The sequence below is a fragment of the Zingiber officinale genome, chromosome 2B (genome assembly GCF_018446385.1).
Source record: "Zingiber officinale cultivar Zhangliang chromosome 2B, Zo_v1.1, whole genome shotgun sequence".
NCBI classification, from domain to species: Eukaryota; Viridiplantae; Streptophyta; class Magnoliopsida; order Zingiberales; family Zingiberaceae; genus Zingiber; species Zingiber officinale.
In genome coordinates this window covers 150,208,782-150,273,161 of record NC_055989.1, presented here as the reverse complement: position 1 = coordinate 150,273,161, position 64,380 = coordinate 150,208,782, and the positions used below count along the sequence as shown (strand labels likewise).

General features: G+C 40.1%; 3 protein-coding genes across 6 annotated transcripts; 1 reads left to right on the top strand and 2 right to left on the bottom strand.

Annotated features, from left to right (window-relative positions):
• Positions 1-20,347: 20,347 nt before the first annotated feature.
• Positions 20,348-26,284, top strand: LOC122047825 (protein ALTERED PHOSPHATE STARVATION RESPONSE 1-like). Of its 2 annotated transcripts, none has more exons than XM_042609326.1 (6): positions 20,348-20,596; positions 21,933-23,078; positions 23,379-23,453; positions 23,725-23,936; positions 24,919-25,142; positions 25,273-26,284. In XM_042609326.1, exons 2-6 carry the CDS (start codon positions 21,959-21,961, stop codon positions 25,946-25,948), a joined length of 2,307 nt encoding a protein of 768 aa, XP_042465260.1. In that variant the 5' UTR covers positions 20,348-20,596; positions 21,933-21,958; the 3' UTR covers positions 25,949-26,284. The 2 variants fall into 2 exon arrangements, with proteins under 2 accessions (XP_042465260.1, XP_042465261.1); XM_042609327.1 differs by lacking the exon at positions 20,348-20,596 and having other exon boundaries at positions 21,933-22,050; positions 22,128-23,078.
• A 1,531-nt stretch (positions 26,285-27,815) lies between these two features.
• LOC122047824 (probable steroid-binding protein 3) lies at positions 27,816-32,264 on the bottom strand. 2 transcript variants are annotated; one of them, XM_042609325.1, is made up of 2 exons: positions 31,807-32,264; positions 27,816-28,196 (listed from the first exon to the last, which is right to left on the bottom strand). In XM_042609325.1, exons 1-2 carry the CDS (start codon positions 32,127-32,129, stop codon positions 28,010-28,012), a joined length of 510 nt encoding a protein of 169 aa, XP_042465259.1. In that variant the 5' UTR covers positions 32,130-32,264; the 3' UTR covers positions 27,816-28,009. The 2 variants fall into 2 exon arrangements, with proteins under 2 accessions (XP_042465259.1, XP_042465256.1); XM_042609322.1 differs by lacking the exon at positions 27,816-28,196 and adding an exon at positions 29,618-29,982 and having other exon boundaries at positions 31,807-32,225.
• A 14,506-nt stretch (positions 32,265-46,770) lies between these two features.
• Positions 46,771-49,914, bottom strand: LOC122047823 (guanylate kinase 2, chloroplastic/mitochondrial-like). Of its 2 annotated transcripts, none has more exons than XM_042609320.1 (4): positions 49,563-49,914; positions 49,266-49,400; positions 47,763-47,954; positions 46,771-47,410 (listed from the first exon to the last, which is right to left on the bottom strand). In XM_042609320.1, the coding sequence occupies exons 1-4, from the start codon at positions 49,785-49,787 to the stop codon at positions 47,072-47,074; spliced, it is 891 nt and encodes a 296-aa protein (XP_042465254.1). In that variant the 5' UTR covers positions 49,788-49,914; the 3' UTR covers positions 46,771-47,071. The 2 variants fall into 2 exon arrangements, with proteins under 2 accessions (XP_042465254.1, XP_042465255.1); XM_042609321.1 differs by having other exon boundaries at positions 49,266-49,397; positions 49,563-49,913.
• Positions 49,915-64,380: the final 14,466 nt, after the last annotated feature.

The following is a 64,380-nucleotide window of genomic DNA, read 5'->3' as shown; positions in this document are numbered from 1 at the left end:
TAAATGTTGATGTCTGAAATGCTCATGCTGCAAAGTTGATCCTTCCACAGATCAAATACATAACAGAAACAAAATATTGGCTGTTTCCATAATGCGACACAAATAGAAAACCACTGCACAGTCCCCCACTGGATTTGAGAATTTCTAATGTTTTCTCTCTTAGTGCTTTCTTGAAAATTTTTTGCTAATGTTTAACTCCTTTGATTGAATTAATTATAGCTTTGCATATATATGAATTCACCAACTGTGAACTTTGTGACTGATGGAAGGTTAATTTCAATTCTTTACTTTTCAAATCTGTGACCTCAAACTTGATTTCTTCCCCAATGTTTGTAAACTTTCTTTGTCATTTTGTCAATGGTCATAGAATAAGAGAGCTCCTGAATCTGCTTCCAGTGTGACATGGACACTTGCCTTTCTAGAAGTGCTATCAACTACTAGAGAAGTTGCGCGATCAGGTTTGGAATAGCAACATGTATGAATCAAAGATATTGAAAATAAGAGCTGAAAGGATAACATCAGAAGGTATAGAAGAGAAGGAGAGCATTTTTGTGTGAAACGGGAGAGAGGGTGCGACTATATTATCTCTATCACAGTGGAAGCTTGCCAGAGAGACCAAAGGAAAGCCTCCTGCAAACTAGACATTCTAGAGAAGTGGAGTACGAGAAGGTACATGATTAGTGATTAAATTTGTGGATCACTTCACCTGCATTTTCTTCCCACTTTCAAAGAAATACGATTGGTAAGACAGAAAACATTAAAAAAAAAATCATCTTTTAATCCTCCCTCTTTCTATCTTTCCTCAACCTTTCCCTAAATTATTGAATTCTAACATCAGCACTAACAGATAGAACATACGATCATATATAGAAACCTCCACAAACTACAAACTTCACTAAATAACACAAACCAGATCCAAAACACAGTGATAAGGTTCGTCAAAGAATGCAAATCTAAGATTTGCAGAGTGACACGAAGATACAGAAAATTTCTTTTAAAAAAATTCCAACTATGAGTAAGTTTCTAACATAATAAAAGTGGAATCATATTAGATTTTTCTTACCGAGCGGATGAACCAGTGGAGACAGATCAAAGAGGGCTTGCACCAATCTAATTGAAGCTTCGATTGCTCTTCTTCTTGTCAATCATCAATTGAATGGATCTAGGTTCCCAGATCAAAGTAGAGAAGAAAAAACTAGAGGACGAATTACAAAATGTTATTGTACAATGGAATCTGCATGAAACAATGGAAATTGCGTGAAACAAAGAAACATATGTATATATTAAAAAATATATAAAATTGGTATTTTATATTTTGGGGAATTTTTAATTTAGACCCCAAAATTTGCATTTTTAAAGTATTCCCTGAAGTTTCTTAATCAAGTGTTGAAGATTTCCTTCGGAAATGAACGAGAATTCATGGAAATAGAACAAAAATTATAAGAATATAAACAGATCCTGAAGCAAACTGTGTTCCTCCACTTCAATCGCATAAAGCAGTCGGAAAGTGAGCAAAATACTCGGGCTCGAAAAAAATATCAGTTTTAGGGGCAATAACGAGAATCAATGACAAGGAAAAGGAAAAGATCCATACTGTCCAGGAAACTTTTAACAGCAATTCGAATCCGATAAAAATCTAGATGGCATACATATAACAAAAGGGCATTTTTCTTTCCTATTAGCAAGCAGGAACTTGGCCTCCCTTAGGGCTGAACAAACCGATTATCTAAACTCCCAGCCGTCGATCCATTCTAAGATCGCAACAAACCAACAAAAACACGACTCAACAAACACCAATAAGCCAAAGCGCGGAAACCAACAATAAAAAAAGTAGGGGAGATCCACCGGGGAAGGAGCACAGTGGAGATCATCAAAAAGGGAGCACCTTGAAGCAAAAATCCAAGAACAAATCGCACCTTGTTTAGCTTCCACCACAGCCTCTAACTTAAATCCCGCATCCACGCGAAGAAGAGACGATCCCTCGCCTTTCGCTTGGAGCGCCAACTATACGGCGAAGAAGTTAAGGGACGCACGGAGAGGGTCAGATACAGCAGAAAAGGAACGGGAAGCAAAGGCGGTCGTTGGATTTGGTGTAGCAGCTCAGGGCCGGTTGAAGGCTAGGCGAAAAAAAATTAGGCCTATATTGTTTTTTAAAAAAAAATCTTGCAACGATGGATTTAATTTTTAAAAAATAAATTAAAATGTTAATTTTTAATAAAATTTATATAAAAATTTTCAATTTTAAAATGCGAAATTATTAATTAAAATTTTATATTCATAATAATTTTTTAATAAAATTATTAAATTTTTAAAATTTTCTTGGGAACCATCTTTCAAATAAAGAAAATAAGAAGAATGAAATAAAAAAAATAATATTTTCATCATCAATTTATTATCATTCACGAAATTCAAAAAATAAATAGATAAAAAAAAAATCACACTAAGATCAAATTAATTATTATCATTTATTATGAATTAAATGAATCTTTTTAGACGATACAGTAATGAAAATGGGTCTTACTAAAGACGGGTCAAAGTAATAAAGAGTGACTGATGTGAAGGTCAAAGTTAAAATAATTAAAGGCCTAAGATCACAGATAAGACGAAGTGGGTCAAACAGGCCTCTAATGCTAGTTCGAATAGCCATCCTCCAAAAACTTGCAACTAAGGTTAAGAGACAGACAATAAATTTCTTGATTCATCATCTTGGTTGATCGGAAGACATGTTCGGTTGGACAAAAGGTAGCCCTCCGACAACAAGAAAACCAAGTGAAGGATAGGCCGGGGATGTACTTGTCGAGCGGGCTCCAATTGACCTAAGTGGGACCTGCCTACATCTCTCATCATACTCTTTTGGAAGTTTATGTCACCAACAATAGATCATGTCCAACAGGCAAATCATACTTTAAAACATTCTAATATGTCACATCATAGATTTACATGGTCATTTAAGGAAATATATCAGAGATAATTTTTTACTTGTCTTTTCCTATGACGTTTTGGAAAACATGCATATGCTTTGAGATACATGCATAAACACTACAGCAATACTATAAAAGGGGGTTTCCATCTACAGACGGAGGTATGCGATATCTTGTTATTCTACATGCTCTAGCAATTGTTCGTGATTACTTTTCTTCTCCGCTAGGTCAAGAAATGATTTGAGCGTCGGAGGGTCAACGTTGAGAACCTCTTCCCACTAATGTTCTCAGTTTTGTAGGACAGCGAGGAGTCTTCATCTACTCAACCGCAAAGCCACATTCTCAGTCTGTCGTCTTCTCCGCTTTCGAACAGGATTAGATGCATAATAAAAAAAAATTATATATTTGTTTCATCACCTAAATCAAAACAGTTGTAAATCATAGAATGAAGATAAAAATAAAAAATTTATGATTGTAAATACATTAAATCAAAGTTAAACTTTATGTCTATCAAAAAATGAAATGTCAAGTAGACATAATAGCGACTAATGCATCAACATTTGAACTTAATCAGGCAAGGAACATAATAATACCAATCGGATCAGCATAACAATGTTATGTGTGGTTTTTTTTTCCCGTAATCTCAATGAGTAAGAGAAGTACAAAGAGGGGAATTGGAAAAAGGGAAGAGGGAAACTCAAAAAAAATCTAGTATTTTATTTAACATTATATGGATAAAACTTTTCTAATTTATTTTCTTAAAAAGTGTCACATAAAGAGAACGAGAAAATGTAGGGTTGAGAGATATAAAAAAAAGAATAAATTATACTTTATAAAATAACATACACAATTAAAAAAATCAAAATGTTAAAAAGATGTTGAACCATAATGAAATCTTTACAAAATCTGAATATTTAATAAAGAATCAAATCAAATAATGTTTTTATTATGTGGATTTCATTTTTTTTTAATAGCCAACCTCATATAGTAGCATAAAAATTAGTTGTTGTTTTTATGGACTTTATTCTTTTCTATTTTCTTATAAAATATATAACAACAATAACAATAAAGTTTTAGGTGAGATCGACTATATAGATTTATTTCCTATTATATTATGATCTATACTTAAATAAATTTTATCTTATTTTATTATTGTTAACCATGTTTTTTTTATCTTCCTTCTCCTCGTTTGATATGCGTATTTATCATAGTTTCACATCGTCTAACTTAAATATTTATTGGTCGTCTAAGTACATGCTCGTATCATCTTAAACGTGTATTTCAGAGTTTTTCCTCAAAAAATATAACTCCGATTTTCTCTCTAATACTCTCATTTCTTATTATGTTCATACTCATATATCTATACATCCACTTAATCTTTTAAAAACGGTATAGACCTATACCTAAAATTCAGCCCTGTAGCATCCCCCCTCTCTTTCTCAGGAGTATTTTTCTCAATCCTCATTTTTGCTGCTCAGTGCAGCGGTAAGGGCGTTCAGTTGTCTCCTAGGCACCCATGGTTTGATTCCCAATTACAACGTATTTGCAAAGATTTTTCCTCCAAATGAGACTTGCAACTAAGGAATGCTCGATGCAAGTGCTTCTCGATTTACCTTGGTGGTCGATGGAAAACTTCTATGGGCCAGGCAGGTCACCCCAAGGTTGACGTTACCCAACCTGGTTAATCATTTTATTTATGTAGTTGTAGGGATTTTTCCTCCAAATGGAGCATACAACTAAAGGATGCTAGGCTTCTTAGTTGTCCATCGTAAGTGTTTCCCGATTTACCCTAGTGGTCGGTGAGAAACTTCTGTGAGCTGGGTTGGTTACCCAAGCTCGACGTTACTCAGTCTGGTTAATCATTTTATTTGTGTATTTGTAAAGATTTTTTTCTCTAAATGAGACTTACAACTAAGCGATGCTGGACTTCTGGGTCATTCGTGCGCAACTTTTTTCCATTTATCCTGGTGGCTAGTAGAAAATTTTCATAGAACTGAGTTAGTTATCCTAAGCTCGACGTTATCTAATCTGATTAATTTTTTTTACTGCTCAGTGTGTAGGTGGGATGAAGCAAGGCACGTGACTATAATGTATTAAACTAAATAAGTAGAATTTAATTAAATTTATTATATATAAAATTTTACTATATTAAAATATTTTTATTAAATTATTTAAATTATCAATCATTTTAAAATTGTTATAACGGATATTATCAATAGCTATTTATGAGCAACTATTATTGAAATACTAAATTCAATCTTAATTAAATTAAAATAATTTTAAACAAGTTTGAGTAATTTGATCAAGTTAATAAAAACATATATAGTAATTTTAATTAAATTAAATTAAATTTATTTTATTTTATTTTATAGTAGTTATAATCTATTATAATAAGCAATAACATTATTTTTAAGATGAAAAATATAAGCAAGACTATATTAAATTTATAAAAAAAACTAAATTATATAATTTTACCACTAAAATAAATAAATTTTTATTTATTATTATTATTATAAATCACGAGCAAAATTAAATTTCTACTTGAGTTGTTAAAGGTGGGCCAAGAACGATTGGATTAGGCCCAAAATACACTTCAATATTAGTGTATTTGTTTTTTTAATATGTTTATTTATATGAGTTCTCTGTTTTCAAGCGCAGGGTAATTTACACAATTAAGTCAATAAATAAATATATAGGTACCCTACTTATCTACCCGTGTGTTTGAAAAAAAAAATATACGCATGGATATATATAGGCGGAGTCTATCCAGGCTCAGGCCCATGACCAGGTCAAATGTGGGCAGCTGCCCACACTGGGCCTAAAAATAAAAATAGGAGTAAGATATTCATATTTATTAACGGATATGGAATACAAAAGGAGTTGGAGAGAGCCATGAACTGAAGATCTATTTAAATTAATAAGTAATAACAATGTAGAATATCCGGCCTCAAATTAAAAAAAAAAACATGTAAATAAGAACAGAAGAATAGTAAAGTACTTATTTTATGATGCTCTATAAGTTTTTATATTTTTTAAATTATATTTGAAGGATATTGATCCTGTCTGAATCAGAAGTCAAAGGACACTGGGGATGTGACGCTCTCTGCTAGATCCTCGAGTGCTCCGGCGGACCTGCAACAAAACCGAGCCGGGAGGGGTGTCCCGGCGACGGCCCTCCGACGCTCAAGTCAGGCGAGGAATAACAAAGAGGTGGCTTCAGAGATTCAAAACCAGCGTACCTCCGGTGAAGAAATGGAGGCCTTATATAGACCTCTCGAAGGAGCCTGGACGCGTCAATCAAAGCAACCACCTGCTTTCGACCATGCCCAGGTATGAGTTTGTCAAAAGGGCATCCATAAGGCCATACCGCTACTGTATCAACCTCTCCATGATGTGACGGCGAGATCCTCCATCGTGCAATCTTATGTACGGCATAATCATCAGACATGCCTTTGCTGACATCCCATATCCCGAGCCGAACGAATAGGCCGCTCGGCTAATCTTTGTATCCTCGCCCTTATCCTGGCCGAGCGGACCACCCGCTCGGCCCTTCGGTCCCAGCCGGGCAGACACCCGTTCGGCCATTCAGTCTTCCCGCCTTGGCGTCGGAAACCCAAGCCCATGGCTGGGTTATCTGTGGCTTCGCTCGGACCTGCTCAACTGCTCGGCGCGGCCATTACCCGCTTAGTCAGCCCTCCATCTGTCCTCAAGCTGGGACCCTTCAGGAAGTGGGTCCCACATTCTTACCGCCGGATCACTTGCCTTCCCTTCAAGTCTAGTCGAAGGAGGCAGTGAGTCCGACTGACTGGACTATGTGTCCGAGCGGGCGGTCGTCGACTTACCATCGCTTATAATATCCCTTGAGCCGTTCGGCCCTTATGCCAAATTCAGCCGCTCGACTCTTCGTTTTGGATGTCTTGGCGCTCAACGTGGATGTTTACTTGTCTAAATCTTCTCGAAAATCACGCAAATCCTTTTCATTAAGTCGAGGCATGCGCGGTATGGGCGCATTAATTGCGCCTGGTGACAGAGCGCCACGTGGCTCTTCTTGCATGGCGGTGATGATCCGTACGATGGGACGCCGATTACTTTGAAATGGACGGTTAGATGATGACCTCGTATCTCGTGACCTGCATCCGACGGACGAGGCCGACCAGCCTCGTTCGCATAAAGCCTTCGTCTTCGCCTTTACACTGCATTCTCTGTTTCATTGCGCGTCCTCCGTCGAAGGTGCCCGCGGCTGCATCATTCCGGCTGTCCTAGTTCTTGCCTCTTGGTGGTTTTCGGCTTTCCGGTGATCCTCTCCGTTCATCTTCCCTCCGTAAGCTTCTCCCTTCCTTTCGTTCGGCCTTTCCCTTTCGCGTGGAACTCCTTTCGTTCCCTTGCTTGCGAACCTTTATCTGTCCTCGGTTTCCGAGTTTCTTTCGGCTTCCTTCTTTCTTTTTCTTGGTACTTTAGTCATGGCGAGCACTTCCGTACCCGCTGTTGACGTTCATGGTCCCTGGTATATGACTATGGAGAGTTGATTTGATGAAGAGGGCGTTCGGCGTCTTGTTCGGACGTACGGGATCCCGGACGACCATGAAATAGTTGTAGCCGACCCGACCGACCGGCCTCATAACCCGCCGATCGGTACCATTTGTTTTTTTCTGGACCAATTCCAGGGCGGCCTTAGATTTCCCACTCATCCTTTTGTTTTGGAAGTTTGTAATTATTTTCGCATCCCGCTCGGCCAACTTGTGCCGAATTCCTTCAAGCTGCTGAGCGGGGTGGTCGTCCTCTTTAGGCTGCACAGTATCCCACTCGACCCCCAAATATTCCACTACTTCTTCTACCCCAAACAATCCGAGTTGGGTACTTTTATTTTCCAAAGTAGAATAGGCTTCAAATTTTTTGAGAATATGCCGACCTCCAACAAGCACTGGAAGGAGTTCTTCTTCTATATACGACTTCCCGAGCGGCCAGCATTCAGAACCAAATGGCAGACGCAGGAGAGGGCTCGGCAAATTCAGAAGCAATCCGACCTACCTTCATGCGGCAAACTGGTTATCCGGTCAGCGTACAAAATCGACCATTGCTTCTCAAGGGGTGTTGTACATTTTGGATTATCTCCGTTCGGGCCAATCTCCCCTACCGCATGAGTAAGGATTCTTTACTCCTTCGCCTTTTTATCTAAGCGATTTTAATTTTTCCACTGCAGTGAAGTCATGTGGCGCTCAAGGCTACCGATCATCTCAAATCAAGGCCGTGGAAATTGAGACTACCAAAAAGAACTCGCGGCGGGTCTCATCCCTAGCCGCCGGCGGATCTGGAGAGGTGGGGCGCGATCACAGAGAGTTGCCCGTCCGCTTCACGGAGGTTGAGGCGGATCCTGCTTCTCTGCTCCCCTGGCTTAGGAGTCCCCAGTGAGATTCACCACTGGAAGTTCGGCGGAAACGTCGAAGAGGCTCCAGCCTTCCGCCGACCCAAGAGGGCGATCCACAGACGTCGATCGAGATCGCTTCTCCAGATCGCACGCCGTCGCAGATCAGGACCCCCGTGGCCTCGCCCACCGCACAACCCTCTGGCTCTCCTCCACGGACTCGTCGTCGCTTACGACGGTTGGGCGAAACTTCAACCATAGGGGAGTCCTCGGGCCAGGCGACTACGGCTGAAGAAGTGCCGGCCGGCCACCCGACCATCAAGACTACCCTTCGATTCCCATCGAAGGAATATTTATTGTCTGCCGATCGGCCATCGAGCCCCGTTCACGAAATAACCTTGACGGGTCGCTCGCCAAACTTTTCGAGGACGCCCAGATTCGGGTAGCCCTCATGACGCCCAAGCAGCTCGGCGATAATCATATGCAACAAGCCACTCAGGTAGGTTCGTTTTTCTTCCTGTGCCATGTTACTGTTCAGTTCCTGATTTTGTTATTTCTCTTACAGCATTGGGCGGAGCAAATCGCCACTAGCCATCGGCTGGCCGAGCTGGAGGACCTCATGGAAAAACTCCAAGTCTCGGGGGGTCCATCGGCCGAGCGGGAGAAACAAGCCCGTGAGGCCAAACAGAAGAAGGCCGCCGACCTGGCTACGGAGGTGGCTCGACTTGAAGGCCTGGTGAAGAAGCGCGACGAAGACATGAAGCGCGCCAGCAGCCGGATGAAGCGGGCGATCGCTGATATGGACAAAATGAAAGTTGAAGTCCGAGCCCTAGATCAGCGATCTAAAGAGCTGGAAGCCCAACTAACTGCCGAACAGGATGGACGCTCAGCTGAACGCACGAAAGCGGAGGTGGATCAGAAAGTCCTCCACGATTCACTGATTGCCTCCCGGGCGGCGTTCAGAAACTACAAGGAAGGGGAGCCGAGTCGTCTGGCTGCTGCACGTCAAGATTACCTCCGCTCGGAGAGGTTTGGCACGAAATTTGGTGACAACGTCTCTTCGACCTTTGCCGAGGCCGTTAAGGTCACTGTGGCCTACTTGAAGAAGGGTGGCCACCTTCCTGCGGGAATGCACATTCCCGCCTCCGATCTGGCGGCCATGATAGACGACATTCCGGACGGCTTCTTCAACTTCGAAGACCCTGAGTGAGGAGTGTTTCTCGTCTGTACCTTGTTTTTACGTTTCCTAAGCCTAGCGCAACTTTTTGTACTTGCCGTTCGGCATGCTTCCCTTTTAATGTAATTATGTCTTCGCTTGTGTCTTCCTATCCATAATATTCTTCTGTTTGCTTAACGTTTATGCTTAGAGTTAGTCATGCTCTTAAGCGTTCTCCGTCACGCGGCCGGTCAGCTTAACAAAATTCGAGCAGGAGGGCCTACTCGCTTTACACATATCTAGCCAGTGTGAACTCAACAAACGCCAAGTATCGAAGGACCAACGCCCGAGCGGGCCTAAATGTTTTAATACTTGTGGTTTCCGCGGTTTCTTATTCTCTGATATTCGTTCGTCCGACCGGGGTATTTATAGTCGCCGGACCGACTCTCGATTTTTAACGACGGAGCTCGTCGGCGCGGATATTTATAGCCGATCGGCGCGGCTCTCGATCTTTAACGACGGAGCTCGTCAGCGCGGATATTTATAGCCGGTCGGCGCGGCTCTCGATCTTTAACGACGGAGCTCGTCGACGCGGATATTTATAGCCGGTCGGCGCGGCTCTCGATCTTTAACGACGGAGCTCGTCGGCGCGGATATTTATAGCCGGTCGGCGCGGCTCTCGATCTTTAACGACGGAGCTCGTCGGCGCGGATATTTATAGCCGGTCGGCGCGGCTCTCGATCTTTAACGACGGAGCTCGTCGGTCTTCCGCTCGGACGTTTATAGACGCCGGCTCGTCTCTTGATTTCCCGGCCGGAGGGTTTATAGACGCTGGCTCGTCTCCCGGTTTCCCGGCCGGAGGGTTTATAGACGCCGGACCGTCTCCCGGTTTCCCGGCCGGAGGGTTTATAGACGCCGGACCGTCTCCCGATCTTTAACTGAGCTTGCATATATAAACCTCCCGGCCGAGCGGCTCGGGGGCCTTCGGATAACCAGCCGTTTGGCTATGAACACAGAATGCCTTGGGAATAATTTGTTTCCTGCAACAAAAGGAGTACAGCTATTTTGAATTTACACAAAATAGAGCAACAGCGCACCTCTAACACAGCTCTATATGGCTGAAGGTGATTTGCACTCCAGGGCCGGTCCAGCATCCGACCTTCCGCATCCTTGAGGTAATAAGCGCCCGAACGGAGCTTCTCAACCACTTCAAAGGGTCCTGCCCAGGGAGCTTCCAACTTGCCGACCTCTCCGACCGGCTTAACTTTCTTCCAAACTAGGTCGTCTACTTGAAAGGCTCTGGGGATCACGCGCCGGTTGTAGTTCTGTCTCATACGTTGCCGGTACGCCATCAGCCGTACGGACGCTTTAGCTCTTTCCTTTTCGACCAAGTCTAGCTCCATGCTCCTCCGTTCGGCGTTATCTTCATCATAGTTTTGCACCCGAACGGACTCCACCCCAACTTCAATCGGGATGACTGCTTCGCCTCCATATACCAAGTGAAATGGAGTGACGCCCGTTCCCTCTTTTGGTGTCGTGCGGAGAGCCCATAGGACGCCCGGCAGCTCGTCTACCCAGCTGCCTCCTTCATGGTCGAGCCGAGTCCGTAAAATTCTGAGAATCTCTCGGTTGGTTACCTCGGCTTGACCGTTACTCTGGGGGTATGCCACCGATGTGAAGTGCTGCTCGATGCCATAACTTTCGCACCACTCCCCGAGCAACTTCCCCGTGAATTGACGTCCGTTGTCGGAGACGAGTCGTCTTGGGATGCCAAAGCGGCAGATGATATTTTGCCATATGAACTTTTTAACCATCTGCTCGGATATCTTTGCAAGTGGCTCAGCTTCTACCCATTTTGAGAAGTAGTCGACCGCCACCAATAAGAACTTCCGCTGCCCGGTAGCCATGGGGAAGGGTCCCACGATGTCCATCCCCCATTGGTCGAACGGGTAGGCCACAGTTGATGCTTTCATCTCCTCTGCCGGTCGGTGGGACATGCTGTGATACTTCTGACAGGATAGACAATTTGCCACGGTCCGGGCAGCATCCTTTTGAAGTGTTGGCCAAAAATACCCGGCTAGCAAAATCTTCCTGGTTAATGACCGTCCGCCTGGATGTCCACCGCATGAACCTTGGTGCACTTCTCGAAGGATGTACTCGACATCTTCCCAGCTGACGCATTTTAGGAGCGGACGGGAGAAGACCTTCTTGTAGAGTTGATCTCCTACGAGGGTGAATCGACTAGCCCTTCTCTTCAGTAAATGAGCTTCTCCCCGGTCGGATGGGGTAGCTCCCGAGCGCAAAAACTCCACAATAGTTGTCCTCCAGTCGCTCGGGTATGTGATGCCCTCCATCCGATCGACATGTGCTACTAAATATACTTACTCGATCGGCTTCTGAGAGCCGACCGGGGATAACGCGCTTGCCAGCTTGGCCAATTCATCCGCGACTTGATTCTCCGCCCGGGGGATTTTCTGAATAATCACCTCCCTAAAGTTGGACTTAAGTTTTTCAATAGCCTCCACGTAGAGCTTGAGCCTTGTACTATTTATCTCGAAAATCCCTGAGATTTGCTGAGCGGCCAACTGGGAATCTGAATAGAGGATGACCCGGGCGGCTCCAACGTGCTGAGCGGCCTGCAATCCAGCAATAAGGGCTTCATATTCTGCTTCATTGTTGGTCGCTCGGTAATCTAGCCGGACGGAGAGCTGCATCCGCTCTCCTTGTGGGGACAGCAAAACTATGCCAATTCCGCTCCCGTGTCTAGTGGACGACCCATCCACGAACACTTTCCACACAGCTTCAGGTTCCGGGTCCTGCACCTCTGTCACGAAATCGGCTAAGGCTTGTGCTTTGATAGCCAAACGGGGTTGATATTGGATATCAAATTCGCTTAACTCGGTTGTCCATTTGATGAGCCATCCGGAAGCTTCTGGATTTAAAAGCACTCGTCCCAACGGGCTATTGGTCTTGACGATAATCGTGTGCGCTAGGAAATAAGGACGAAACCTCCGAGCGGCAAGGATCAAAGCAAAGGTCAACTTCTCGAGTCCGGTATAGCGGGTTTCAACATCTCTCAAGATATGACTAAGGAAATATACAGGTTGCTCCTTACCTCCCGACCGGACTAACGCCGATCCCACAGCATGCTCGGTTGAGGATAAATAAATGTGCAACGGCTCGCCGACAGTTGGCTTGGCCAACACAGGTAGGGAATTTAAGTACGTCTTCAGTTCTTTAAAGGTCCGATCGCAGTCTTCATTCCATTGGAACTTTGTAGCTTTGCGGAGGATTTTGAAGAACGAAAGGCTCCGGTCGGCAGTCCTGGAGATGAAGCGTGATAGCGCTGTAATCCGACCGGTCAGCCTCTGTACTTCCCTCATGTTTCTGGGCGGTGGCATGTCCTGAAGAGCCTTCACCTTGCTAGGATTAGCTTCAATACCCCGTTCAGTCACAATATAGCCCAAGAAACGTCCTCTTTTGGCGCCGAACAAACACTTATGAGGATTTAGCTTGACCCCATATTTTCTGAGTGTATGGAAGGTTTCTTCCATATCTTTGCATAAAGTGGCCGCTCGGAAGGATTTGATGAGGATGTCATCTACATAGACCTCCAGGTTGTGTCCGATTTGCTCGCGGAAGACCCTATTCATCAATCTTTGATATGTTGCTCCGGCATTCTTCAGTCCGAACAGCATCATCGTATAGCAATACGTCCCGTCCGGTGTAACAAAGCTAACTTTTTCCTGATCTTCCGGGGCGAGCGGCACTTGATGATAGCCTTGGTAGGCGTCCAGCATACATATAAGCTCGCATCCGACTATAGAATCTACGAGCTGGTCGATTCGGGGCAAATGGTAGAAATCCTTCGGGCAGGCTTTGTTTAGATCTCTGAAGTCGATGCATACCCTCCATTTGTTGCCCGGCTTGGAGACGAGCACCACATTGGCTAACCAGCTTGGGAATTGAACTTCCCGTATGTGGCCGGCCTCTAAGAGCCTTTCTACTTCCGCTCGAATGATAATATTCTATTCGGCGCTGAAATCTCTTCTCCTTTGTTTTATTGGCCGAGCGTCCGGCCGGACGTGAAGCTTATGTTGGGCTATGCTGGGGGAGACACCAGGCAGCTCATGCGTCGACCAGGCGAAGACGTCATGATTCATTAAGAGGCATTTGACCACTTCTTCTTTCTGTTCGTCCTCCAGGTCGGCGGCAATAAAGGTTGTAGCCTCCGATCGGCTCGGATGGATCTGAACCTCCTCCTTTTCATCATAAATTAAAGCAGGAGGTTTCTCGGTTATGGCGTGTACCTCGATCCGCGGAGCCTTTCGCGCGGCGCTGGATTCGGCTCGGACCATTTCCACATAGCATTTCCGAGCGGCTAACTGATCTCCTCGTACTTCACCGATTTTGTCCTCGACCGGGAATTTGATCTTCTGGTAGAACGTTGACACAACAGCTCGGAATTCTCTTAACGCCGGTCGCCCCAATATTACGTTGTAGGATGAAGGGGAGTCGACCACCACAAAGTTTGTTGTCCTCGTTCTCCGGAGCGGTTCTTCCCCTAAGGAGATAGCCAGTCTTACCTGTCCAACCGGCAGAACCTCATTGCCCGTAAACCCGTAGAGGGGGGTTGTCATGGGCAGCAGCTCGGCTTGATCGATTTGTAGTTGATCAAAGGCCTTTCTGAAGATGATGTTGACCGAGCTGCCAGTGTCAATGAAGATACGGTGGATGGTGTAGTTGGCTATCACCGCTTTGATGATAAGGGCATCATCATGTGGCACCTCAACTCCCTCAAGATCCTTGGGCCCGAAACTGATCTCGGGTCCGCTCGCCTTTTCTTGGCTGCAACCCACCTCATGGATTCTGAGCTGCCGAGCGCTTGCTTTTCTCGCCCTGTGTGAATCTCCTCCGGTCGGTCCACCCGCAATAATATTGATTTCTCCCCGGGAGGTGTTGTTTCTGTTCTCCTCTTCCCGAGTGGACTGCCTAGGTCGCTCATTGGACCTTCGAGAGCGATCTTCATGCCTTGGAGGGAAACGCTGTTCGGGAGATCTCCTATATGTTCGCCGATCGGACTCTTGATGCCGCTGCCGGCGGTCGGGTGAAGGCGATCGACGAGGGCCACCCCGTCGTACGGGATGGGTGATTGAAGGCAAGCCCCGACAGTTGCGGGTGTTGTGGGAGTCAGTATTATGGAAAGAGCAAAACATTGGGGTCCATACCCTCTTTTTCTTCATCCTTGGCCGCTCGGCCGCTACCTCTTGGACCACCGGGGACTTCGCATGATGTGCCCGGGATGCCTCAACTCTTGGTCCTCTTGGTGGCTGATGGGCAGCGGGTTGCTTTCGTTCGGCTTGGGCCGGACGTTCGGCATGAGTTCCCTTCCGTCGGGCAGCCTCCGCCTCTTCCACATTTATATACTCATTCGCCCGGTGTAGCATGTGGTCGTAGTCTCTGGGCGGTTTGCGAATGAGCGTGCGGAAGAAATCCCCTTCCGCGAGGCCTTGCGTGAATGCGTTTACCATCGTCTCCGAGGTGGCTGTGGGGATGTCCATCGCTATTTGATTAAACCGCTGTATATACGCCCGGAGAGATTCTCTTGGTTCTTGTTTGATGGTGAACAGGCTGACGCTTGTCCTTTGTTAACGTCGGCTGCTCGCAAAGTGATGAAGGAATGCCGTTCGAAACTCCTGGAAGCTAGTGATAGAGCCGTCTGGCAACCTCCGAAACCACCTATGTGCAAATTCCGATAGAGTGGTGAGAAATACCCGGCACTTTACGCCATCAGAGCACTGATGCAAGGTGGCGACGCTGTCGAACTTCCCCAAATGATCGTCGGGGTCGGTCGTTCCATTGTAAGCTCCGATCGGCGGTGGTGTATAATATTTTGGTAACGGATCTCGATGTATGGCTTCTGAGAATTGTCGGTGAACCTGCTCGGGTGGTGCGTCCGCTCGGGGAGCTTTGCCCTTCCTATGATCCCGAATGGGAGGCTCATCGGATGAAGATCCTTGCTCCCCGTGGGCGGGCGCGATTTCTGGGGAAGTACGGAAGAGAGCCTGAGGGAACCCTCCCGTTGAAACATATTCCGGGCGATCTACCTGCGCCGCCCGGCCTGCTGAAGCCGAGGTTGTTTGCTGTTGCGCTCGCTCAGCTTGTGCTTTCTCCTTTTGCTGCGCCACTATCTGGGCCGCCCTCGCCTCAACTATAGCGTCAAACTCTTCTTGTGAGAGTGCCACGGTACGTAGTCTTCTAGCCTTGTCCATTGCCTCTGCTCGGATGCAGGTGCGTTCCCACAGATGGCACCAAATTGATCCTGTCCGAATCAGAAGTCAAAGGACGCTGGGGACGTGGCGCTCCCTGCTGGATCCTCGAGTGCTCCGGCGGACCTGCAACAAAATCGAGCCGGGAGGGGTGTCCCGGCGACGGCCATCCGACGCTCAAGTCAGGCGAGGAATAACAAAGAGGTTGCTTCAGAGATTCAAAACCAGCGTACCTCCGGTGAAGAAATGGAGGCCTTATATAGACCTCTCGAAGGAGCCTGGGCGCGCCAATCAAAGCAACCACCTGCTTTCGACCATGCCCAGGTATGGGTTTGTCAGAAGGGCATCCATAAGGCCATACCGCTACTGTATCAACCTCTCCATGATGTGACGGCGAGATCCTCCATCGTGCAATCTTGTGTACGGCATAATCATCAGACATGCCTTTGCTGACATCCCATATCCCGAGCCGAACGAATAGGCCGCTCGACTATGTATCCTCGCCCTTATCCTGGACGAGCGGACCACCCGCTCGGCCCTTCGGTCCCAGCCGGGCAGACACCCGCTCGGCCATTCAGTCTTCCCGCCTTGGCGTCGGAAACCCAAGCCCATGGCTGGGTTATCTGTGGCTTCGCTCGGACCTGCTCAACTGCTCGGCGCGGCCATTACCCGCTTAGTCAGCCCTCCATCTGTCCTCAGGCTGGGACCCTTCAGGAAGTGGGTCCCCCATTCTTGCCGTCGGATCATATATATATATATATATATATATATATATATATATATATATTGTTATACCCATTTTACGATTTTTTGAGGGATAGTGTTCCCGTCGTTATACCATAAAAAATGATTGGCTCACCCTGAACATTTTTTACCATTGGTCTTATAGTGAAATGGAGAGAGTAGATATAGGGGGAGAGATTTTATTTTCCAAGGGATTATTTCATCGATTCCTACTCTCAGGTGATAATTTATTATCCAAGTACCAACTCGGCTATGTCCTTAAAGGCAGGTAGCGATCTATTTATTAGAGTCGTCAATTTGTGTTGGGTATATTGGATTGATTTGTCCCGTCAAACAATTTAAGTAAATTGAGTTGAAATTTTATCAACTCATTTTAAGACGGGTGACTCATGCAGGTCAGCTCGAGGTGGCTTGGGTTAGCTCGCCAGTTAAGAATTTTTTTTCTAAAATTTAAAATTAAATGGGTTTGAACCACCTAATTCATAATAATTTTTAACTTTTCTATATATTTTTCAAATATTTTGGTAGGCTCGTGGATTGGTCGCCTAACCCGTAGCCTTCAACCCATCTTAGGTTATGGATTTTCCAATCCATCATGATTGTAGACTGGTTGTCCCCCGATATGACAATTTTTTAGTGGTCGGCTCGCCCCGCCATGGATTGGCTTGTTTGACAACACTATTATTTGTAAGTACTCCGTGATAGTTTTTGATATGATCAACAATGTTAAGTTAGGTCTTGTGTAGTTTTGATACTTTGTGTCTAAGTGTACATGAGTTTAAGAACATAACAAGTCGAGCGAGAGGACGCAGTGAGCGAGAAAGATGACACGAGGAGAAAGTTGATGGATTTGGTGCATCCGAGGGATGATGAGAGCTGTGGAAGAGTACACCGGTGGACGAGAAGGATGTGTGCGACCCATCCGAGGGACGAGAAACCGGGAAAAAGACTGCTCAAGGAGAACATTAGAGTTGAGTTTAAATGAACTCAACTCTAGATGACCGAACAATCACCCAGGCGAACGAAGGTCAAAGAATGGTCAACTTGGAAGTTGACCATTGTAGGCACCTAGATTGTTCCAGGCACTTGGACTGGGTGGCCATGTCAAAAGACCCATTGCTAAGTGGACTCCAGGCGCCTAGATGGGGAAAAGTCATTTAGAGTTATTGGCTAAAATGTTGCCAAGTGGTTTAACCTCGATGAAGTCCAAGCATCTAGATTACTTCCAAGTGCTCGAAAGTACTATGTTAGCAAACGATCACATCGAGAACAGTGACTATAAATAGATCTTGATGCTTGAGATTCAAGGGAGGACACTTATACTTTCAATTCTTAATTCTATTTTAAGTATGTACTATTAATTATTGTAAGAGGTTACTCTGCCTTCAATGAAGGAGATTTTTAGTGTACTTTCACTACTTTAGATTAGCAATCTCCCTGATTATAAACTAAGTAAATTTCTAATCTATTACTTTTATTTTTATATTATTTATTTTGATTAATTAATGTGTGTTCCTTGCGAGTTCCCCGATTGTAAACCGAGTAAATTTCTAGTCTCTTACTTCATTTTTATGTTATTTATTTTGATTAATTAATATGTGTTCCTTGCTGAATTCGAAAGCAAGAGAAGTGTTAACTTCGCATGCAGGGTTATTCACCTTCTTTTAGCTAGCCTATCTGATCTAACATTATTCATGTGGCAAAAGGTGACTCGCTCACCCCAAGTACCCACTTATCACCTTCCCCATAGCGAAATAAAAGGAGTAAATCACAATAACCGAGTAGTTTCTTTAGATGGAATAAATTTTATTTTCTAAGGGATTGTTCGTTCGGAGATTCGATCTCTGCTCTCATGTGACAATCTACCATCCAAATACCAACTCGGCTATATTTGTAAGGGCGATAACACTACTATTTGTGTTACAAAAAAGTAATATCGTTTATCCTGAGCAATCAGTATTGTCGACCCCACAATTAGATACAGATAGATAAATCAAGTATTGAGCAGACTCCATGTGGAAGAGTACTTTTTTTTTTTTTACAATTTTTATCATGATTCAACTCTTGTCTCATGCGGTAAATCTATCATATATGATTATCGGCCCGATTAGGTCATGGTCTAATTATTATTTTACAATAGTGATAGTAGTCTAATTTTAATAACAATTTCATAATCACAGGGAAATAGTTAATTAAAAGTACTAGATGGTTGTGATTTCACTACGATCGCAAGCTTCATCATATATTTTTAATATAGGTAAATATCTTCCTATATGTTAGTCATTGTTCCAAAGATTAGTAGTCGTCCATGATTTACTTCCTTCGTGTTAGCCTTGGGACGGATTGACGGGATACTGGGGGCGAACGTATTTACCTTTTGTGATCCTCATATATTTTTAATATTAAATAAATAATCTTTCTTAATTTATTTATCAGGTAAATTCAGAGTATAAATCATGCATACAAAAGTCTCTTTAAATGCTTAATCATTATGCCACACGTGTGAGCAATTTGTTAGGTAAGAAACTTATCCAACTTTTAAAATTCTGTTTTCGGTCAGAAGGCATATTCCACACATCACCAAAGCTAGCCATCGCTTACTTCCTAAGCAAACACTAGTGGAAGGATTTATGGACATATTTTTATATTGAATATTTATTTATTTATTTTTCTCAATTTAAAATTCAAACTCTTTGTTACTTTCACTTAGGAGTGTCTCACATGAGTTAGATCGGATTCAGATTGGGTTAAATTTTTTTCATATAAAAATATTTTAATTTTTAAAATTAAATTTAATTTAATCTAAAAAATCTATTAAAGCTTAAATTTAGATCAATCTAGTGAATTCGAGTCAATCATTAATTTAAATCAACTCGAATCCGATTTAAAAATCTCTAATTCAAAAATCCTCCAATCTAAACTAGCCTGAATTTGAAAATCTCCCACCCAAATTTTATATTTTTGGATCTAACTCAGGTCGGATTAACGGACACCCCTGCTTTCACTCTCTGCCCCCACCTTAAATTTTGCCCTTTTATAAAGCACCCTTTTGGATTAAATTTATAAACCCCACCCCATCGACGGAAGCTTCCACGCAACTACTTAATTTTTTCTCTTAAATATTCACCTTCCTCTATCAAGGTAAACAAGTATGTAAAGAAAAAGATTTATTTATCTTTTCTTTTCACTTCCTCCAAAGATAATTTTCTATTATTGATTCCTTTCTTTTCCTCATCCATAATCTAAAGTAAACATAGTTAATCAAACTTTTCTATCAGCTCTCAGTAAAAAAAGGATAAAATTTCGAGAAGTCGAGACTTTGCGATTGGTATAATATTAGGAAAAGTAAAAAAAAAAGGATATTCTTTATTTCCATTATAGTAAAAGATCATTCTAAAAATATTATTATTGTAATATCATGACTATAACTATTACAATATAGAATTAAATTACTCTAATTTAGTTAAAATTATCACATATAGATTATCTTAAAATAATATATTTAACTTGGTCAAAAACTCAAAATAGTTTTAATATTATTATATATTTTTTAAAAATAAAATAATTATTTTAAATATAGAGCAATTGATCTAAATTGTTTATATAATTATGATATTAAAATAAAAAGTAAATTTATGAAAATACAGTGCAACGTCTTTTTAATATATATATTTTTTGAAAATAGAATGTAAAGATAATAAAAATAGAAGATAAATGAATTAAAGTTAAAATGCTACTTTCTTTAAAAATTACTTTATAATTACTTTTTATATATATATCTATATAAATGCTGATGTTAAATTCGTATTTATCATTTTATGAAGGGGCATATTTGTCAATTAGGGCTGCAAAGTCAATACAAGTCATGCGGCTGTTCTAGTTTAATTCGTCTTCTCGTATCTTTTTCCGATTCCAATTCCGATCCCAATTTCTACGACGAAGAGGGTGGCGCGGGAGCTCCGCGGTCTCTGCTGTCCTCTCCTCTTCGCTCTGCTCACATCCTCTCTTTTCATCACGGAGATTTTCTTCTCGTTTCTCGCGTCAGTTCCTCCTGACTCGAAGATTGCTCACCGCCTTGATTTGATGAGTTGCCGGACGAGATCCCGCCTGCGGCGAAACCTTTAGTTCAGCCGTTCGGTCTCAGGTGCTCTGAATTTTCATGATTTCTGTAATTACGGCCTTGTTGCAAGTTTTTTGGTGTGTTTGAGTCAGTCGGTTACGGCTTTCTCGATCTTTCTTTTGCTTGAAAAGGGACAAAGGAGTGCTCTGCCTTTTGGAGTTTAAGTTCGTCTTCTGTTAATTAGTTTTTATTTACTGAAAAAATTGGATTTTTGTAACGTTACGCCGACTTTCTTTAGGATTTCAAGTTGAAATCTGCGTCCTCTTCTTCTTATTCTGGATTCATCGTCATGCCTAATTTTGTCTCATGAGACAAAATTTTACAATCTGTTTGCTAGGTTAAGAAAGTTGCAAGTCCATCAGATAATTTCATGTCCTGAATTTGAGGCCACATTCTACTGGGTCAGCATGTGTTTTGATCAATGATCTGAAGCCGTGTTTATTGTTTGGGTTTTTTATTTTTGAGCTTAGGACCGTCCAGATAGTTAATTCATGCAATTCACATTCGTTTAGACTGGTGACAAAATATATCAAATGGGTGAAGCTTGTTTGTTCGTGAGAAACTTCTGGAATTGCTTTCTTTGTTCAAGCTTTGGGTTCAGCACGTCAGGCAAATTCCATAAGAGGCGGTTCACATTTTTATCCTATATGACACCATTGATTGTGCTTATTTAGGGGCATTTTTTAAAAAAAAATTATATACATTGTTCTTGTTCTCATTTTACTTATTTTTTTTCTATGAACATGTGTAAAGACGGCTGATATATATTCTATAATTACATTAGTTGAATTGATTAAGGTTGAAGTTGTGAAGCGCAGAGAGGGACCAAAGGAAAGTTTAGATAACATAACCAAAAGTGTTTTAATAGCTCTAAATATCACTATTAATATATTCTTTCTTAAAATTTACTAGAGAAATTAAATTCATATAGCTGTCCGCAAAAAGTTGGGACTAACATGGCTTGATGAATTTCTTATTGTAATTATCATGATAAAGCATGGTTCTAATGATTAGCTTTTGATTCAAGTATAAAGGAGGTGATTATGATTAAGAAATTTCTTTTGGCTCTCACAAAGGGGTCTCAAATGTCATGCGGTAGGAAAAAATTGTCAGATCCAATAGTTCTTGGACCGTTAATTAGTAAATTTATTCAAATGACAACTGTATAGTCGGATTTTGATGATTTTAATGTATATGAATCATTTGTTATTCATTATTGCTTAAGTGGAGAGAGTCTTGAATAATTATATAAGTTGTACTCTTTCATCATTCGTTGTTTTAAATCAACAATGCTCTTCTTTTACACAGTTTGAACATATTTTGTAGACTTATAGCTAATTTATTACATATTGGGAAATAGGTACTAAGTCACTGGTGCTCGAACCAATGGGGGTTGCCAACTCAAAGATTGAAGAAGAGAAAGCCCTTGTATTGTGCAGAGAAAGGAAACGATTTGTAAGACATGCTATAGATGAAAGGTGTTTACTTGCCGATTCTCATTTTTCTTATGTGCAGTCCCTCCGAACTACGGGAATTGAACTAAGAAAATTTGTAGAGCCTGAATTCCCTGCTGAATCTTCCATTTATACACCAACAGCAGCAGCAACACCTGAGCTTCTTGCTTTAACTGAAAAGTCAGTTTCCCACTTCTCTAACTCATCTCCGTCTATTTCACAACGTTTGGAGACAACCAAATCATTTTCTCCAGTTCCTTCTCCCTCCTCATCTGGACGCATTCAAATAAACCATATGAAATCAGGAAAAACTTCTGATTTGACAGTCAAGGAGAAACTTCCTACTTCAGTAACAGTCACTCTAGAGTCTTCGATTGATACTCCAAAGCACATCGTCTTGGAGCGTGATGAAACTTCATCCTTTGAATATCCACCAACACCTCCTGCAGCACAACCATGGGATTATTTTGGTCTTTTCCATCCCACCGACAGCCAACTTTCCTATAAAAGTGGGGGAGGATTAAATCATGGTTTTGATAATGCTGATGAAATTAGACATCTAAAGGAAGAGGAGGACATACTGGAAGAAGATGGAGACAGAGCTTCTACAAATGAAAAAAATGACCTAGAGTCAGAAGATGATTTTGATCAACCAACCAAAGAACCCTTGGTACAAATTTACAAAAACAGAAATGTCATTTTGGAACAACAATTAAGAAGTGAGTTTCCAGTCATACAGCCTACAAAAGACATTGTTTCCAAAGCTAATCATCAGGATGGGGACAATGTGAAGCACACAAATGGTATATCTGAGACTTATGAAACTCCTGAAACAACCCCGACAAAAACAGCACCTCATGTGGCTGTGTTTCCTATTAATGGGAAGACCACAAAGTCTGAACCAGAAACTAATCATGAGACGAGAGATTTTGTGACATGCATAAAAGAAATTGAAGAGCTATTTCTGAAAGCTTCTGAATCTGGAACTGAAGTTCCTAGGATGCTGGAGGCAAACAAAATGCAGTTTCGGCCTCTAGTTCCGAAAGAAAGAGGTAATACAATTAATAAGTCAAAGTTTGCTTTTACACATGAAAACAACACTTCAACCATTGCTAGAACTTTGGTTGACATGCAATTTCAATCTGCTCGTACATTTAAGTTTTGAAGGTCATTCCTTAAGTATAACTAGTATCTTTGTAGCTTGGTTACTCCTTTAGTTGGTTTATTCTTTATCTTGGCACAAAATTACTAAAAAATATATAAATCCTGTGTGTGCCATTTGAGTTCTTTTTAAATGGCATCTTCTCCATCTTAATTGAAAAGTAAAATTTTTGATATGTTTTTATATGCAGCTTACAAATCAAAGGCATCTGTATTCCTCACAACCTGTTTCACTTGTTGTACAGAAGAAGCACCTCATCGTCCAAGTAGGTTCATGACTCTACTTCACTTTCTTGTGTTTTTATACTTTTTGTTTGATATTTTTCACCTCATGTAAGTTTAAATTTATTTTACATTGAATAAATCAACCTTTCTAGTAATTATCTTGTTTGTTCCAAAGCAGGCAGAATTGGTGAACTATAATTTTAAATGTGGTTTAGAACAATAAGTTCTTTAGCTGTTGGATTTCTTGTTTTGAGCTTGTAAAGAAAATTTCGCAAACGATACAATTTCTAACATCTTGAGTTTGCATTGCAGTTGCTGCTGAAAATGATATGAAGTACATAACATGGCCTAGGTCAATGTCATCACTCTCCTCATCATCTAGGAAATTTGTTGGCCCTACAGTGAGCAATGATATTGATGAGCTGGGAAGCAATATCTTCCATTCATACATGAATTCAGGTAGCCATGCCTCGACATTAGATAGGTTATATGCATGGGAGAGAAAGCTTTATGATGAAGTCAAGGTTGGCTGTTGCTCGAACTATATACTTTATTATTTGTTTTCAGCCTATCTTAATTGGCTATGTAGGCAGTTAAACTTCGAATACTGACAATGTGTAGAAGCTAAATTGCTGCTCCTGATCACTGAAGAACATTTCTACAGTAGTTAGCACAGAATAACAATTTTATATTTCTGTAGTTTCTAATTAGTTCTAAGTGCAACATTGTCAGTTACCATATGGATACATTTTCTTCCTGCAATCACTAAGTTATATTGACAGTGTGCTGCTAGTGCTTTCTAACTTCTGTCAGAATCTTGGTATGCACTATGCATATATATGTTTCTCATCATATGTTTATAGGTGGAATACCATATACTTCTTTAGTATATAATTCAATGCATACAAGGACCTGGACAAACTTCAAATGCATTATTGTTATTTGCACTTGTTGGTTTTCAGATTGATATGTCCACATAGGAAAGATTGTGGAATCATATGGATGTCTGTTTAAACTGTCCTGTTGTCTTATTCAAGATTGTATCTTGTATTGTTTCCTACATCCTGCTAGAATATTTTTGCTTGATAAATGTTGCATTGTTTTCTTATTAGAATAATGATTAGCTATCTACTGTTAATAACTGCCTTCCTTTCCACATATTTTGCTACTCATAATGATTTTCTTCACATCTAGAAATACAATTTTGTTAGTTGATTTTTCTTAAAGAGAGTTCAAAACAGATTTCCGTATTAATTTTTCCTTCTCTACAGAAACAAATCCCTGTTGCTCTGTTTCTGGAATTTAATATTTGCTCTGAAGTTCACCTTGTTCATGCAACTCCCTACAACATCACTCTTTAAGTTTTTTTTGCTTTGCTTTCCTACAATGTTTCTCCCACTCCCAAGTTCAGCTACTTTTTTCTTGCAACATAATGCTTATTGTGTTTAATTTATTGCTATCTGAATACAGCATCTAATTTTTTTGTTTTATTTTATGTCATATCAGGCAAGCGGTGTCATACGAAGGGAGTATGACATGAAGTGTAAGCTGTTGAGACATAAAGAGTCTGTAGAAGATAATCCAATAAAAATTGATAAAATCCGTTCTTCCGTTAAGGACCTTCACTCAAGAATTCGTGTTGCTATCCAGAGAATCGATTCAATATCAAAGAAAATCGAGGAAATAAGGGATAAGGAGCTTCAACCACAGCTGGAGGAGTTAATTGGAGGGTATGATTTCCTATTATCTCGTCAATTTTGTATTCTCTATGCCTAAACTTTCACCCAATATATATGAACCTCCTATTTTATGTAGGTGGTTCCTCATTCGTTTGGTTGACTTTATATGTTATTTTTGCAGCTTAATAAGAATGTGGAGAATGATGCTCGACTATCATGGCCGCCAATACGACATTCTATTATTAGCTAACAACAATGGAACCACCAAAATTTCAGTTCGATCGGAACCACAACACCATGCTATGATTCTTGTGCATGAATGGAATTCTTTGAGTTCAAATTTCACACAGTGGATGTCAGCACACAAAGCATACCTTACTGCCATCAATGGTTGGCTACACCAGTGCATCGACTACTCACTAAAACATAGCAGGTCATCCAGGAGGAGGCGCCAACAGTTCTCTCCAACACGATACACACCTCCGCCAATCTTTGTGACTTGCAAAAATTGGTTGCTTCTGCTACCAGATCTTCCTGTCAAAGAAGTGGTCTCTTCAATAAAAGATCTTGTGAACGTGATCTCGCATTTCTTGCCTAGCCAAGAGAGTCATGGTACTTCAAAGTCATCCTTCTCGTTACCACACAAGGCAGTACAAAACAGATTCAGAGAAAATAATCACTCAAATCCATCCTCCGTCGATTGGAATCTAAACTATGATCAACTACAATCAGCTCTCACAATCTTCCTAGATAGGCTGAAGACTTTTGCAGAGTTGTCAGTTACAAAGTATGAAGAACTACAAACCTCAGTCAAGCTGGCTCGAGATAATTACGAAAGTAGTCAGTTTAGATCGTGAAGTTGGTAGGAGCAAGCTGCACAAATCCTTTGGAGAAGCGTCATTGGTAATTAATTCTTTAAATAAGTTAATTGGTAGTCTGATGCCTTCAAGTATATAGCAAGTTTATTTTGCCTTCGACTATTTGTTTACCTTTTTATTCTGTTGCCTTATAGCTTAGAATATTACATTTTACCTTAGTTTGCAAAATAAAAATAAAATCTCTCTTTCTTTTTTTTTTGTCAACACATAATAGAGAGAGCACTGTTGTGAGAGTTCAGAAAGGCAAACTGTGAATTTTACCTTATATTTTGCTCGACGAATTCTCAAATCTAAAATAATTTTGTTTCTCATGTATACTTATCTTATTTTCTTCTTCTTTTGCTTCCTATTGTCATATAATCTAATTGTTGGCATTTTGTGTTGTATGTTCCATTGATTATCATTTATAGAAGAACATTATAGTTACAGTTGTAAACACCACCTCGCTTATCCTATGGTGATATCCTTATCACATTGTGATCATGCTCCAGATGTTACATAAAGCAAACGAGATCTCTACAACATCAACTACTAAGTTTTATCCCATTAGACGGGGTTGGCTACATGGATCCTTCTATGTTTCATCATTTATATTTAAATAAATTTTATCTTGTTTTATTATTACTAATCAAGTCTTTTTTATCTTCCTCGTTTGATGTGCATATTTGTCATACTTTTACATCGTCTAATTGAAGCATTTATTTGTCGTCTAAATTCATGTCTATATTATCTTAAACGCATTTCGGAGTTTTCCTTCAATAGTTGTAACTCTGACTTTCACTTTAATATTTTCATTTCTTATTATGTCCCTCATTATATGTTCGTACATCCATTTTAATATCATTATCTCTGCAACTCTTATCTTCTATTCATATGCCCGAGTCATAGTCCAACACTTGCCTCCATATAACATAGCAGATTTAATCATCGTTTTGTAAAATTTTTGTTTAAGTGTTAGAAGTATTTTACCATCACATGTCTACCCAAGTAATATGCCAATATATCCTCTACTCACTATTACAGGTAGGTAAAATGAAAAAAAAAATAAACTATGAGGCACAAAATGAAAATTTGTCTTAGTGTATTTAACTTTTGTGGATTGGAAGGCTACTTATTAGTGTTCCCTCTTCTGTATATCTTCTGGTAATTATAAAAAGGGGTTTTGTGATATTCATAGGAGCAGTTCGATCGGATCACAATTGTGGAAAATGGAAATCTACGACGGTGTCAAGAATAGATCATAAAACTGCAACAAATATCTTCGAAAACATTAATCCTTTAGTGTACTTCATGTTCTTATGATCAATCACTTGTTAGACTTCCTATCTTGAAGTTTCTTTGTTCTTAATGGCCAACTCACCAGCATGTGAAGGGTGAATTATGCGCAAGTTCACAAGCTTTATTTTGCTATTTCAACTAATAAAATTATCAAAAATGTTTAGTTACTAATGGATGAGTTCAAAATTTTCGTAAGATTATCTCATCAGTGAGGTTTAAACTCGTGGATTTATAGCTTTTTGTGGTTAGGTTAATGCTCATATAGGTAAGATTTGTGTTGAGTGGTGATGAAGATCGGAAATGTTCAAAGAAGAAATGACAGAAAGAGGTGCTGGGGAACATGGAGGAAAAATCAAAGAGGAAGTTGATCGAGGGGCCCTGATGGGAACAAGATATTGTTGGATCGTAGACGTTCGATAGGGGGGGGGGGGGGGGGAATATCGATTAAAAAAAATTATTGAGAATACGCAGCGGAATAAGTAAAGCGAAAAGGAAATGACACAAGTAATTTTTTACTTGGTTCGGAGTCTGTGTCGTCTCCTACTCCAAGCTCCGTACACAAGGGTGCTTTCAATGGACAATCACTAATAATTCGAAATGTAGATTACAAAACAAGAATTATTAGAGAATGAAAGAACCGACAATAAACAAATTACAAACAAACTAACAATTTATCGGAGAGCTTTAGCAGCGTCGCAGGAGCGCAGAAGAGCAGATCGTGAGTTGTTTTGTTGTTATCTTGAGCTTCAGCCTTTACCCTCCTTATATAGGAGGTTTAGGGCGCTTGGAACTTCCAGGGCGCCCTGAATATGACGTAGCCGACCCAACCAGGATGCTCCACGTGGCGAAATGACGTTGCGGATATATTTTGCATTCCGGGAGCCTGGGTCCCTCTCGAGCGCTCGGACCTCCGAGCGCCCGGACCACTCTTTTCCAGAAATCCCTTCTCCTGCACAAAAGAGTTAGTCTGAGGCAAAATGCAAATAATATAATCCTGCAAAACAAAGTGTTAGCACAATTCAACATTAAGCAGCAGAGTATTAGCTAGATTTCGTCTCCTCGAGACCGAAATCTAGTCACGATCTCGACTTAGAGATCCGAAATGGGTCTAAGTCGGATCGACGCCTAATGTTCCCTTACTGGGAACGCGTTCTCACAGTCACTCTCCTCCAGTGACTTACCTTCATTTATCTGCCAGACGTCCGATCAGCCCTTCGACCCGTCTGGACTTCGTGTCAGCTACCTGGTCAGCCCGCCGACCTAGCTGAGCTTCCCTGCAACACTGAGTTAGCACAGTATTAACAAAATTAAAGTATAACCTAGGGTTACATCCTAGGGTTGTCTAGCTTCACTCACTAGTACTTCCATTGTCTGGCTTCACTCACCAGGACTTTCTCCACCTAGCTTCACTCACTAGGGTCTGTCTTCACTCACCAGGACTTCCTCCTCCTAGCTTCACTCATTAGGATCTGGCTTCACTCACCGGGACTTCCACCACCACTTCCACCACCTAGCTTCACTCACTAGGGTCCGACTTCACTCACCGGGACTTCCACCACCTAACTTCATTCACTAGGACCCCGCTTCACTCATCGGGACTTCCACCACCTAGCTTCACTCACTAGGACCCCACTTCACTCATCGGGACTTCCACTTTGCCTAAAGACTAGACTTCTCTCTCCCAAACATCAAGTCCTGTTTGGGTCAATCCTTGATCATATCAAACATCGAAACCCTAGAGGTCAATTGCACCAACAAATATGACCGCCGTGACTATGGTGTAGAGGAAGAGGAGGATCTTAGTGATGTCAAAGAAGAAGCTTCCTATCGAATATACTGCATCGATCACCAGGCAATGGAGATGAAAGTTAGCGATTGGAGCCGGGAAGGATGGGTCGGCAGCACTCTCATCGTCTATTTACTTACGATCATGCTATTCTCGAATCGTAAAGGCTTGAAGTGAACGATCCAAAAGAGCTGGTTAACAGATACAAAGTAGAAATTGTTATCATTCTTGAACCAAGAGTTCGCGAAGTCGCGGTTGACAGAGTCGAACGAGCTTTTCTGCACTGTGCCATTACTGATTGTTCTAACATCTCTGATGTCGTGAATGCCTGTGGGTGATTTTAATGGCATTGCTAGCAATGAAAAACAGGAGCAGCGGTGGTGAATTTGGTCCTGGAATGCAGCTTTCCGACAGAGGTTTGCCCAAGAGGATGAAAGTTAACTCAGAAGATTGTTGGATCCATTGAGCAGCTACACTAGCAGAGTGGCTTGCTTATGACCTCACGGTTAGGTTATCGCAATCTAGTGGTTGCTACTAGCCATAAGATTACAGTGGCCATTTAACTATTAAAGAAGAAAATCATCAAAATGAAAATAGATAAAAGATTATATTAAAATTTAGATCTTTCCCAGGTTTTCTGTCTGCAAAAGCTCCATTTCTCTTCATGCTTGCAAATTTCATTTACATTTAAGATATTCAGTCCTCATCCTTTTTTATTTCCTTGCTGCTTTCATCTTCGTCTTTAGAGTTTCCAGCAACAACGTTTCCAACTTTCACATATTTCTCCTTGAACTTCTCCTCCCAGTCATGCAGGACTTCTAGCTCAGCTTCACTAAGATCACTCAGGTCGCTATTGAGATCGCGAGGGTCGAAAGACATAAGGGCCAGGGCTCGGCTTGTTTCCCTTCCGGCAAAGAAAGCATAAGGTCCACCAGGACCATAAAACAACCTTAAGGAAGAGAAAACGAAGTATAAATAGTTGAACACTACAATGGAAACCTGATTGATGGATTCTATAAAAGTTTTTAGTGCATTGTTTGGATACTTGGCTCTTCAATGAAAGATGTAGGAAGGGATTCAGCCCTAGAAAACTTGATATACTCAATCTAGAAAACATTAATTCAAATAATTGCAATATCTATGGTCTACCAAACATGTGTTTGTTAGAAAAAGAGTTATTATCTCTTGATGAAACACCGTAGGCCAAAATAAAAATAAAAAGAGAAATTCACAGAACAGCATATTTTTGGTAATCAGATCAACCGAACAACTTTGCAACTTCAAAAAAGAGGACATAAAAGGAATAAATCTCTATATGAAAGGTTGGGCTTCAATTCACCAAGAGGTTGCCTCAGTGAGTTGTGTATAGTAAGCAAGCGGCAAAGAGATAATTGAATCATTGCTTATAGATAGAATGAACCTTTAAAGACGGCTATCATAATTGACTGCTTAGGTTCGAAGAGAAATTCATTGTAGAACTAAAGAATAACAGATGGAACAAGTGAATAAATACCAGAGATGCTCATACTATGCTAAAAACTTGTGCGTACCGCCTCGCAACATAACAGATTCTCTAAATCAGACTAATTATACTATGGTATGCAGTTATATCTTTACATATGACTCTTTTTGGATTGGACTAATCTGGCATTTCACAGAGAAAAATTGTTTAGCATGTAAAGGTTTATCACATACTTGAAATTCATGTGACGAAGATCAATTATAAACAAATATACATCAGTCTAAAGTTTACAATAGATGGTATACAAATATAAGAACTCTCTCTATTAGGTATTGTAGATATCATTTTAAGTTTAAAAAAAACAAAAACTAGTAAAAGTGATCATTGGATGAAAGACACGTCTGAAGAATCGACTTGGCCAACTTGAGGCAGCATGTATTCGAGTGAAAAAGAATTGAAGCAATTGAAAGTAGTTGGATCTGTTGCTGACCATGTGAAACTCAGAAGTGAGAAACTCATTGGGCAGGCAGTCACTCCAAGGACCTATAAAAGGCAAAAGACTCCAACCATTTGACACATAATGAACCTTATGCATGGCAGCAAACAATTATATAGCTTGGACACTCTCTATCTCATTTTGGAACATCTTAAACCTTAACCTCATTTAACTCCATCTCAACCCATTAACTAATTCGTCTAGCCTAAGCTCCATTTTACACCTCAATTCCTAGTCTCATCCAAGCCTTCAACCCCTAAGATAACTCGATCGAACCACAAACAATTGGAAAGAACTGACGAATCCAATACCCTCACTCACCCATTTCAACTGAACTGGACTCAACTCAGGTAGATGCCACTAGACTTGATCCCAACAAGTGTGATTCCACCCTGCTTAAGTGCTTAACTACCTCAAACCAGGTTTGTTATCAAGGTCAAATTACCAACCATAATCTACTGTAAAATTACCACAACACCTGCAAGTGTAGGTGCGAGTATACAAAGAGTTCCCTTGATGCATAAAAACTCCCAAGTTCCAAGAGCATTGACTTGGATCATGCTAAAATGTCATCATCTTACTTCATTTAGCCATTCTGTCTCAGTATTGAGGAGTATAACTGCTAGATCCACAGAGCAAGCACCAACTTCACTAGATAACTAACAGAGGCAAACAAAAAGGATAAGGAAATGATTGATTAATTTCTGTATATGCCAAATTGTTGCCTTCCTATCGTTGTCGAGAAATATAGAGCTAGAGTTTCGACAAGCAAATCGAAAGGGGAAAAAAGGAGTTCATCTTAAGAAACAGGGTACCTTCCAATAGAGACGTCGTAAACCTGACCCTTGATCGCCACCAAGAGGGGTTTGTTGGGGTCGGATCCGTCGTACGCCTTCAGGTCCTCCAAGGTGATGTCCCCCAGTTGGACAGGTTGGGGCGGCGGCGAGAACGCCTCCGGCGGCGGAGGCATCTGCGGGGCGAGAGATCTCTTGGCGGCGGATTCTTCGTCAGGGTAGACGAAGAAGGCGGAGACGAGGCGGTAAGCGCCGACCATGAGGGCGACGATGGTGAAGAAGGCGGCGGGGGACAGGCCCGTGTAGGAGTCGATCGCCGCCGCCAGCGACGAGAAGAACGCCATGGCGAAAGAGAGAACCGAAGACGAGGCGCGACGCGACTCGAAGTGGGAGTAGGTGAGGCGTGGGAGTTGAGCCCAGGAGATGGATGGAAAGGTCAAGGGTGTGAGATTTTGTAAGCGGGAAGGAAGAGAGAGAAAAAAAATTACCAGCTCATCGCCCTTTCCTGAAAATCGAATGGTAGATATCTCTCGGCGACAATTAAACACTCGCCACATAATGTCAGGATCAAAATTTATATCTCCCTTCGTATTTTATTATCTATATTAATTGTTAGTAATTATTTATAATTTATTTTTTAATATTGATTTAGGGATGAATTAACGAAAGTATTGTTGGACCCCGTGATAGTTTTGATGTGATCAACCAAGTTAGTTAGGTCCTGCTGTGTTTGATCCCTGTGTCTGAGTGTGCAGGAGCTTAGGAACACAGGAAGTCGAGCGGAAGACGCAGCTAGCGAGAAGGACGGCACGGGAAGGGAGCCGACGGGCTCGGTGCGTCCGAAGGACGAGAGAGCTGCGGAAGAGTACTCCAGTGGGCGTGAAGAGCGTGCGCGGCGTTCGAGGGATGTTAAGCCAAGACGGAAGGCTGCTCGAAGAGAAGGCCGAGAATTGGGTTCGGGTGAGCCCTATTCCGGTTGGCCGTAATCACCCAAAAGAACGGAGCATCAGAAGCTGAAGAAACCAAGCTGAAAAATGAAGCTGCCAGCTTTGAGGCGCCTCCAGCAGGCTTGGAGGCGCCTCCATCATGAAGGCGCCTTCAATCCTGTTGAAGGCGCCTTCAACAGGTCAGATTTGACCGTTTGCATTGCGGATAAAGTTTTATCCGTTGACCGAACTGGAGGCGCCTTGAACCTTGTTGGAGGCGCCTTGGACCATCGGGATAGACTTTCCAGGAGCTATATAAAGGCCCCTGGAGCTAGGAATTCAACAACAACTCAAGCAATCAATCTGTAATCAATTCCTAGCAACTAAGTGAGCGTTCTAAGTGTAAAAAGGCTTCTCCGCCTACAGTAAAGGAGATTCTGCTAGTAGAGCTTTTCATCGCCCTGGATTAACAACCTCCTTGGTTGTAACCAGGTTAAATTCTGTTTCTTTTTCTGTCTCCTTAATTTAGTTGTTATTTTATTGATGATTTAAATTCTGAGTTGAAATCCGAGGAGGGTATAGTTTGCTTTTGTTTCAGCAATTCACCTCCCTCTTGTCGGTCTCCGCTGCACCAACAAGTGGTATCAGAGCCTGATCGCCTCAGAAGGACTAACCGCCAACTGAAGCACTACGATCAAGACGATGGCCGGAGCGAACATCCATCCCCCGAAATTCGACGGAGACTTCGCCACATGGAAGCGCAAAATGGAGGTATTTTTTAAAACCGAATTTGACATTATTTTAATAATGAAATATGGCTATGCAGTTCCGAAAGACAAGGAGGAAAATACCTGGATGAAAAAGGAGCAAGCAGACTTCGTCGCTAACGGAAAGGCTGAGTTCCACCTACTCACCGTTCTACCGCCGCAGGAGGTAAATCGGATCGAAAGCTACGACTCCGCGAAAGATCTCTGGGAAAAATTCCTGGAGCTTCACGAAGGCACTTCCGAAGCGAAGCTAGCGAAGCGCGATATCCTCCGGAACCAGTTAACGAACCTCCGGATGAACCAAGGCGAGAAGGTAGCGCAACTCCAAGCGAGAATCAAGGAGCTAATAACGCAACTAACGAACCTTGGAGAAGAGGTAACCAATCGAGATTCCATCCGATACGCGCTCAATGTCTTCCCGAGAACTCTAGAGTGGGCCTCCTTAGTAGATGCGTATTACATCTCTAAGGACTTCGAGGTAAGTACTTTAGAACAATTATTTTCCACTTTTGAACTTCACGAATCTCGAGTTTCAGAACCCAACGGAGCAGAGAAGACAAGTCAGAACATTGCCTTAAAGGCAAAGATGAACAGTTCTGACTCCGAAGCCTCAGTCGACGAATCCGAAGTGGCACTACTGGTAAGACGCTTCAATAAGTTTTTTAGTACTAACAAATTTAAATCGCAGAGGCATCATCGAAAGAAGAGGACGGTTCGTTGCTACAACTGCAACGAAGAGGGGCACATCAAAGATGACTGCCCAAAGCTAAAGAGAAAGGAGAAAGAAAGGGTAAAGTACAAGAAGCCAGAACCCTCCAAACATAAGAACCTAAAGGCCACGTGGGATGATTCGTCATCCTCCGAATCGGAAGTCGAAGAATTTTCGGGACTAGCACTGATGGCCAACCATCAGCTAGAAGAAACGTCCAGCTCAGAGATGAGCATCGACGAAGGGGGAGGAACGTCAGAAGAAAACTGTAGTGAAGGGGGAGCGTCACCAGATCAGGTAAGTAAGGTACGCAATCTAACCCCGAATCAATCTTTTAGATTTATTAAAGCTCTTTCTAGAGAATTAGATAAATTAGAAAAAGAAAATGAAAATTTGAAATCAGAAAATGAAAATTTAAAATTAGAAATTGAAAACTTATGCATGCTTAAATCAATTTCCAAATTCAAAATTAAGAATTTATGGTAAATTAAATTGGTATATAAGGAAGCATCAAGGTCAACTTAGGAAAATACCAAGAAACTATATACCCCCTAGATTTTTGAATAATCCTGTAGGAAGGAACCTCTATTGGGTTCCAAAATCTGTGCTTAATTAATTTTTTTTCAAAAATTAAAAGCTTAAAGTGAGAAAATTAAACATTGAAATTCTTTATGGAAGCTTTGTCTAAGGAAGTGGTTGTTGCTCCAATAACCAAGAAGGCCTAGTGCCTCGCCACGACCTGGAAGCTAAAATATTAAAAGAAGATGTTTAATTAACTTTCTGAAAAAGCATTAAACAAGAATTAAATAATGCTTTGAAAGTTTATCAAATGTTCGTTAAAATAAACAAAAATTCCTTAGAAACTTTTTTAAAAATTCTAACTTAATTTTTTTTGGGTTAGAAATTTTCTTCTGGAAAATTCTAAAAAATCATTCACTTGACTTAGAAATTTTTTTTTTTTGAACATTAAAACATTTACTTAGGATTTTTTTTAAAAATTGACTTTAATTTAGTAATTTTTTCAAAAATTCATTTTTAACTTGAAAAATTTTCAAAAAACTTCAATCTTAATTGAAAATTCTTAAGACCCCATTTTTGCTGTGATCAAAGGGGGAGAGTAAAGTACAAGTTTAGGGGGAGTTAGAAAAATTTAGGGTTTAAAATTTCTTATTTTTATAAATGTTTAGGGGGAGTTAGAAAATTTTAAAATTTCTGTTATTATTTTTATAAAAGGTGTTGTAATTTTACTAATTACAAAAATTATGTTTAACTTGTTAGTTTAGTAATTTTTCTTTAAAATTACTTTTATGTCTATTTTAACCCTAACTTAAACTTGGGTTGATGCACATCAAAAAGGGGGAGATTGTTGGACCCCGTGGTAGTTTTGATGTGATCAACCAAGTTGGTTAGGTCCTGCTGTGTTTGATCCCTGTGTCTGAGTGTGCAGGAGCTTAGGAACACAGGAAGTCGAGCGGAAGACGCAGCTAGCGAGAAGGACGGCACGGGAAGGGAGCCGACGGGCTCAGTGCATCCGAAGGACGAGAGAGCCGCGGAAGAGTACTCCGGTGGGCGTGAAGAGCGTGCGCGGCGTTCGAGGGACGTTAAGCCGGGATGGAAGGCTGCTCGAGGAGAAGGCCGGGAATTGGGTTCGGGTGAGCCCTATTCCAGTTGGCCGTAATCACCCAAAAGAACGGTTGGAGGCGCCTCCAGCAGGCTTGGAGGCGCCTCCATCATGAAGGCGCCTTCAACCCTGTTGAAGGCGCCTTCAATAGGTCAGATTTGACCGTTTGCATTGCGGATAAAGTTTTATCCGCTGACCGAGCTGGAGGCGACTTGAACCTTGTTGAAGGCGCCTTGGACCCTCGGGATAGACTTTCCAGGAGCTATATAAAGGCCCCTGGAGCTAGGAATTCAACAACTCAAGCAATCAATCTGTTAGGACCGAAAAGTAGCTAGAGGGGGGGGGGGGGGGGGAATAGCTCGTCGCGTTTGCTCGTCTCGTTTGGTTGCGCTTCGTTGCTTGTTTCTTCAAGAGATGGCAGCGGAAATACAAAGAAACAACATACAACGCTAACACGGTTGGTTTACTTGGTATCCACCTCACAAGAGGTGACTAATCCAAGGATCCACACCTACACACACCCTCCACTAATAAAACTCTCCTTTATGGTAACTACCAAGGGCGGAGAAGCCCTACAAGACTCAATACAAGAAGAAAGGGAAAGGTAATGAAATACAAGCTTACAATGAGTGCAAAAACCCTAACCCTAGTTTCTTCTTCTTACTTTGATCTGCCTTTTGACTTGGAAGAGCCTCCAAGAATCTTCAAGAACTGGCGATCTAGAGCTTGAGAAAAGCTGTGGAGGAGCTGGTGAAGATCTGAGTTGAATCGGTGAAGAGATGCCGAAGGAAATGAACGCCTGCGGCCTTTATCGACGCCAACGGTCGGATCCCGATCGATTGGATTGCTCCCAATCGATCGGGGAGGCTTTGGATCGATCCATGGATCGATCCAGAGCGCCTCTGTGCTATGGAAAAACGTCTGGATCGATCCATGGATCGATCCAGCGCTTATCGTGCGAAGCAGCAGCGTCCCAATCGATCCACTGATCGATTGGGACCTCTGGATCGATCCACTGATCGATCCAGAGGCTCTCTATTCGCTGAGAAAAGTCTGGATTGATCCACTGATCGATCCAGCTCCTGGATCGATCCACTGATCGATCCAGTTCTTGGTTTTTGCCCAAAACCAAGTCCTAAGCCTCTCAAACCAACATCCGGTCAACCTTGACCTGTTGGTACATCATGCCTAGCATCTGGTCACTCCTTTGACTTGCTAGGACTTCCCACCAAGTGTCCGGTCAATCCCTTTGACCCACTTGGACTTTTCTCTTCGTGCCAAGTATCCGGTCACTCCCTTGACCTACTTGGACTTCCACCAGATGTCTGGTCAACCTTGACCCAACTGGATTTCCTCATGCCAAGTATCCAGTCAATCCTTTGACCTACTTGGACTTCCCAACACCAGATGTCCCATCTGGATTTGCCCTTGCCTGGCTTCACTCACCAGGGCTTTCACCTAGCTTCACTCACTAGGACTTCCAATCTGCCTAGCTTCACTCACTAGGACTTCCAATCTGCCTAGCTTCACTCACTAGGGCTTTCCTTCTGCCTGGCTTCACTCACCAGGACTTCTTTTCTGCCTGGCTTCACTCACCAGGACTTTCACCTAGCTTCACTCACTAGGGTTTTCCATCTGCCTAGCTTCACTCACTAGGACTTTCAATCTGCCTAGCTTCACTCACTAGGGCTTTCCTTCTGCCTGGTTTCACTTACCAGAACTTCTCTTCTGCCTGGCTTCACTCACCAGGACTTTCACCTAGCTTCACTCACTAGGGTTTTCCATCTGCCTAGCTTCACTCACTAGGACTTTCCTTCTTCTACCTAACATCCCAGTTAGGACTTCCTAGTCAGGTATCCGGTCACTTTTGACCTACTTGACTCTTCTTCAATCACACTGATCAGTCCCTGATCAGAATCTCCCCACATGAACAACTGCACCTGCATTGCCCATGTGTCTACATGTATTGTCAAACATCGAAACTATAACCAAGACTCAAGCTTGGTCAACTCAGTCAACCTTGACCTAAGGGATATTGCACCAACAATCTCCCCCTTTTTGATGTTTGACAATACCTTTAAGTTTGGACCATTCTGAGTTAAGCTAATCCCATAGCCTTAACTCCATTCATGTCAAAAGTATGAATGTTGGTTCCCTTCATTCTCCCCCTATGACCTCCCCCATAGATAATGAAGGTCTAACTTAAACCACACATTCTCCCCCTATTGGCACACATCAACTCATCTTTGAGCACACATCAACCCATGCCTCAATTTTGGGCACGCTTCAACAAAACCATTGTTGAAAACTCTCTCCCTGAAGAGTTGCTCATCATTGTTCACAACATCACTCGTTGTGATCAACACGATAATGAAGGTCCCATACCCTTCATTTTCCCTCAATGTAGACAAATGCCCAACCTTGAGCATTTTTCAATCACTTGAAATATCACTTGAAATAATGAGGATATCAACTCCCCATTAAAGTTCAAACGCTCAACCTAGAGCATGTTCTTAACAGAAGGTTAACCACCTTCCAAGGTTTATGAAAAATAATTTTCATATCTTTAAAGAGTCCCTCCCCCTAAAGACATGGTGGTAACTTCTGTCATTGCACCAACAATGACTTGGAATCCCTAAAACTTTAGGAAACCCAATTTTAGAAGTTTTGAGGTTCAAATATTCAAAATTTGAAACACACCTCAACCTAAACTTCACTATAGTCTTCCTTAACCAATCCATCCTTGTTTTCAACATGAAAATTCCCTTTTTATGTATACAAATGTATTTTGAGGGGTTTGGAATGATTATGTAGACTAAAATAGGTTCAAAATGCTGAAATCAGGCCTTCCCAGCCAAAATCAGCACCTTGGATCGATTGGAGTTGGGTTCCAATCGATTGAACCTTTCTGAATCGATCCACTGATCGATTCAGGACTTGTGGATCGATCGGCTGATCGATCCAGCGAGCTTCTACTCACGAGAATTACCTTCTGAATCGATCCACTGATCGATCCAGATCTCCAATCGATCCATGGATCGATCGGAGCTCTGATAGTTGCTGAATTTCAAATTCAGCCAACTTCAGAAACCCCTAGAAAATTCTACAAAAATTAAAAAATCATGAAATTTCGTGTAGACATTATTTAGGGCATACTCTTTATCATGGAAAAATAGTTTTACATGAAAATACATCATATTTTTCAAAGATTGACACAAGTTTGAAAACTTGCTAAAACTTTAGCGTTTTCTTCAAGTTTGTGTCTAACTATTCAATGGTGATTACTATCAAAAGATAGCCTTCACCAAGGTTTTCCAAAAGCCTTTTAAAATAATTTTCAAAACCAATATCCCATCACATTCCTTGGGCTTAATGCACATGACTTGTACATTAGCTTTCCCAATGATGGGAAAACACATAACTATGTGTTTTGATGAACCTAAAACTCAAAGGAATGCACTAAATCAACATCATGAGTTTTATTCATCATCCTAACATCTCACTTGTATCTAATGTGCACTAAAACACATACAAGTCACCTTATAGTCCTTGTGAGATGTGAGATTTTGATTTTGCCCTATTCTAGGGATCATGCATATCTATCTAGGCATTTTAGAGATATTAGACATCCACCTAGGATGTCACTTGTTAATAAGTGTTGTTAAATGCCATTTGTCCTTAATTACAAGGAATTAAACTTAATGCATGATTATGTTATGGCATACATCAAAAGGAAATAATTTTCAAAAGAAAATATCCTATAACTACATGATGTATGAATGTTATGACATGGTATTTTTGAATTTTTCATAATAAAACATGAAAAAAAAAATAAAACATGATGTCATGGCATATAATGGGCAAACAATCATGGCAAGGTTTAGCATAAATAAAATATACCTAGATTACCTTTCTAAGTATCCTTAACTACTTAGCTAACTCAAAATATACCACTTGTTTTAACTTAAAACGTTAAACCTAGATTGCCCTAAATGCTTCAAAGAAATGCCAAAACATAAATTGACATTTCTATTTCTCTTGATTTGTTTATGCCACTTAAAAATTAAGCATATTCTCAAATGTTGGCATATTCCATTTTTCCTCAAGAGTAATCACATAAATCAAGGCCCGGATTGCGTTAAATTTCTAAGAGAATACCAAAATCCCAACTTAGTATTTCTCTAGGTTTTCCCAATTTATGCCATTTTAAGATAAAATTAATTTTTCCACCATTAGACACATTTTACTCTTTCAAGGAGTAAATAATAATTCCATTTCATTTTCAAAGGTTAACAAAAATCTTGAAAATGCTCCTTGAGTGTCAATTTCCTCAAAGTTGGGTTAAACTACCCTTCTAATCGGAGTTGACACTCTCTAACCCATCTATGGGGTAGAGAAGATGCTCCTAGGAACCCAACACCTATTGGTGCTCCTTGGATGCTCTAGGTACTCACTAGGGATAACTTCCCTAGATACCTTCTTAGTGACCTTGTTGGGCTTCTTAGAAGCCTTGGTCACATTTTCTAGGTCAACCCTAGGGATTGCTTCCCTTGTGACCTTGTTAGTGACTTTCTTAGACTTCTTAGAAGTCTTAGTCACATTTATTGCAAAAATACTCTTAGGAATAACCTTCCTAGTATTTTTGACTTGACCACTAGACCTAGGGTTGGTTCCATAACTATATAGAACCCTATGATAAGATGGCACATCCTTCTTAGCCTTGGGTTTGTATCCCAAACTTCTATGGCCATTAGATGACCTTTGTGCTCCTAGACCTAGACTATGCTCATTTTGCCCTTTTAGGATATTTTCCATCCTTTTTAGGGTCTTTTCCATTTTATCAAGCCTTGACCTCAAGACTTGATTTTCTATCATTAAATCCTTAGATTTTGATTTTTCATTACACCCATGAGCATTTTTGTTTCTAGACTTATAACTATGGTCCTTGGTGTGATTGCCTAGATTTTTACCTACATTCCTAGCCCTAGGTGTAGTGGTTTTAGCATGAAAAGCTATATGTTTTTTCTTAACGCTATCATGCTTCCTATTTTCATGGTAAATAGCATTAAAATGATATAAGTTAGAACTATCATGCTGTTTACCATAATTTAAAGGGGTAGGCTCAATGAAAGTTACCTTTCTTTTTACCTTGGAGGCTCCCCCTTGACTTGAGCTTCTTCCATGAGCCTTGACCACCTTCTTCCCTTTAGGGCATTGACTTCGGTAATGCCCCTTTTGATTGCACAAGAAGCACACAATGTGCTCCTTGCTCTTCTTTGTTCCGGGGATGGTCTCCTTGGGCTTCTCCTTGCTCTTTTGTGCCACTTGGCCCTTCTTCTTGGCCAATTTAGGGCACTTACTTTTGTAATGCCCATGTTCCCTATATTCAAAGCATATAATATGATTTTTATTATTAATTGAAATATTTATACCTTTGCTTGTAGGGGTGACATCTTTTCCTTTGGATCCGGAGGTAGAAGCTTCCTCTTGATCGGACCTTGATTCTCCTCCATTTGATTTTTCTTGACTTGTGGAGGTAGAATCTTCTTTCTCCTCTTCATCTCTTGACCCGGATGTAGAGGCTTCTCCTTCTTCTTGATCCGGCGTCACCAAGGATTGCTCCCCCTCAATCCTAGAGGTGGAGGCTTCATCATCTTGAATATAAAACAAGGAGTATGCTCCCTCCTTGTTCCCTTCGATGCATTCCCTTGAGGATGAAGCTTCTTCTTGGATTTCTTCTTCGGAGGTTGAGCATCTCACAACCTCGGAGTCCTCCTCTTGGTCTTACTTCAAAGAGTCACCCTCTCTGGATACTTCTTGCTCTTGTACAGTGGAGGGGATCTCTTCATGAAGCTTGGCCAATTTGCTCCATAATTCCTTTGCATCTTCAAATTCTCCAATTTTGCAAAGGATGGTGCTCGGCAATAAATTGACCAAAAGCTTGGTCACTTTGTCATTGGCCTCGCACCTTTGGACTTGCTCCGAGCTCCATTTGTTTTTCTTGAGAAGCTTGCCCTTGGAGTTTGTTGGAGCTTTGAATCCTTCCATTAGAGCAAACCATTGCTCTATCTCCATCATAAGAAAATTTTCAATTCTTGATTTCCAAGAATCGAAGCTTGTGGATGTGTACGGTGGAGCCACCCTTGTGTCAAATCCAAGTCCATCTTGGAATTGCATCTTGAAGTTGAGCTTCTTGAAATCTTTGACTTTTGATGAATTTGCTTCAACTTCTTCACCCTCTAGCTTTGCTTGTTTTGTTTGCCCCTTCCAGCGATGATTCCGGTGAAGAGCGACCTCGCTCTGATACCACTTGTTAGGACCGAAAAGTAGCTAGGGGGGGTGAATAGCTCGTCGCGTTTGCTCGTCTCGTTTGGTTGCGCTTCGTTGCTTGTTTCTTCAAGAGATGGCAGCGGAAATACAAAGAAACCACATACAACGCTAACACGGTTGGTTTACTTGATATCCACCTCACAAGAGGTGACTAATCCAAGGATCCACACCTACACACACACCCTCCACTAATAAAACTCTCATTTATGGTAACTACCAAGGGCGGAGAAGCCCTACAAGACTCAATACAAGAAGAAAGTGAAAGGTAATGAAATACAAGCTTACAAGCTTACAATGAGTGCAAAAACTCTAACCCTAGTTTCTTCTTTTTGCTTTGATCCGCCTCTTGACTTGGAAGAGCCTCCAAGAATCTTCAAGAATTGGTGATCTAGATCTTGAGAAAAGCTGTGGAGGAGCTGGTGAAGATCTGAGTTGAATCGATGAAGAGATGCCGAAGGAAATGAACGCCTGTGGCCTTTATCGACGCCAACGGTCGGATCCCGATCGATTGGATTGCTCCCAATCGATCGGGGAGGCTTTGGATCGATCCATGGATCGATCCAGAGCGCCTCTGTGCTCTGGAAAAACATCTGGATCGATCCATGGATCAATCCAGCGCTTATCGTGTGAAGCAGCAGCGTCCCAATCGATCCACTGATCGATTGGGACCTCTGGATCGATCCACTGATCGATCCAGAGGCTCTCTGTTCGCTGAGAAAAGCCTGGATCGATCCACTGATCGATCCAGCTCTTGGTTTTTGCCCAAAACCAAGTCCTAAGTCTCTCAAACCAACATCCGGTCAACCTTGACCTGTTGGTACATCATGCCTAGCATCTGGTCACTCCTTTGACTTGCTAGGACTTCCCACCAAGTGTCCGGTCAATCCCTTTGACCCACTTGGACTTTTCTCTTCGTGCCAAGTATCCGGTCACTCCCTTAACCTACTTGGACTTCCACCAGATGTCTGGTCAACCTTGACCCAATTGGATTTCCTCATGCTAAGTATCCAGTCAATCATTTGACCTACTTGGACTTCCCAACACCAGATGCCCCATCTGGATTTGCCCTTGCCTGGCTTCACTCACCAGGGCTTTCACCTAGCTTCACTCACTAGGACTTCCAATCTGCCTAGCTTCACTCACTAGGGCTTTCCTTCTGCCTGGCTTCACTCACCAGGACTTCTCTTCTGCCTGGTTTCACTCACCAGGACTTTCACCTAGCTTCACTCACTAGGGTTTTCCATCTGCCTAGCTTCACTCACTAGGACTTTCAATCTGCCTAGCTTCACTCACTAGGGCTTTCCTTCTGCCTGGCTTCACTCACCAGAACTTCTCTTCTGCCTGGCTTCACTCACCAGGACTTTCACCTAGCTTCACTCACTAGGGTTTTCCATCCGCCTAGCTTCACTGACTAGGACTTTCCTTCTTCTGCCTAACATCCCAGTTAGGACTTCCTAGTCAGGTATCCGGTCACTCTTGACCTACTTGACTCTTCTTCAATCACACTGATCAGTCCCTGATCATAATCTCCCCACATGAACAACTGCACCTGCATTGTCCATGTGTCTACATGTATTGTCAAACATCGAAACTATGACCAAGACTCAAGCTTGGTCAACTCAGTCAACCTTGACCTAAGGGATATTGCACCAACACAATCTGTAATCAATTCCTAGCAACTAAGTGAGCGTTCTAAGTGTAAAAAGACTTCTCCGCCTACAGTAAAGGAGATTCTGCTAGTAGAGCTTTTCATCGCCCTAGATTAACAACCTCCTTGGTTGTAACCAGGTTAAATTCTGTTTCTGTTTCTTTTTCTGTCTCCTTAATTTAGTTGTTATTTTATTGATGATTTAAATTCTGAGTTGAAATCCGAGTAGGGTATAGTTTGTTTTTGTTTTCAGCAATTCACCCCCCTCTTACCGGTCTCCGCTGCACCAATAAGTATTAGGAATGAATTCTAAGCATCCCACAAAATGGGAAAAAAATATAAACAAAGCAACAAAAAGAGTTTGGAGATTTTTGGTTGATCCATATATATGGATGGATCAACAAAAATTTGACACCTTTTACCAACTTGATGTTAATAAATCCCCACACCTAGAAATTCATTTCGTATAATTGAACCTTTTCAAACTATTTCTTTTTAAGAACCAAAAAAACTTGTGCCAAAATAACAAATGCAAAAAAGAATAAAAGACCTAATCGTCTTTTTACCATATACTCCTAGAACAGGAAGTTAGAGAAAGATGGAACATAGGGAAAATAAACCCTACACACCATTTATAGACAAGGCTTCTTTTATAGTCAGTTTACTTAGGAGAGCGGAAATCAAAATTAAGAAAAAAATTTCGTAATGGAAAAGTTTTCATCGTTTACCTTATTAAAATTTTCAGATGGAAAAGAAACATAATCCATCAACGGATGATTTTAGAGCCAAAATTGATCATCTCAAAATCGGATGGAACGGATGAAAAAAAAATGACACATATATCCCTTTTCATTTATAAAATTACACCATGTACTAAAAAAATGATGCATATATCTTTTTTAAATCACAAAATTACACCATGTACTAAAAAAATGACGCATATACCTTTTTTATTTATAAAATTATACACTTTTTTTCTTCATTTCTTCTTAGAATAATTTTCTACCATAAATTTCTTTTCCTTTGGAGTAGGTGATACTATAAAAAGTTCATCAGTCCCCTTATAATTTACATACATTGGATTATTGTAAGTTCTAAAAATTTAACAAAACGAACGCCTCAAATTACCCTTCTATAATCTTTTCCTAAAACTAGTAGAAGCTACAAATTAAGTGCTACGAAAAAACACACACATATAGATTACATTTGATCATGATTTAAATGTAACAAATACCATAGAGTCTATATTTTATTTTACGCATTAAAATATCATTTTAACTAATTTATCACTAAAAGAAATAAAATTAAAATGATATAAAGTCACTAACAACTAACTTCTATATATGACTAATTTCTACATGTTGTACAATCTACACATTAGCTTTTACATGATCAATAATATTTATTTAAAATATAAAAAATATCATAAAGTTCCCATAATTTGTTTTACCAGCTAAAATATTATTTTAATGGATTTATCATTTGAAAAAGCATAGTCAAAATATACAAAATTATTATTGTATAAACTAACAACTAGATTCTACAATTAAAAAAGCTAATTACTAACAAATAATCAAATAATATAAAAATATTTTAGACAGTCCGTATTAAATGGAATACACATTCGACTTTAATTAAAATTGTAACACTCGTATGATGATTTGACAACTGATAAAAGCTTTTTAATTTTTTGTCCTAATTTTTTTTGGACTTAATAAGGGTATTCATAACTTTTCCAAATTCATAAAAATACTGATAAAATTTATTTATTTATAATCTAAATTCAGATTTTATCCGATTAATCCGAAATAAATCGAAAACATAACTTATACCTACTCAAAAACACCTTAATATTCATAATTAGAATTCAAACTTTGGTTCTTTTATTATTCTTTGGAATACTTTAACGTAACACTCTCGTAGAAGCATCAATAGAAGTTTACATATATTAGCGATTATGTATACATGTTGTATGAGCTAGATCCTTTATACTAAATGAGGTAATGCAAGGAGTGATCTGAGAAGTAAAGAAGTGCCCCTACTTTTATTTTTTGTAGCGGTGTAAAACTCTAATAATTTTATAATTTTATACACCTCTATAATTACTTACAAAAAAATTAAAATAGAGCAACTGCCCTATCAAAGTTATACATATCTCCGTCCCGGATTACGTGTGTATCATAAAAAATTAATTTAATTCTTTATATTATATATTAAACTGATAAAAATAAATATTATATTTAAATTTAGTAAAAAAATAGCCTATAAATTGGATAAAGGCACACTATACCTATGCAATAGTGATCTTAGCTAAAAAGTTAAGAAAAATTTACTTTCTAACATCGCCAAATCAAGGTATTTATAGAAAATTCTCTGCTCACATAGTTGTCAATAATAAGATGTGAGATTAAAAAGAATTCTAAATTTCTAATTGATTAACGAAAAAAAATTTAAAAAATATACTACAACTGAATCTCAAACTCTAGATTCTTAATTAATTAATGAATCTCAAACTTTAAATCATTAATTAATTAATGAGAACAATTTTCAACAATACATCCAACTGAGTCTTGAATTCTAGATTCCTAATTGATGCGTTTATGAAAATTACTAATAAATCTTGAAATTATTTTTAAAGTGAAAAAAAAAAGATATTAACATAATTTTATTTTGGACTTTACTAAAATTAATATTTTAGTTAGGAAAAGATATATATCTTTTTAATAAAATAGTAAGATATAATCCAGATGTTTGAAGATAGACGACGTTTCTCTGGATTTGTCTATCAATAAATTTGGAGCACATATTCATTCCATTTAAAATTCGAATCTAACAAGTGAGGCTACCAATAGAGCCTATTTGATATTCGGTGAAATTGTTACGCCCAACTTAGTGATGAAAGAAAATGAAATATAGTAAACCAGGATCATGCAAATACTGACCTTTAGAGCCCGTTTGGTTGATAATTGATAATACTTGTTTTCTACTAGCAACATGATGACTTTAGCTTCTCAATTGATACAACAGATCAGAAAAATGGAAATAATTGCATCATAACAACAAAATTTCCACCCTTTTTGTTCCAAAAACAAATTTGAGGTAAAAAAAAAAAGAAAAAGGATAACGATGTTTTGGTTGATAAGTTATGTGTGCTCGAACTCAAAGAAAAGAGCAAGTTACTCTGAGAGTTGACACCGGCAAACGATACTTGTAGTCGAATTGCACAGAAAGTAAAATCAAATATGCAAGGGAAAGACGGTAATGCTTACCACTTGAAGAACTGGACTAGATTTCGACTTTTCGCTGCGAAACTCTGGCCTTCTCTGCGTCGATGATGGATTCTACAAGTTCAACTGCACCATCAAGTTTCCCCTCTGCATTGACGACCACATAGTCGAATTTCTTCATGTGCTTCACCTCCTCTCTGGCTGTGGCAATTCTTACAAAGAGCATTTCGGGCGATTCTGTATCACGAGCAACGAGTCTGTTCACAAGTGCAGCTTCACTCTCTGCGACCAGAAAGATGAAGACTGCTGATTTTCCTAGTATTGATCTCAGAGTCGCAGCGCCTTGTATGTCCACTCTCAACACAATGTCAAAACCTTTAGCCATGTATTCTCGAATCTAGATGAAGATTTATTGAGATGTCATAGAAGATAAAAACAAATCATATTGTTCCATTAACATATGCCATGAAATAATCACTGAAATAATGATGAAAATAAGAAAAGGAAATGTGCACAATGATAACTCTAAGCATCATAGCAGAAGAAAAGCCTTATAATGTTTATGAAAGAGATAATTCCTCCTAAAATTAAAATTATAAGGATCTGTTTCTGTTTTCCTTTCAAGGAAAGATTGCCAACATTAATCATCTATAGTAAATCGCACATTAGTACAATAATTCTATATGACTGAAGTAATTGTTCGTGATAAGTGAATTAACATTCGATAAGAGCAAAATGTTTGTGGATACCTGCTGCTTCGGAATTCCCTTATAGTCACCATAAACCAGGGCATATTCTAACAGCTCATTCCTTTGAACCATCGATAAGAACTTCTCTTTTGTAACAAAAAAATAATCCTTTCCATCAACTTCACCAGGACGTTGTGCTCTGCTAGTTGCTGTGACAACAAAATGAATTCCCTCTCGAACTTCTTGTAGCCTCTATTAAGACGATAGTAAGTATGATCAGGCAGGCTTCGAAGAAAACAAAATCCTAACAGAAAGAATTATTACAGATGAAAGATGGAGAGTTCCTTCCTATCACCAGATAATCAAACAGACAATACCCAACCCATAACACAAATAGCAGACACAAGAATACAAGACTAACAAAACATGACAAAAGTTTGACAACATGACACAAGTTACATTATCAAATAAAAGTTTTTTGAAAATAAAAAAATCAATTCAATTTACAGAAAATATAAATTGGATTCAGGATACTAACTGATCTTTAATTGCATTTTGTTTTCTCAAAGAAAAAACTGATTTTATCTTGACAGCAATATTGACTCAAATGATACTATACGATTGTCACACAGTAATGAAAACTACTGCCTCTCTTTTTTAGGTAATAAATCCCTTATACGATAGATCATCAAGATGCCTAACCACTTGGTTTTCATAACAAGTCTGTGGCGCAAATGTCCTACTTTTAGGTTTTTATTGGGTGATGCAACATTATATGAAAATTACCCCCATTAAGTAGTAGCATTATGAGTATCAAACTTAATAGGTTGCCCACGATGAAGATTAAGCAAAATGACAATAGTGCAAGAGCCACCACAATAGAATCGACTCCATATTTAGCCTTCTGGTTCAGAACTAGGGATCAAACAAAAATAAGTTAAATATTCTTTGCTCACTCAAGTAAGTTTGCATAAGGTAAAACATCTTCCTCTAACAAGATATATCATGAAATTGCATAAAGTAAACATCTTGCTAAAATGGTACTATATGATTGTCACACGATAATGAAAATTGCCTGCTCTTTTTAAGGTGTATATGGAGGATAAATCCTTCACATGATAGATCATTGAGGTGCCTAACCATTTGGTATATTTTTAGGTTTTCATTGGGTCATGCAACATTATTTGGAAAATTAGCCCCAAGTAACAGCATTATATAGAATTTAATAGGCTGTCCAATATGAAGATAACATTATATAGAATTATATAGAATTTAGCCTTCTGGTTCAGAACTAGTGGTCAAACAAAAAGAGTTAAATGTTCTTTGCTTACTCAAATGAGTTTGCATAAAGTAAACATCTTCCTCATAAGTCTCTAACAAGATGAGCGACCCTCTAAGATTCCACATATCTGTTGAGTGCAATAAATCAAGTAAAACAGTAGATTTTGTCAGACACACAGAGAAAGAAACATTTTAATCTAGAAAACGTCGGCATGGCACAAATTATGAATGTTCAAGTCAGGTTGGACAACCTTGACGTATGCAGCAAATATGACATATTACCTTAATTACTGCATCTTTGCCAACACCACTTGGTCCGCTGATAACAAGGATTAGGGGACTCGAAGGAGGAGATAAGGGATCTGAACTGAACGTCGAACCCAACGCTGCTTCAATCCCATTTATCATTTCCGCCTGCTGCAAAGCTCGGTTATCAATTTCATCAGTTCAACCAACACATAATCAAATCAGTCGATTATGATCTAGTTTCTGAGGATCATATAGAGGAATATAAGCATGAAAACCATGCCCTAAATGATGATTTAGAGGGAGAATGAAAGAAACAAATGAAAACGGGACCTTGGAAGCGGTTGGAGGAACAATAGGCACGTCGGGCGGTCGCGGGGAGTCGCCGCCGGTGGCGGAAGAAGAGGCCCTGAGGACGGATCCAAAGCGCACCGTGTGCCGACAAGAAGGGAGGAACCATGGGGAGGTAGGACCGGCGATCGAGCGGGGAAGGAAGAGAGAGGGCGAGAAGCGGAGCTGAGATCGAGAGAGGGACGAGAAGAGACTTCGGAGAAGCATCGAGAAGAGAAGATGATGACGTGTGAGAGAAAAAGGCGCCGGTATTCGGCTCGAGCGCTGTTCGTCTTCGTCCGTTCGAACTCGCAACTTTTGCTGTGACCTGCAAGATTTACCTTTTAAAAAAATTGACAAAATTGAATATTAACATACAGGCCAAAAGTTGAAGTTACTTGGAGTCTTGGACCATCTATATATATCAATTACCCTATCTAAAAATTTATCCTAAATTTTAAATAAAATAGTTAAAAAATTTTATATCAACTAACTTATTTATTCCCTCAATTTATATTGAATGAATAATAATTCTCTGAATTTAAAAAATAAAATTTCTATTCTAAAAATAAAATAATATTTTTTTTAATTTCTCTTTCTACGCAAGGATAATTGATATAGTGTATAGTAAAAAGTGATTATCTAAATTTAATAAAGTAAGTTATTTATCCTAAATTTTAGATATAATAATAGGAAAATTGATGTGAATACTCTTAGCAATCCCTTTAAGACTACCCCATATTTTCTAAAAAGGGATAAATCATGAGATGCATTTGTTCTAAGATCGCGACCTATGTGCAACAAGTCATTTTGCAGTCGTTAGAAATTGATCCTAAGACCTATTAGAACAACCACTCATGCATGTACCAACTACATCAACCTGTATGAGTAAAAAAAAATAAAGGGTTTGATTGTGGAAAAAGGTGATTCACTCACCCCCTGCGCCTCCGCTTGCCCGTCCCCAAGTCAACATGAAACACGGAATAGGTATATCACGAGTGACTACTAGCCTTGGGTAGTTGAATATCACATGGAGAGGACAGACACCCGACTACTAGTCAGAATTTGACTCCTAGACCTCATGGTGATAATATCACTATGCGCTAACCAACTGTCCCTCTCGAGGGGGCAAAAAAAAATAAAGGGCTTGATGTACTTACAAATGGTGTTCTTTTCGGTATTAGGCTTTCCATTTAGTTAGGGTTGTAAATGAGTCGAGTTGAGCCAAACTTTGTGGTGTTTAAACTTGTTTGATAAGGTAATCAACCAAGCCAAACTTAAAATAAACCAAGCCATTGAAATAATTGTTCAAGCTTGACTTGATTTCTTTTTTTTTTTAATAAGTTTGATCTTGGTTCAAGTTTGATTTGAGCTTGGTTTGTTTAGATGCTATCAAGCTCTCAATTCAAACTTGTTTAATTGTTTTAAACTTTCACATTTTTAAGATTATTTGGTTGGTTATTGAGCTCGGTTATTGAGTTTGATAATACAAACTTGTTTATTTATTTTGAATTTTTTTTATTTATCTAACATGTCAATAAGAGTTTTATTGATGAACATTAAATATGTTGAACATATGTATTCAAGTATGTTTGCTTAGTTTAATGAGTTATTCAAGTTTGTTCATTTAATTAATCTTGTGTGTATTAAACGAATATAAATAAATTCTTATCAAAATGAATACCAAACTTGCTCATGAACGTTTAATTCATTTACAACCCTACATTTAGCACAGTCTCATATTGCGAATGAAATAATTTTGGTAATATTTGTACCTTTTTCTTCCGTTTAAATATTTATGTTAGTAATGATTACCGATGGATTTTTTTTATAATCCAATTACCCTGACCTTTGATCCAACCAATTCGAAAGTTGGATGATCTAACTCTATAGACCAACACAAATCCTCAAACGATTCCTCGTCTAGTCTTTTTGGGGAAGAGGAAGCTAGAGAGAAAGGAAGTGATTTCTAGTTGATGAAAAAGAAAAGAAAAGAAAGTTAGAAATCATCTCATGTTTACTTGGATGGAAATTTATAGGGAAGGAAATTAGAAGTTAAACGAATCGAGGAGTTTGGAAGCCAAATTCACATCTCCTTCCGTTTCCACCGAGTTTGAACGGAAATAGCTAGAATGAATTTAGGGTTTGAGTCATCTACTTCTCTCTTCCCCTCATTTACTTTCAAATACACACCGTGAGTACCTAAAAAAATTGTTTTGAAATTTTTTTTGTACTTAATTAGGACTAGCTCGTGCGAGCTAGAGGGGGATGAATAGGTTTGATTGCTTTTTTTCAATGCTTTGTGCTTGTCGTTGAAAGCATAGGAAAAATATTTCTTCAATCTCGACTCCACATGCACAGCTCTGAGATTTACTTGGTATCCACCTCTTTAAGGTAACTAATCCAAGGGTCCACTCTTAGGGATCACATCCACTAAGAAATCCCCTTCTCGGAAACTTTCCAGAGGCAAAATAGCCTCTTACAATGCGTTCTTATAAGAGCAAGAGCAAGCAATACAAGACAAATGAATATAAAAGCAATAATATTATACAATTGAGAACTTTGTTTACTTGATCTTTTGCCGCTTGGAAATTGCTCTTAATGGTTAGGAAATGTGACAACACTATCCTCTAAAACCTCTAAGAATTGGCAACAAAAAACTCCTCGAAACCTCTCCTTTAAAGCCTTTATGTCGGGGCTGATTTTTACCTATTAGTCGACTGATCTTAACCATCAGTCGATTGATATGATTTTTTACCGTTGAATGACCTCTAAACTTTCTAAAATTTGTCTGACTTTATCGATAATTTGAACATCAATCTACTGATGTCCAACATCAATCGACTAAGAGCATCAGTCGAACAGAGCACCAAGTCCCACTCACTTTTGTGCTCTTTAATTCAACATTAGTCGACTAACGTGGGCCATTAGTCAACTGATTTTATCAGTCGAATTGAATAAGCTAGTCTCACTCACTTTTGTTCTCTTAATTTGACATCAATCGATAGATGTGAACTATCAGTCGACTAATTCCATCAGTCGAATCAAATAAAGCAAATTTGACTCGCTCCTGTTCAGTTTCTAAAGTCATTAGTTACTAATTAAACTCATTAGTCGACTGATTCCACCAGTTGAGTCTGTTGGTACAATCGACCTCCAAGGTTTTGATATCATGTTCGACAATATATTTAATGGAATCTAGTCAGGTCAAGGTTGACCGAATGACTAGCAAGGGTGAGAATTCTACTGAGTAACTAGTCCTAACTACAGTTAGGCAAGAGAAGTCCTAATTGCGGTTAGGCAAGGAAAGTCCTAGTTGCGGCTAGGTAAGAGAAATCTCATCGAATTGTGTAAACTAGGTAGGAAGTCCAGATGAGTCAAATGGACTTGACACCTGACAATAGGAGTTGGTAGGTCTGGAGGACTCGATATCAAATCCCTGACGGGCAGATTCGATGTTGAGTCCTAGTGATTGAAGCCAAGTGTTGAAAACCCTAGGGAGAGGTAACCTTAGGTCATGGTGAGTGAAGTCATATGATGAAATCCCTTGGGGGAGGTAACTTTAGGTCCTATTAAGTGAAGTCAGATGGTGAAAACTATAGGGGAAGGTAATCTTAAGTAATGAGAAGTCTTGGAGGAATGAACTCAAAGTAAGATTGATTGAAAGATTTCCGATCAACTATATGGGGTCGACCGAACCAACAGATCTTGATAAATCTAAGTTTAGTTTTACCATAGTATTTTATATTACTATTATCGTTGTTAGCTTATTTAGTATTGTAGGAAAAGTCGTTGTGGATCAGGCGATCAGACACTTAGCAGAGAAAATTAAAATAGATCTGGAGAACCAAATGTTTGGCAGGTAGGTTGAGATAAGCAACTGAAATAGAGCGACAGGGAGGTCGTGTCCAGGGAAAAGACAAATCCTAGGTCGTTGATCCAACTGAGGAAACTGGGAGGTTTTCCAAGTTGAGATTAAGATAGGTCTTACCATCTTCTCTTACTCATACATTATTTCATATTGTGCTAACTCTGTTTTGCAGAAATATTATTATGATATCGAACTAACTCTATTTTGCATAAATGAAGGGATCGATCGATTAAACAGAATGTTCAGTTGACTGAACCAAGCTGACATGTCACATATTTCAGGTCGCACAAAATACATTTGGTATTTAGGGTTATTAGTCAACCAAACACAGGGATCAGTCGATCGAACCTAATTTAGTAAACACAGTGGCAGATTCGATGTCGATAAAGTTAGAAAACATAGGGATCGGTCAATCGATCAAGGTGATCAGTCAACCAAACATTAAATGACATTGATGACGCAAAATATCAGATCTCAGCGAAGAAGGAATTTTCAGCTATCAGTCAATCGATCAGATCTTTCAGTCGATTAAGCAATAAATGCATTAATGACACGAAGATCGGATCTCGACAAAGGAGGAAGGCTGCGTGATCAGCCGACCGATAGGGAGATCAATTGATTGAAAAGATCAGTTGATCGAACGACTTTTTCAATCGACCAAACGCTACTTATAAAAGTGCATCTCGAGCTCTAAGCAAGGAGAACTTTGTGTTGGTGCGGGAAGCATCCGACAGTCGAACCTGTATTTTGATTATGTCAAAGGGTTCAAAGTTAGGTTGTCTTGTTACCTAACGTGTTTGAATAAGCTTGCAGGAAAGTCCTAAGTATACTTAGGCAAAAGTCCTAGCTATGGTTAGGCAGGTGGAAAACCCCTAGTGGGTGGTAACCTTAGGTCCTAGGGGGTGGTAACCCTAGGTGAGGAAAAGTCTTAACTGCGGTTAGGCAAAGGGAACCCCCTTGGGGGAGGTAACCCTAGGTCCTAGGGGGTGGTAACCCTAGGAAGAAAGTCTTGGCGGGTCGAGGGCTTGGGCAAAAGTCCTAGAGTCGAGGACTCTAGGTGGAAAGTCTTGGTGTCCCGAACCAGGTGAAAGACTAGGCGGGTCGTGGAGCGGACATCCAGCGGAAAGACCTGAAGACTCGGGCGCTGAGAAAAAGCTTAGTCGATCTGGAGGATTGAACTGGCAACAGGTATACTCTTCTGAGTGGAGTAGGTGAGGACGCGTTCCCCACTGAGGGAACAGTAGGCGTCGGTTCGACCTAGGATTTCCGGTCGGAAATCTAAAATCAGAATCAGACAGTCTGGTGACTGTCAGATATTCATATTTATGTTATTATTATGTGTTAACTTTGTGTTGCAGGGTATGCTTGGTATTTTGGGACTAACATATCTTGCAGGGACAAAATAGCCTGATTTGTCTCAGATGAACAGTACCCTAGGCGCCCTCCATGGAGCTTGGAGGTGCCTCGGGTGCAAGAGATGGGGAGTGCGTGCAGCAGAGCTGGAGACACCCTCATGGAGTTCTGAGACGCCTCGAACGGCCTTGGAGGCACCCTCAAGGGCATCGGAGGTGCCCTCAGGTGGATAGGCTACGAAGGAGTCAAAGCTCATCCACACAGTGAATCCGACGGTGATGGAGGCGCCCTCAAGGGCCTTGGAGGCACCCTCAACGACCTATATCAGACAGTCTCGACCAGCAGCAAAGAAGAACACAATTTTGACAATCTTTCTTCAATGCATTGTTAACGAGACGATCCGGCTGAGCTACAACAAGATCCCGACGACCCGAAGCTGAGAAATTTCAATTCTTTGTTGTCGGTATAGCTTTTCCAATACTGTCATTGTAATAATTCTTATAATATTTGTGTGATTATAGTTGTTGCCCATAGTAAATACTCAACAAGCGTGGGTCTTGGAGTAGGAGTCACCCAAGACTCCGAACCAAGTAAATCTTGGTGTCTTTCTGTGTTCCTTTATTTATTATTCTACTGCGTTATCCGATAAGTTTTTCGAATACAAAAAGTGAAAGTTACGAGCGCTATTCACCCCCCTCTAGTGCATTTCGATCCAACACTTTGTGCATTCCTCTGATCTTCTAATTTGTTCATCATTTGTGTTGTTGCTGCATGTGCAAGCTTTGCCCCTACTACGTCGAAAGACTCTCTGACATTAGCGCTTGATCTCCTATCCTTATTGTCGGTATAATCTTTTATATTGCTTGCATTTTATAAAGAGATAGTAGAGTTGTTACTATCTATATTCATTGTACGAATTGTTGGACCGTGATCGTTCGATAGAGGGGGGGGTGAATATCGATTACAAAAATTCGTCGAGTAAACGCAGCGGAAAAGTAAAACAATGCTAACACAGAACCTTTTTACTTGGTTTAGAGCCTGTGTCGACTTCTACTCCAAGGCCTGTACTCTTGAGTACTTTCGTTGGGCAATCACTATCAAATTTAGTACAAGAATTGATAGAAAAGAAAATACCAACAAAATGAAAAGAATTAAATTGAAGAGAGCGCTTTGTCGGAGTGGCCTCGCGGCGTTTGCAGGAGCACAGTAGAGCAGTCTGAGAGATTTTAGTTGTTGTCTTGAGCTCCGCCTTTGACCCTCCTTATATAGGAGGCTCGGGGCGCCCTGGTGTGACGTGGCAAACCCAACCAGTGAGCTCCACGTGTCTACGCCGCGAACTGGATAATATTTGCCTCCGGGCGCTCGGACCTCCTTTCTCCAGAAAGTCCTTCTTCTGCAAGACAAGGTTAGTCCGAGACAAACATATAATGTGTAACCTGCAAAACCAAGTGTTAGCACAATTTATAAGTTCAACATAAACAATATGACTTAGATTCCGTCTTTCCGAGACTGGAATCTAGTCACGATCTCGACTTAGATATCCGAAATGGATCTAAGCCGGATCGACACCTAATGTTCCCTTCCCGGGAACGCGTCCTCACAGCCACTCCCTTCCAGTGACTTACCTTTACTCACCTGCCAGACGTCCGGTCAGCCCTTCGACCCGTCTGGACTTTTTGCCAGCTATCTGGTTAGCCCGTCGACCTAGCTGGACTTCGTGCCAAGCGTCCGGTCAGCCCGTCGACCCGCTTGGACTTCGTGCCAAATGTCCAATCAGCCCATCGACCCATTTGGACTTCGTGTCAAGCGTCCGGCTAGCCCGTCGACCCACTTGTACTTCGTGCCAGACATCCGGTCAGCCCGTAGACCTGTCTGGACTTCGCCTGCACACTCGGTCTGAGTGTTAGACAACAACAAACCTAGCTTAATCTAATTTGTCATTCATCAAAACCTGAGTTAGACCGTTAGTGCTAACTGCACCAACAATCTCCCCCTTTTTGATGGAATGACAACCTGGTTAAGTTAGTGAAAAAATATTCAAGTGAAAAAATATTCAAGTGAAAAACAAGCATGGTTTTTTTAAGGTTTAAGTTAGTTTTTAAATTTGACATTTTGTTTGCTCTAACTTAACCACCTATCCCTCCCCCTTTGACATTCATCAAATAAGGACATAAGTCAAGTAAGCAACAATACAGAGTACAGACAAAGTAAAAATTGTAAGAAATGATGTCAAGTCAACTTGGGGGAGTTTTAAATTTCACCATATAGTAACTTAACTTTTGTAACATAACTAAGTTTTGAAAAATACCTAATTTAGCAACATAACCTAGTATATTTTGAGTAATTTTTTAAAGATAATTTGTGCAAAATTAGATGAATTTGCCAACTCAAAGAGGAAGTTTTTAAAAGCTAATATTCAAGTATAAGTTTAGGGAAGTTAAGTTTAGATAGTCTAATTTTCAAACATAAGTGTTTAAGTTTCAAATTTCAAAAAATTAAATTTTCAAGCATGAATTTTTAAAACCAAAGTTTCGAGATCAAGGTTTAAATTTTCAAAACGAGTTTCAATTTTGAAACACTTTTCACACATGAGTTTTTAAAATCAAAGTTTCAAGACTAAAAAAACTTTTTAAAACTAATTAAAACTGAGTTTTCAATTTTCAAGATCTTAGTTTATAAGATCCAATTTAAACCCTTAGTTTTATAAAAGCTAGTTTTTAAAAAATAGGGTTATATATAAAAAAATATTCAAACATAAGTTTTAAACAATTTCAACACTAAATTTGAAAAATCTACTTTTCAAAACTGATTAAGATTTTTCAACATTAAGTTTGCAAAAGCTTCAATTTTCAAAACCTTGGTTTATAAAATTCAATCTCAAAACTGATAAAAATTTGAGAAAAGACATTATTTTTAAAGTGGAGAAAATAATTTTGGTGCTAATTGTGAAAGTAGGTTGATTTAATCCTCCCCCTAAACTTGACATTCAAAATAGCTGTCTAATCAATTAGGTACTTACTGACTATCAAAAGATAGCAACTTTCACTTGGTTAGTCAAGTTAAGTGCATTGTAATCAGTTAGTGTTTGACTAAACTAAATAACTTAACTTGATTAATATATGTTTGGTATTTAACGTCCAGACTTATATCGATGCACTAACATAAGCATCTTAAGTCCAGGCAACTGGCCTATGCATCTCACCCCTTTCTATGTTTGGCAATCACAAGCAAGGTAAACATAGGGTGTTGGTGAGATGCTCAAGTACTAGTCCTAGGGGAACATGATTTCTAAGAGATTGACCTAGTCTAAGGCTAAAAATCATTTTGAAATTCTACAAATAGTAAAGTTTTGAAAAACAATTTTAACCTAGGATTTAAAACAATTATTTTTGAAAACAATTTGAAAATCCTAGTCTATTAAACACATCCCTAATTTTCCACGTAGATTGCTAAATTTACTTTCCGGGAGTGATTTTGTGAATATGTCTGCTAAATTTGACTTGGACTTAATGTATTTGAGTTCAATGTCACATTTAATAACATGATCCCTGATAAAGTGATGCCTAATTTCAATGTGTTTAGTTCGGGAATGATGCACTGGATTTTTTGTTAGGTTAATTGAACTAATATTATCAATTAGAACTTTTACATTTGTAAGGTTTAAGTTAAAATCTTTTAGGGTGTGCATCATCCATAATAATTGTGCAATGCACTCTCCTATAGTTATATATTCTGACTCGGTTGTGGATAGAGCAACACAGTGTTGCTTTCTACTAAACCAGCTGACAAGTGATGGACCCAGTAGTTGACACCCATCACTTGTGCTTTTGCGGTCTAATTTGCACCCAACATAATCAGAGTCAGAATATCCTAACAATTCAAAGTTATTGGTTTTGGGATACCAAATTCCTACATTTATTGTTCCTTTAAGGTATCTAAAGATTCTTTTGACTTGAGTCAAATGAGATTCTTTAGCACATGTTTGGTATCTAGCACACATACTAACTGCAAATAAAATAACTGGTCGACTTGCAGTTAAGTATAGTAGGCTACCTATGACACTCCTATAGTATTTTAAATCAACTGGTTTTCCATTGGGGTCATCATCTAAGATTGTGTTCACTGCCATAGGTGTTTTGATCTCTTTAGTATTTTCCATTCCAAATTTCTTAAGTAATTCCTTAGTGTATTTTTGTTGAAAAATGTAATTTCCTTCATTTGTTTGTTTGATTTGTAATCCTAAAAAATAGGTTAATTTACCTACTAAACTCATTTCAAACTCGTGTTCCATTAGGCTTGTAAATTCATCTAAAAATTCTGAATTTGTTGAACCAAAGATGTAACGACTCACCTTCCTTACTACTCTCTAAGGTGACTGTTACTTAACTATTAACTCTACTCACTAGTGTTACTTATGCTAATATTAGCAACACTTAAATTTGTCACGCCCCCAGAGAAGTTCCTACCGAAAAATTTCCGGTAGCATCTCCCCTGTACCGGTGACAATATAAGCATATATACACAAGCAAAATAACACCATCCACGCAATTTAATAAATCAGATCATGCAAGTAATAAATAGCGGAAACATAATGACATACAACTTCTTACTCCAAAATTTTCTTATCAACCTAAATAAAGAATTAATCTAAACAAATTCTTAAACTAAGTCCCAAGGCTTCTATAGTCCAGGAATCACACATCCATCCGCACCTCCTTGTCGCCTTCCTTGACTATAGCTTTTCCTTTCCTTTATCTGCAGTAAAAGGAAATGAAATCTATAAGTAAAATTGCTTAGTAAGCGCTATCTAACTCACAAAAACTCGAGTATGCATGTAAGCTGAAAGAAATCTAGAAACTGAATGCTCAAAGAGAAATACTACTCATGCTCATCTAATAGCAAAAGAAACATAGCATACTTAAATACTAAACATGTAAGCAGATCTAAACAAACATGCCAACATACAAGAAAACTAAACTTGCTGAATTTTAAACTTACGTGAAACTTATTTTACTTGTTCAAAAACTTATACTTTAATACTTCAAAATAATAATAAAGCTTCTCTTGGGCCTAGGTGTAGTACCAAAGCGCGCTCCCTAATAGAGACTGGGTAGCGAGCCACCAGTTCTACGAGGGTAAAGACCTCGGTCTTACCAGGGCTAAGACCTCGGAATTGGTCACCTGGATTTGTTTAACAACAACCTCGGAAGTCGGGTACTAGTCTCTTCAAAGTAAAATATCTTATTTACTTCTTCTTTAAATGTCTTGACATTTTAACAAGCACCTTGTGTGCCAAAATCCCTAAAGTCTTGACTTTGGGATCTACTTAAGGCCTTGACCTTTTTCTTTCTTTTCTTTATCTTTCTTATACTTTTCTTAAACTCAAAATATTGATAGGGAACTCAAAATCTGGAACTGAAATGCTCATGCTATTCTAATAGTAAAGGAATCTAGAAAATCTGCTCATGTTATTCTAATAGCAAAGCACTAAAATTTGCATACTCATGATATACAAGAATAAAAATGCATGTTGGAAGAAACAAGGCTAATCATGCTCAATAAACTAATCAGGAAAATAAATAAAACCAATACTGCATGCTTCGAATTAAAAGAACTAAACTTGCTGATTCTAAACATATGTGAAGTTCGTTTCATTTGTTCCAAAAACTTATACTCTTATACTTCAAATTTATATTCAATTTTCTCTTGGTAAAAATGCAAGGAATCATAAATCTACATGTTCATGGCATGTATGTTGTTCAAGCCCACGACAGTAACAGAAGAATACTGAAATGCTAAACTACATGAAATGCTACTGAAAGAATACTGAAATGTTACGGTTTATAAGGGCAACTCAAATAAAGAGGACTATTGAGCATAGCAGTGGAAATGAAAGAATTCTAAGAGCTACTCCAGCAATAGCAACTTTAAATCCATCTATCATGTAAAATCACGGTTCTGAGTTCTTCCTTTTTATAGCCGAAGCACCTCCACCAACAATGCATGCTAATTACAAATACTATTTTACAGCAACCAATAAAACTGCATTCATCACCACAACTTCCTAATACTAAGTTTTAAGCACTAAAGCACCTTAATGTGCATACCAACTGAAAACTAGGGTTCACGGTGAAAGAAAAACTTGCTGTGCAGTGAAGAAACAATTCTAGGATTCATGTGTGCTTCGGAAGCAAAGTGAGGAACCAAAGAAATTCAGAGCTATCCTACTGCAGGTGAGTAGCAACTTACCGACTGTTCCTGAACTTACAACCGAGGAAGGAAGGTTTTAGGTTTTTGGGTGAGCTCCAAATCTCGGCGATTCCTCTGTGTCTGCGTGTTCTCTTCGACGGGAGGGCCTCTAATCGGAGAAGAGCTCACGGAAATCCCCCTTGGTCGGCCGCCGGAGAGATGCTAGTTCCTTGGTCGTTTTCGCCCGAGGGGAGCCGGCGCTGTCGCAAGAGAGGAGAGGAAAAGGAGTTAGGGTTCGGGGAGAGAAAATGATTCCCTTTTTAAAACCTAGGTTATTTCTATTATCAACTATTGCTTAAGAATATTTCACGCCTTACTCTTTTACGAAATACCTGCGAACACTTGGTCAGCCGGATTCCGCCTAAGACTCGGTTCGGTCGAAGGTCGCGGTTCGAATCTCGGCTTGGACATTATTTTTTGTCGAACTTCTTTCGTTTATTAAAAATACCAACCGACCTCCAAAAATTGCATAAAAATACTCTAAAAATTTCTAAAAATCTCTAGAATATTTCTAAGGCATTTCTAAATATTAATAAGGACTTTCAGAACTTAAGACAAGGAAATTTGGGTCATTACAATCCCCCATACCTTATAAAAAGTTCATCCTCGAACTTAGAATAGTTCTGAATATTTCTGTCTCATACTGTCCTCACGCTCCCAAGTGACTTCCTCGTGCTTCTGGTTCTGCCAGATGATCTTCACTAGTGGCACTTCTTTGTTTCTTAGTCTCTTGACTGCTCTATCCACTATCTGTGTAGGTCTGCTCTCGTAGCTAAGATCCTCTTGGATCTGCACCGACTGAGGCTGAATCACTTGGCTAAGGTCGTGGATGCACTTCTTTAGCATAGAGACATGAAATACATTGTGTATTGTTGACATATCTTGTGGTAATTCCAGCTTGTAAGCTACTTTCCCAATCCTTTCTGTGATCAGGTAGGGTCCCACGTAGCGGGGACTTAACTTGCCCTTCTTGCCAAATCTCATCACTCCCTTCATAGGAGCAACCTTGAGAAAAATAGAATCTCCTACTTGGAACTCAAGTGGCCTATGACGTGTGTCAACATAACTTTTCTGTCTACTCTGGGCAGTCTAAATTCTCTGTCTGATCTTCTAGATAGCCTGAGTGGCCTCATCTATCATCTCTGTCTGGATGCCCAGCTCTACCTCCATTTCTCTTCTTTCACCTGCTTCTTGCCAGCAAATGGGTGATCTGCACTTCCTGTCATACAACGCCTCATATGGTGCCATCTGGATGGTGGCCTGATAGCTATTGTTGTAGGCAAACTCAGCTAAGCACAGATACTTGCACCAACTCCCCTTGAATCTAGTGCACAAGCTCTGAGCATATCTTCTAAAATTTGATTTACTCGCTCTATCTGTCCATCAGTCTAAGGATGGAAGGCTGTGCTGAACTTGAGTTTGGTGCCTAGTGCATTTTGAATACACTCCCAAAAGTGAGAGGTGAAACACCCATCTCTATCAGAAACAATAGATTTTGGAACTCCATGAAGTCTGATCACTTCCTTAACATACAGTTGTGCCAACTGCTTTATAGAATTAGACACCTTGATGGCTATAAAATGGGCAGACTTGGTCAATCTGTCCACTATTACCCATATCGTATCATATCCACTTGTAGTTCTTGGAAGACCTGTTATAAAGTCCATGGATATTTCTTCCCACTTCCACTCTGGTATTGGGAGAGGCTGTAGAACTCCTCCTGGTCTCTGGTGCTCTGCTTTGACCCTCTGACATGTCAGGCAGGTACTGACATATTTTGCAACATCTCTTTTGAGTCCAGACCACCAGAATCTCTGTTTCACATCCTGATACATCTTGGTGGAACCAGGATGCATGGAGTAAGGTGTACTATGAGTTTCTTCTAAAATTTTCTTTCTCAATTCTTCATCATTGGGGACACAAAGGCGGCTCCCCTGATAAAGAATTCCACTGTCTGATACTCGAAATTTCGAATTTTCCCCTTTTTGTACCCCTTGCTTGATCTTTTGGATATTTGTATCTTCACTTTACTTTCTCTGTATATCCTCAAGCAGGGTTGACTCTATGGTCAATGCAGAGAGTTGCCCATAAATAATTTCCATTCCAAAATCTGACAACTCCTTCTGCAATGGCAGGGCTAATGATGACAAAGACATCAGGGATGTACTGGATTTTCTACTTAGTGCGTTCGTCACTTTGTTAGCTTTACCTGGGTGGTAGAGGATTTCACAGTCATAATCCTTGACCAACTCTAGCCACCTGCGCTGTCTCATGTTTAAGTCTTTCTGGGTGAAGAAATACTTTAAACTCTGATGGACTGTGAAGATTCTGCACTGGACTCCATACAAGAAATGTCGCCAGAGTTTTAGTGCAAAGACCACAACTGTCAGCTCAAGATCATGAGTGGGATAGTTCTTCTCGTAGTCTTTGAGTTGTTTAGAAGCATAAGTTATAACTTTTCCTTCTTGCATGAGTACAACTCCTAGGCCCATCTTGGAAGCATCACTGTAGATGTCAAAACTCTTGTCACTTTCTGGATCTATCAGGATAGGAGCACTGGTCAATCTCTTCTTCAATGCTTGGAAACTTTGCTCACATTTGTCTGACCATTCAAACTTCTTGTTCTTCCTGGTTAGGGTCGTTAGTGGAGAAGCTATCCTGGAAAAGTCCTCCATGAATTTCCTGTAGTACCCAGCTAAACCAAGGAAGCTTCTGATCTCCCTGACATTCTTGGGTCTACTCCAGTTGTTGACCGCTTCTATCTTGGCAGGATCCACTTGAATACCTTCTTTAGAAATGATGCGACCTAGAAACGCCGCCTGCTCTAACCAGAACTCGTACTTTGAGAATTTAGCATAAAGCTGCTTTTGTTGAAGGGTCTGCAGTACTATCCTCAAGTGCGTGTCATGCTCCTCTGGGGTTCTTGAATAGACTAGAATGTCGTCAATGAACACGATGACAAATTTGTCAAGGTATTCTCTGAACACTTTGTTCATCAAGTCCATGAAGACTGTAGGTGCATTAGTCACACCAAAAGGCATGACTACGAACTCATAGTGTCCGTATCTGGTCCTGAAAGCTGTTCTGGGTATATCACTTTCCTTCACTTTCAACTGATGGTACCCAGAGCGCAAGTCTATCTTGGAGAACACTGTTGCCCCTTTCAATTGATCAAATAAGTCGTCAATTCTGGGCAGTGGGTACTTGTTCTTGATTGCCACTTGATTCAGGGCCCTATAATCTATGCACATCCGCATAGATCCATCCTTCTTCTTGACAAACAACACAGGAGCTCCCCATGGTGAATGACTAGGGCGGATGAAGCCTTTGTCAAGCAGCTTCTGAAAT

Coding starts and splice junctions, on each gene's coding strand:
- LOC122047825 (XM_042609326.1), top strand. CDS start 21,959: ATGGGGGTTGCCAACTCAAAGATTGAAGAAGAGAAAGCCCTTGTATTG. Junction 23,937..24,918: donor AGCTTTATGATGAAGTCAAG/GTTGGCTGTTGC, acceptor ATGTCATATCAG/GCAAGCGGTGTCATACGAAG. Junction 25,143..25,272: donor CTGGAGGAGTTAATTGGAGG/GTATGATTTCCT, acceptor TTATTTTTGCAG/CTTAATAAGAATGTGGAGAA.
- LOC122047824 (XM_042609322.1), bottom strand. CDS start 32,129: ATGGCGTTCTTCTCGTCGCTGGCGGCGGCGATCGACTCCTACACGGGC. Junction 29,983..31,806: donor TACGACGTCTCTATTGGAAG/GTACCCTGTTTC, acceptor CTCTTCCTTAAG/GTTGTTTTATGGTCCTGGTG.
- LOC122047823 (XM_042609320.1), bottom strand. CDS start 49,787: ATGCTTCTCCGAAGTCTCTTCTCGTCCCTCTCTCGATCTCAGCTCCGC. Junction 47,955..49,265: donor GCAAAGATGCAGTAATTAAG/GTAATATGTCAT, acceptor TCGTCTTAATAG/AGGCTACAAGAAGTTCGAGA. Junction 47,411..47,762: donor AGGGAATTCCGAAGCAGCAG/GTATCCACAAAC, acceptor ATCTTCATCTAG/ATTCGAGAATACATGGCTAA.